At 40.2% G+C, this 72,089-nt stretch overlaps 2 protein-coding genes across 7 annotated transcripts in view; both read right to left on the minus strand.

Moving 5' to 3' along the window:
- Positions 1 to 1,953: 1,953 nt before the first annotated feature.
- Positions 1,954 to 57,549, minus strand: si:ch73-138n13.1 (trichohyalin). 5 transcript variants are annotated; one of them, XM_061907170.1, is made up of 14 exons: positions 57,363 to 57,549; positions 57,040 to 57,196; positions 49,622 to 49,718; positions 44,896 to 46,088; positions 44,705 to 44,804; positions 39,331 to 42,318; positions 38,852 to 38,977; positions 9,936 to 10,048; positions 9,264 to 9,426; positions 9,002 to 9,146; positions 5,538 to 5,668; positions 5,322 to 5,458; positions 2,503 to 2,578; positions 1,954 to 2,434 (listed from the first exon to the last, which is right to left on the minus strand). In XM_061907170.1, the coding sequence occupies exons 4-13, from the start codon at positions 46,071 to 46,073 to the stop codon at positions 2,503 to 2,505; spliced, it is 5,157 nt and encodes a 1,718-aa protein (XP_061763154.1). In that variant the 5' UTR covers positions 46,074 to 46,088; positions 49,622 to 49,718; positions 57,040 to 57,196; positions 57,363 to 57,549; the 3' UTR covers positions 1,954 to 2,434. The 5 variants fall into 5 exon arrangements, with proteins under 5 accessions (XP_061763154.1, XP_061763153.1, XP_061763155.1 ...); XM_061907169.1 differs by having other exon boundaries at positions 57,307 to 57,549; XM_061907171.1 differs by lacking the exon at positions 57,040 to 57,196 and having other exon boundaries at positions 9,264 to 9,405.
- Positions 57,550 to 62,071: 4,522 nt separating this feature from the next.
- rnf10 (ring finger protein 10) overlaps positions 62,072 to 72,089 on the minus strand; it is a 21,343-nt gene continuing 11,325 nt past the window's right edge. The window contains exons 10-17 of one of the 2 annotated variants that reach the window (XM_061907174.1): positions 71,143 to 71,276; positions 67,819 to 67,936; positions 67,632 to 67,733; positions 67,405 to 67,542; positions 67,216 to 67,301; positions 67,039 to 67,096; positions 62,895 to 63,056; positions 62,072 to 62,835 (exon numbers count right to left, since the gene is read on the minus strand). In XM_061907174.1, the coding sequence (XP_061763158.1) occupies positions 62,762 to 62,835; positions 62,895 to 63,056; positions 67,039 to 67,096; positions 67,216 to 67,301; positions 67,405 to 67,542; positions 67,632 to 67,733; positions 67,819 to 67,936; positions 71,143 to 71,276 (872 nt within the window). In that variant the 3' untranslated portion in view covers positions 62,072 to 62,761. Of the gene's footprint in view, positions 62,836 to 62,894; positions 63,093 to 67,038; positions 67,097 to 67,215; positions 67,302 to 67,404; positions 67,543 to 67,631; positions 67,734 to 67,818; positions 67,937 to 71,142; positions 71,277 to 72,089 lie in introns of both variants that reach the window. The other variant, XM_061907173.1, reaches the window with a different exon arrangement.

Genomic DNA, 72,089 nt, shown 5'->3' on the forward strand with positions numbered 1-72,089 from the left:
CCTCCAAAGACATGCACCTGGGGATAGGCCCCTCCCACCTCCAAAGACATGCACCTGGGGATAGGCCCCTCCCACCTCCAAAGACATGCACCTGGGGATAGGCCCCTCCCACCTCCAAAGACATGCACCTGAGGATAGGCCCCTCCCACCTCCAAAGACATGCACCTGGGGATAGGCCCCTCCCACCTCCAAAGACATGCACCTGGGGATAGGCCCCTCCCACCTCCAAAGACATGCACCTGGGGATAGGCCCCTCCCACCTCCAAAGACATGCACCTGGGGATAGGCCCCTCCCACCTCCAAAGACATGCACCTGGGGATAGGTTGATTGGCAACACTAAATGGTCCCTAGTGTGTGAATGTTGTCTGTCTATCTGTGTTGGCCCTGTGATGAGGTGGCGACTTGTCCAGGGTGTACCCCGCCTTCCGCCCGATTGTAGCTGAGATAGGCGCCAGCGCCCCCCCGCGACCCCAAAAGGGAATAAGCGGTAGAAAATGGACGGATGGATAGCCTGCAGTGTAAACATAAACACAAGTTTTTTAGGCACAAACATGACTAAAGTGGTGATGCTGTTTATTAATCTGCACTTTAATTTCATTGACCGTTTAGTTCAGAAACATTAATTTATTTTATTTTAGCACAATTGTATGTATTGCAAATGAGTTTTGTCAGTTATTTATGAGTCACTTCTCACGCAGCATATTTGGCGAGTTCTTATTTTTCTACTCAGCCTGAGGTTTATGTGTTAAATGATTATCTGTGTGATTAACACGTGGTTTAATATTATTTGACAAAGTTGTAAACAGTATGTTAGTTTTAATTGTTGAATATGATTCTAATCAAGAGCAAGTTGACTAATATTTGAGTGGGGCCCCAGGTCCCTCTGTAATGCAACAGTTGGGCCCCGAGGTCAAAAAGGTTAAAAACCCCTGCATTAAACGGTACCATTCATACAAGTGAAGGGAATTATATTTATATAGCACTTTTCTCTAGTGACTCAAAGCGCTTTTACCTCATGAAACCCAATATCTAAGTTCCACTGTGAGCAGGTGGGAAAAGTGCCTTGCCCAGGGACACAACGGCAGTGACTAGGATGGGGGAAGCGGGGATCGAACCTGGAACCCTCAAGTTGCTGAAACACCAGAAAGACACTGTAGTGCAAGTCAAATTGATTTTTTTTTTATTAAGAATTGATTGACTTTAGGACACTGGCCAGAACAACACAGTGAAATAAAAAAGGAAAAAAAAAAAGCCATACAAAAAATGAAACCCTCAAATTTGTGTTAAACATGTTTAGTACAAAGCAAAAAAAGAAAAAAAAAATACAAAGACAAGCCAGACATTGAAATGCTTTGTATGAACGTCGTCATTCTCGGGGGGATCAGTGCAGTCGTGCATCGAGCGATCATGGAGTCATTTATTTAACGATGGAGTCCTGTCAGTCAAAATCCCACCCCTGACTCTGGGCAGGTCACTTTGAGCAAAGCAGCAATTCTTGACGTTGTGCGAGGCGGGTGGAGGACACGCTGCCAGAGTGACAACAATAAGGTGCTGTATGGCTTTTGTGGACGCCAAAAGTAAGACGACGACATGCTGAGTCTGGCCGTGTTTGTGCTGTGAAGGAGTGTCCAAGATGCAAAGTCACCTGGCCTAAAGTCCCACAAAGAAAAATAGATATTTAAACAACAAAAGGTTGCGACACCAATTCCATAGTTTCTCCCCAAAACTACCTATTTATCGTAGTGAAAACATAGAAAATATAACATCTGAAGATTACTTACATGATATACATCCCAACTAATAATGTGGTCAGCAGCTTCCAAGGAGTGTGAAATATTCTCATAAGGTGTGATTGTCATCATTGACAACACACATGCCACCACACACACACACACACACACACACACACACACGCACACACACACACACGCACACACACATGCCACCACACACGCACACACACACACACGCACGCACGCACGCACGCACGCACGCACACACGCACACACACGCACACATTGGTCAAGTAAGGAAACTATCGACATCTTCCATTGCATTGTGGGGCTCCATCCACCCAGCGTGCTGTGTGTCCATTGTGGAGAAGTCCTTCAACTTCCTCAGTTCCTGATGTGCATCTTGATGGGAATGTCATCATCTCACCCCCCAGGCCCACCTCTTCTGGTCCCTATCAAAGTGTTCCCTCCTTGTGCAGATGAGACATGTCCATAAAAGAGCTGCATGTGTTATTATAGTGTTGTTCTATCATAGATCTTCTATAAAAAAAGGCACCATGCATGATGATCCACCCAGACAGTAAGAGAAGCAAAAGGAATGAGAAATAAATATAAACATCAGCAGCAGATTCCACTCTCCTACTCTCTGAGTCGAATATTAAGGCCTCGGTTTCTTCAGCATACATCTCCAAAGGCAAGCCTGAGGGGAGAGAAATGTGTCAAAATGGACAAAAGCAAGCAAAAAAACGTTCTCTCAGCTCAGCTTACTCAGTTCTCGTTCTCATATTGACTCAAGCGCTTCTTGGACTTAAGTTCTTTCAACCACTTGGGCGATTCCTCCTCACTAAGACGCGTGCAAAAGGAATGAGTGTTAATGCATGAAACCCTGACATGAAACAGGAAGCTTGCAAGGTGTTTCAGAAAAGGCCTGAGACTTTTTACAAAGAGATCCTGCGACTTTTGCCAACTCCCAACTCGCCCAAGCTGCCTCACTGGGATTCTTTTATTTCCCAAAGTCAGGTGGGTTAGTTAGTCATTGTCCTGGTGGGCCACGCTGCAGTTGTGGAAGCTCTCCTGATTAGGGATGGGAATTGATAAGATTTTGTTTAGTTTAGAACAAAGATGAATGTAAAAACTCCACTGTGAGGTCTTAAAGGCCTACTAGAATGTGATGTTCTTATTTAAACGGGGATAGCAGCTCCATTCTATGTGTCATACTTCATCATTTCGCCATATTGCCATATTTTTGCTGTAAGGATTTAGTAGAGAACATCCACGATAAATTTCGCAACTCTTGGTCGCTAATAAAAAATCCTTGCCTGTACCGGAAGTAGCAGACGATGTGCGCGTGACGTCACGGGTTGTGGAGCTCCTCACATCTGAGCATTGTTTACAATCATGGCCACCAGCAGCGAGAGCGATTCGGACCGAGAAAGCGACGGTTTCCCCATTAATTTGAGCGAGGATGAAAGATTCGTTGATTAGGAAAGTGGGAGTGAAGGACTAGAAAAAAGAAAAAAAAAAGACAAGGGCAGTGGGAGCGTTTCAGATGTTATTAGACACATTTAATAGGATAATTCTGGAAAATCCCTTATCTGCTTATTGTGTTACTAGTGTTTTAGTGAGATTATATGGTCGTACCTGAAAGTCGGAGGTGTGTGGCCACGGGTGTGGTGACCGCCAGTGTCTCCGAGGGAAGCCAATCAATCAATCAATGTTTACTTATATAGCCCTAAATCACTAGTGTCTCAAAGGGCTGCACAAACCACTACGACATCCTCGGTAGGCCCACATAAGGGCAAGGAAAACTCACACCCAGTGGGACGTCGGTGACAATGATGACTATGAGAACCTTGGAGAGGAGGAAAGCAATGGATGTCGAGCGGGTCTAACATGATACTGTGAAAGTTCAATCCATAATGGATCCAACACAGTCGCGAGAGTCCAGTCCAAAGCGGATCCAACACAGCAGCGAGAGTCCTGTTCACAGCAGAGCCAGCAGGAAAACATCCCAAGCGGAGGTGGATCCAACGTTTTTTCAACGAGGCAAGGCAGCTGGGCTGAGATTTCCCCCCCCCCCCTCCTCCACGGTGTAAGCATCCGACAGCCGGTGGGAGGATGAAAGAGAGTCTGCAGCTGCAGAAGGAACGACGCAAGCTGTCCACTCATGTCTACGGTAAGAGCCGACTTAATACCACCATTTTTCACCGAAACCTGCCGGTTGACATGTGGTAGGGAACCATATTCGCTTGACCGCTCTGTTCCATAGTAAACTTCACCGTCATCTTTCAGGAATGTAGACAAGGAAACACCGGCTGTGTTTGTGTTGCTAAAGGCGGCCGCAATACACTGCTTCCCACCTACATCTTTCTTCTTTGACGTCTCCATTATTCATTGAACAAATTGCAAAAGATACAGCGACACAGATGTCCAGAATACTGTGGAATTATGCAATTAAAGCAGACTACATATAGCTGGGATCGGTGCTGGATCAAAATGTCTGCTACAATCCGTGACGTCATGCTCACACGTCATCATAGGAGATGAGATCAATGTGATAAGGTAAGAACAGGATAGAAACTAGAGTGGAACTAGTTCCAATGCAATAAGTGAAGTGAATTATATTTATATAGCGCTTTTCTCTAGTGACTCAAAGCGCTTTACATAGTGAAACCCAATATCTAAGTTACATTTAAAGCAGTGTGGGTGGCACTGGGAGCAGGTGGGTAAAGTGTCTTGCCCAAGGACACAACGCCAGTGACTAGAATGGCGGAAGCGGGATTCGAACCTGCAACCCTCAAGTTGCTAGCACGGCCGCTCTACCAACCGAGCTATGCCGCCCCCAATATGCCATGGAAATACAAATGAATACAGTTGCATTTGTTTTTTCAAAGTGTTAATTCTGTAGATAAATGAGTTAAATGCTCAAAATAACTGGTTAATTGTGTTATTGAGAAGTGCAATGTCAGCACTATTTTTTCCCCGCAATTTCAAATGCATACACAATCTGTGTAAATATATTAGTCTGTGGTTTAAAGGACCTGAAACTCAAAATGCAGGACTTGAAACTTTCCAGTCTTGACTTGGGACTTGCCTGTCTTGACTGGATACTTAAGGGCAAAGACTTACTTATGACTTGCCCAACAATGACTTGGTCCCACCTCTGTTGAGTAGCATTCCCAACAAACTGACAACTTGCTTTGGTTGAAGTGACAAGCAGATGTTTAACTTTAGCTGCTGTAGAATCACATTTTAAAAGGAAAGAACTTTGGAAAAACTTTTTGTACTAAGTAATATCAAGTAAACTAAATTTGAATGCCTCATCTATTTTTCAGTCCAAACTGAAAGACATGTATCAAAAGGATGAGATTCCTTATAGATGCACGTCACTTGCAGGCCACATAAGACGGGGACACGTCCATCAGACACGAGGTGGTGGAAGAGAAGCCAGGTCAAGTGTGTTAGACTCCATATGGGATTACTTTCAAGGGGAAATGTTAGACTTTGTATTGGAAAGATAAATCTCTTGTAAAAAGTCCTGGAACTTTTGACACACCTTGTGTAAGAAAATGTTTTGTTTCACTTACCCATTTTCTTTCCCGCCAGCAGGGGGCAGCACACGGGCAGCCCGAGGAAGGAAAGGTGATTTAGGGGAGCGGGAGATGAGGGAAGGAGAGGGTGCATTAGTCAGAGTGTCGGAATCACTCCTCTTCTTCAACTGGACCTGGCGACAGAAATGAAATCCACTTTGAAGGAGCCGGGGTTCATTAAGTGGACTTGGACCTTCTTAGTAAAGCACTGACCTGTAGAGCCAGGGGGTCCACCCCAGGAAACAAGGCCACCCTCTGCGACTGACCAGCACCCTCTGCTGCTCGAGTCTGCTCCTTGGACTCCTTGGACTCCACTTCATCCATCCTCCCTTCACTCCTCTCCTCTGCCAGGACACAAAAAGTCTCCTGAGTGTGAGGACGGTGCTGACAGCTCAGGGACAAACAGTAGCAGGAACACAATTAGGATGTTCCCAGCTTGGATTTATGCTGCCCACTCCGATATCAAACATCCGTGAGTGAGATTGGCCCACACCAATACTGTGCCTTTATCTAGTCATTATAGTTGACATAGTTACTTATTCTCTTTTATTACATACAAATATATGATCAAAACAAAGTCAATAGTACACAATAACCAAACAAAATCGAAAACTATTCAAATCATCTTATCTGCGATGAGACAGCGACCCCGAAAGGGACAACGGGTAGGAAATGGATGGACTATTTTGTCCACTAAGACCTCCTGTGTCCAAGGACTTGTTCTCTGAATTTGTAAACATCAACCAAAACAATAAACACACATGAACTCCTCCTGTCCTACACTGCAGTGGGAGGAGTTAACGCCAGCCACAGGCTGCTGATGGTGTGGTTGACAGAATCCGCTCACAGGAAACACCACGCAGCAGACCTTAGGCATGTGACATCTAAACTCCAGCTTATTAAATACATTTTACTTAATAAAACATGTTTATTTCTGTGTATTTAATTGCATTGTTGGTGTCAGTAAATATCTGCATACTAGACTAGAAGAAGATATACTTGTCTGCCTACCAATTATTGCGAGAGTTGAGCGGTAAATTAATAAAGACTTTGTTACGTCTTGTATTTTTGTTTGAGCAAAATGATTTATAAGTACAAATTTCTTATTGTAGAATTTCCAATCAACACTAACTTCATGACCACTATCAAGAATATTCATCCTTTAACCTCTCAGAACTTGCATCTTTCTTGTTACAGGTTCATTAAATATACAATATTTTAGCCTTTTGTTACAGTATTTAAATGTCCTTTGTGTGTTTTGTGTACAATGTGAGGAGTGGCTTGGGTATTAATTAAGATCCAAGTTTTGACTGACAAGGCGTCGTAGAAAAGGACTTTTCTCTTCTGCACTGGAGGCAACGTGACCAGAGAAGACTTGCACTTCAGTCATGAAGACTCATATTTGCCATCTTCAGCCTTCTGCATTAAAGTTAAGACTTAAGTTCTTTAAATTGGTAAAATTAAAAGAACCACTAAATGGTACTACATAATGCTAATAAAATTGGGGGTGTCCTGATGCAACTTTTTCACTTTTGATACAATACTGATATTGGAGCTTTGAGTATTGGCTGATACCAACGATAATACAATTTCCATATCAGTACAAATCATACAAACATACTATATAACTCTGAGCGATAGTCGGTCTGAAAAGCACTAACTTTGAACAAATTCAGTGGTAAATAAAGTTCATTTCTTTTTAGAAACATTTAGAGATGACAATAATTAAATTAAGCTTATAATGCAGTAAGTTGAACAATCCTCGTGTTTCCCCTCAGGATACTTTCTAGCACGCGTCTATCTTGGATAATATGGAACTATAATTACCGTATTTTTCAGACTATAAGTCGCAGTTTTTTTCACAGTTTGGCCGGGGGTGCGACTTATACTCAGGAGCGACTTATGTGTGAAATTATTAACACATTACCGTAAAATATCAAATAATAATATTCATCTCATTCGCAGAAGAGACGAAGAAAATGTCAGCAATCGTCAGACACACGTCAACCAATAAGAATTTGGCGGGGGAGGGTCATGGCAGAAGTGCATTGTGGGTCATAGGATGCTAACTGCTAAATGCTACTGCCGTAGCTATTAAAATGGGTCATTTCAACGTTGGCGATAACTTATAAAAAGTGAGAAGGGCTGAACAAAAATGGCGTTGAAAAGGAGATGATGTAGTGCAGATTACAAGCTGGATGTAGTGAAATATGCAGCAGAAAAGGACAAGAGGAAGCGAAGCATACCTTTGGAGTTGGCAGAGTTGTTTAGAAGCCACATCCAGGAAGAAGATTTATGGATTAGGAGTGAGAGATAGTTTGGTAAAGGTATAGCATGTTCTATATGTTATTTTTATTTGAATGACTCTTACCATAATATGTTAGGTTAACATAGCAGTTGCTTATTTATGCCTCATATAACCTACACTTATTCAGCCTGTTGTTCACTATTATTTATTTATTTTAAATTGCCTTTCAAATGTCTATTCTTGCTGTTGGAATTTATCAAACACATTTTCCCCCAAAATGCAATTTATACTCCAGTGCGACTTATATATATTTTTTTCCTTCTTTATTATGCATTTTCGGCCGGTGCGACGTTTACTCGGGAGCGATTTATAATCCGAAAAATTTGCTATTTGAAACGTGTTTACATTGACAAATGTTGTTTATTAGAGTGCAATATTGTTCAATAAAAGTCACTAAATACGTACGTCTAGTTTGTGTGCTTAGCTACTATGTCCCATGTTTACCTTTTGTAAATGACTTCACTAAGAACAACCTTGTTTGCTTTTTGGAGGCCATTTGAATGCTAACTGGTAGTCCAGCCATGCACACTAGCACTGAGCGCTGGGACGGAGAGGCTTGGCGGTGTCTTGGCTGGGTGAGCAGGTGTCGGACACCTCAGTCTACTTGGACGTATCCTCGCTCATCCATGCGGACTGGACACTGGCCGAGAGTGGAGTCGGCTGTCTTGGTTGCTTTGTTGGGTCTGCTCCTGTCTCTGGCCATCTTCCCTCCACCCAGTGGACGATGGCGTGGAACACCACAGTGGATATGTTTCTTTTACTTTTTATTCATAGCTGTATGTAAAAGTGTCTGCTTGTATCTGCTGCTTTAATGTCTTTCATGTCCTCTGTGTTCTTTGATGTTTCCCTCTGACACACATGGAAGAGGGATGTGTACTATGGCTATGAGTTGTTGTTGTTTTCCCTTGGCCTCAGTCTGCATCCCCTCTCCAGGGCCCAGGCTAAGACCGATTTTTTAATTTTATTTTAATCTTCTATTTTTTTTCCTCCCTTGTTTACCTGTATCTCATCTTTTTTGTAAGGGGTGCTGGAAGCCGGCAGACCCGTCAGCGATCCTGTTCTGTCTCCCTTTAATGTTTGTCTGATCTTGAATGGGATTGTGCTGAAAATTGTAATTTTCCTGAAGGAACTCTCCTGACGGAATAAATAAAGTACTATCTAATCTAAGTAAACACGCTGCAGGACTTCTTCTATCTGACATTTTAGATGCAATAACTCAATACTTGTTTTTTAAGGATATTGGACCGAGGTTAATATTAAATCAGGACATCCTTATTTAAAATGTCACCTAAAATTGTCTGAGGAGTTAACAGAAGTGTTACGATGATTAAGTACACTTTGATTGTATCTACATCTCACAAACACTTACCTGTAGAGTCTTTGTAGATCCAGTTCTCAGAAGACTCCCCCTCGCTCTGACGAGCAGCTCTGGAGGGCCGTGAACGGGGAGCACGTTTTTTCCCCAGCTGGACTTTGGAGCGGAGGGCGCTGTTGTCTAACAGGGGAGTTGGGGTCTTGGACAAAGAAGAAATACATTAGATAATTAGCTAAGAAGTCTGGTGTTTGGTTTTGGCAAGATTGTTGCAAAACTGTCTGAAAGAGAACATCTGGATAATGCACATTGCACTCACATCCGGGAAAGCCAGGGGCTGGTGCTCAGAAGAAGAGGATGGCTGCAGGCCGTCAAAGATGTCTGCATCCAACTGTGAGGCGGGTTGAACTTGCGAAGAAGGAGTCGCATTCCTGGGCGAAGGGGTGAGGTTGCTTTCTGAGCTGGGAGTGGCAGGGGTTAGGCTGAAGAAAGTCAAGTAAGAAGAAAAAACAAACAAGCTTTGTCATGCATGAATTGTATTATATAGTTAAGAAGTACCAGATAACAAAGTATCAGCTAATTTAGATGGACTGCAAGTCTGTCCAAGTACCATCGTGATATTTGTTTATGACCACAGGTCAGTAATGATTACCATAGGGAAGGGAAGAAACTGGCAGCAGGCACTTTTTCCTCCATTTTAACTTACTCATAACTTCAACATGCATTTCCTCTCTCAAACAGTGATTTTGTTACAACTAAAAGCAAATTAAGACTCAGTTTGGATCTCACCTTCCAGACATTTTGACTATTACCTGTTATTCATTTCATTAATGCAACGTTGTTTTTTTTTAACTTCCTGACATTTTCATGACCCATCATAACAAAACAAATGCATTTCTTGTTTATTTTAAACATAAAAGCAATTCTGATTTGGATGATTAGATTTGTGTTTGTTCCAATTGCCATGTAAGAAGATGTTATGAATGTTTACCTATCGTCTGTGCGTAGTCCCGTCTCCCAGGTCCCATACTGACTATCAGTCTCCCCCGCTGGAGTTTCAGAGTCTTTCCCCTCGTCTTCTTCCTCACCTTGCTTTTGTTGCACCTAGAGGCAAGAGACAAGAGGCAAGAGTGAGTGGCCACATCACTACATGTCGTACTATAACTCTGATATGCTGAAGTGTGGTGAAGCTGGTGTAGAAGTATGGTAATTATTGTTTATCGTCATCATCACATAGCTACTGAAGAGTTGACAATGTAACAACAAAAGGGGAACATCGGCCAGTTAGAGCACAGTGATTGCTTTATGGATGCCGAAACAGAAAGTGGACAAAGATGCAGAAAGGTGGGTTGGTAGATGAGTTTGTGGTCTACTAAAAGTATAAAAGTGATAAGACAAGAATATTTAGTGCGTTTAAAGTCCACCCAACAGATGTGTCGAATGGCAACACTGATCCAATCGAGTTAGAATGCTCAGCTTGAAGTCATGGAATCTGCAATAATCAATATTAATCATCCAGCTTTTAAAACAAGATTTATTACAACCTGCTCGCTGAGAGCTAGGAAATGCTTCTTCAAGCTTATTGACGCGCTAACTTGACAGCAGAGATGGGAGGGTAAATCAAAAAATGTAAACAGTAGAATTGTAAGTTGCCTGTAAAAATGTAATCACTAAGTATCTCACTACCATGAATTGATTAACGTGGACCCCGACTTAAACAAGTTGAAAAACTTATTGGGGTGTTACCATTTAGTGGTCAATTGTACGGAATATGTACTGAACTGTGCAATCTACCAATAAAAGTTTCAATCAATCAAAACTGTTGAAGCAATGTACCCGATTACTTTTATTTGCTGTTGGATTACAGATAAAACACAGCGATTGGTTTATGGAGGCAGAAAGTGAAAGTGGCCAAAGATAGGTGACTTGGTAGACGATGAGTTTGTGTTGCAGTCTACTGAACCATGTCCCTTTTAATGAGGCTGGTACAAAGGACATTCTGTGTAAAAACCACACACAGCCCAAAGAGGCGTGCCTGATAAAGCTGCCCCATATAGCAAAACACAATAGGAAGTCCTTCTGTCCTCACTTATTGCCTGAGGGCTGGACAGGGAAATGTGATACCCCTGCCTCTGTAATGACCACCTTGCCTGTGCAATGAAAGCAGTACTACTAAGCAGGGACTGAATCTACATACTCCTGTTAAGAAGGTTTTAAGAGCAAAAAATGGCACATTAGAGGGGTGGCGAGAGAAGGTTAGGGGGGCAGCAACCAAATGTAGCGTTGGCAAAGACAATACACAATAAAAAGTGAACATTTCTTATAGAGGGTTTCTGTAGGTAGCCACAAATCTAATTTAATGCTTTTTAATGCCACTTAAAACCACTTGGATGCACAAGTCCTAATGCAGATAGTTAGCATAAATAGTGAAACGCATACAACTCTCCAAATAGAAGAAATTGTAAGCATTTGACAATGATAATCTTTAATAGTTGAAACGTTTACATTGCCGGTTACTCTTTGGTGAATTACAACTGGCTCACAAAAACTTCAATCTGACCATTTTTTCTATGTATTTATTTTTCTGCAGTGGTAGCGGCAGCTGCCAGTTGTGATGGCGAAGAGAAGTTGCTTTGTTGGCAGAGGTGGGGAGAGTAGCATGAAATTGTACTCAAGTAAGAGTACTGTTACTTTTGAGATGTATTACTTAAGTAAAAGTAAGGAGTAGTCATTCAAATATTGAGTAAAAGAAAAAAGTATGTTGTGAAAAAACTACTCAAGTACTGAGTAACTGATGAGTAACCTGTTTGTTTAACGATTACGGCAACAAATAATGCACAAAAACATAAAAATAGCAATGAGCAAATTCAGAGCCAGGAATATCTCTTAAGCAACTAAAACAATAATATATATTAAATAATAGTACCTTAAAAAAAAAATTAAGGCACATTGAGCCACAATAACTTAACAGCACCATAGGCTCAGTAGGCATTGATTGATTGATTGATTGATTGAAACTTGTATTAATAGATTGCACAGTACAGTACATATTCTGTACGATTGACCACTAAATGGTAACACCCCAATAAGTTTTTCAACGTTAATCAATTACTTAATAAATGACCAAGTCGAGGTGATCTACCTCATATATACATACACACACATATTTTATATATATATATATATATATATATATATATATATATATATATATATATACATATACACACACACACACACACACACACACACACACATACATACCCATACATACATTTATATATACGGTATATAATTTATATTTATTTATTTGGACGTTTTTGTTGACATGTTAAAGGTGTTTTAATGAATATACATGCATGTTTAACACATAGAGTCCTATCTTTCATGAAAACAATAATATAAGTTGGTGTATTACCTGATTCTGATGACTTGCATTGATTGGAATCAGACAGTATAGTGCTGATAACGTCCACGTTTTCAAATGGAGGAGAAAAAAAGTTCCTCTTTTCTGTCTAATACCACATGAAAGTCGTTGGTTTTTGGCATCTTATTTGTCCAGCTTCCATATTCGATTTTATACACTTTACAAGAAATACACTGGTGGCAAACTCCGTAGCTTGCTAGCTTGTTTGCGCTGGCTTTCGGAGACTCTTATTTTGTTAGAGCAGGCATGATGGAGCGGCTCTTTTATTGTGAAGACAGGAACTGTGCGATCAGTCTTTAGGCTTTTGACGGGAAGTACGGTTGAAATAAAAAGTGTCTTTTTTCCTTTACACTTTTGATTGATTGATTGATACTTTTATTAGTAGATTGCACAGTACAGTACATATTCCGTACAATTGACCACTAAATGGTAACACCCCAATACGTATTTCAACTTGTTTAAGTCGGGTTCTACGTGTGACGGTCATGTGACCGCCTGGCTCTGTTTGATTGGTCCAACGTCACCCGTGACTGCATTTGATTGGTGAAACCAGGCATGCGTAGATCCTACTTTGAAGGTCTGTCTAACAAAGCAAAACAAACATTAACAGATCGATCAAAAAAAGTATCGAGTAGCAAGCTGAAAGTAGATAAATGGAGCGCAGTAAAAGTAGCGTTTCTTCTCTATAAATATACTCAAGTAAAAGTAAAAGTATGTTGCATAAAAACTACTCGTAGAAGTACAATTTATCTCAAAAGTTACTCAAGTAGATATAACGGAGTAAATGTAGCGTGTTACTACCCACCTCTGTTTGGTGGTCACACCAAAGAAATTGCTGCCTACCTACAGACTTGGGATTAGCTAAGAGCATGTGTAATTCCACCGCATTCATTTTTAAAATTTCTCCAGATATCGAATTTAATGCTTTTTAATGCCATTTAAGGACCTAATTTTGGCAACATCCATTTAATGGCTTTTAATGCTTTTTAATTACCTACGGCGGAGGTCAGCAACCCGCGGCTCTAGAGCCGCATGTGGCTCTTTAGCGCCGCCCTGGTGGCTCTCTGGAGCTTTTTCAAAAATGTATGAAAAATGGAAAAAGATGAGGGGAAAAAATATAAAATATATATTTTTTGTTTTAATATAGTTTATGCGGAAGGACAAACATGACACAAACCTCCCTAATTGTTATAAAACACACTGTTTTTATTAAACATGCCTTACTGATTCGAGTATTTGGCGGGCGCCGTTTTGTCCTACTAATTTCGGCGGTCCTTGAACTCACCGTAGTTTGTTTACATGTATAACTTTCTCCGACTTTCTAAGACGTGTTTTATGCCACTTCTTTTTCTGTCTCATTTTGTCCACCAAACTTTTAACGTTGTGCAGGAATGCAAAAAGGTGAGTTTAGTTGATGTTATTGACTTGTGTGGAGTGCTAATCAGACATATTTGGCCCCTGCATGACTGTAAGCTAATCGATGCTAATATGCTATTTAGGCTAGCTATATGTACATATTGCATCATTATGCCTCATTTGTAGCTATATTTGAGCTTATTTAGTTTACTTTAGATCCTCTTAATTCAATTTATATCTCATGACACACTATCTGTATGTAATATGGCTTTTATTTTTTTGCGGCTCCAGACATGTTTGTTTTTGTATTTTTGGTCCAATATGGCTCTTTCAACACTTTAGGTATCCGACCCCTGACCTACGGAAACCCTGTTATAGCCCCCAAGGATTGAGACTTAAAGTTGCCGTATGCAACTACTTCATAGTAACATTTTTCAAAGCAAAAAACAAAACAAGAACACCACTGGCTAGCTTATGTTACCATTAGTGGTTTAACAGAACACATTTGATCACAATTGACTGTATTTTTCATCATTTCAAAGTCTACGTAATAAAAAATGTTTCCAGCCCAAAGAAAATGATTGATGTTAACGTCAACACGCACGTTCAGGGAGTGTATGCACACGTACAAAAGCAGTCCAAGAGAAGCAACGCACAATTTGCAGTCTTGTTATGATAGAATATACATTCAATAACAGCTAACGCTTGCCATCCAAATTGCTATATCAGCTACCAACACCTACAGCTCCTGCACGTGCATGTGTTATGTACGTACGCCATTACGTAGGAGAAGCTGTGAGAGGATGGGACAAAGTGTGTCAAATACATTGGAAAGTGGCTACCCTCTGTTAGTTTACTCAAAACAAATACTTTTTTCATTCAAGATCTTCTGACAAGAGACACATGCAAGTGTATCCTGGTGTGGTCCTCACTGGAAACAACCTTTTGTCCCACATTTGAGAGAAAAACTATTTTTACCTTTCAAATACAGTTAAACAACACACTGCACGTTTAAAGCATTCTGCGACCACAAGGCCTCCCGAGTGAGTCAAGAGGCCCAGTATAGGGCATCATTGCAAGTGCACTATGTAATTGCTATCCTCAGTTCCAGATGGAAACCTTGGTATTATGTCATCACCCTTTTGCCTTTCTTACTCTGCTATGACGGTTGTCAAAGTGCCAATAACAATAGAATTGAAACCAGGCTTTGTTGGTGATTGAAATTCCTATCCTATACGTACGTTTGAGTCACTAAACATAATAAGCACACCCAGATAAGAATATGCATAGGAGGTCTACAACATTTACTTAAAATGTTTGTTTACTTCTTAACTTGATTTGGCATTTTGGTCAAAAATGTAATGTCCGCTAAACAAGCAAATGTAGAAAAAGTTTCCAGGTTGATAACTCTCAGAAAATGTGATGCCTTTTGCAAATAACTTATGAATGAAACTCACAGTTAAAGTGTACACATACTTATCACACACACATAGAAAACATGCTTGTAAGTAATCCCATAAATCTGCGAGAACAGAGTTGTAACAGTCAGAAGCAGGATTCTTCTTAAAACATTAACCATAGCCAGCTACCCCTTGATGACAAGGAGGGTGTGTCGGGGAAACAACATAACAAAGAACGGATGAATAGAAGTATGAAGGAGAGAGGGCTGATCACTGAACGGTCTTGACTGACAGATTGCAGAGGAAATGGTTGGAATAAAACCTTGGAAAATTCAATTTGAAAATGCACTGGTTTATGAGCGCTACACAAACAGCGACTCATGGCACAAGATTGATTATACAGTATTACAGTAACACACAGTCCCATGGTATGCAGTATGTCTTCATAAAACAGAACAAGTCTTGAAATTAATGCATGTTTTGTTGTCAAATCCCACCATGACAACACCAGGCAGCAAAATACCACAGATAATATCAGTATAATATTGGCATGTGTGCTCATGGTTTGCTTGTGCGCTTAAGGTGTGTTCATTTAGCTACATAACATCTAAAAGTATGAAAGTGATAAGAGAAGAATACTCTGAGCTTTCAAAGTCCACACAAAAGCTGTGTCAAATAGCAACACTGATCAAAAAGTAGTTAGAATGCTCAGCTTGAAGTCATGGAAACTGCAATAATCAATATTAATCCTGATGGAATTCAAAACAAGATATGTTGCAACATCTTTTTCCTGTTGCTCGCTGAGAGGTAGAGAAGTTCTTCAAGTTTATTGTTGTGCTGACTTGACAGCAGAGATGGGAGGGTTCATCTAAAAATGTAATCCAGTACAATTATACAGTAAGTTGCCGGTTAAAAATGCAATCAGTAACTTACACCGAGTATCCCAATATTAAATTAAGTACCTAACTACTATTACCCACTGTGGGATTATTTCAATACCAAACATGCTGATAAAAAATATCAATGACATAATTTCTCGCCTGAAGTCAACTATGACAGGCTCCATTTTACCCGTGGCCCAAATAAAAAATGGATTGATAACAATACTTATTATTATTAACATGCTTCAAAGTTTCCCCAGTTATCTATACAAACAAAAACAGTAGTAATTATTGTTATTGGTTTTGAAAATAAACTGCACTTGAAACATGCTCCAAATGTGCTTACATATCATTTACCCGCCCTGGAGTCTGCGTTGCCTGCGATGTAAAATGTACAAGTGCTAACTTGAACCACAAGTGTGTCCAACATGATCATCTGTCCAAACTGATTTCCTTCACACAAAGAAGCGGTTATTCTAACTAATGTTGTTGTCCTAAAGACTCTTTCTAGAAGATATCTTGTTATCACTTATCAATGAAACATGATATGTGTTTCCCCCTGCAAACCTAACCCAGAAAGGCATTTAAAACAGCGTGAATGGTTAGAATTGACAGTACACAGCAGATCAAATATTGCAGAGGATAAGCAACCACAGGATATGTTGTCATTTTCTTGCACGTTATGACTGTTTGATCCAGATGAATGCAGCTGTTACTACAGTAGATGTACTCTATATAAAATAGGTGTCAGTTTTTGGTGGGATAATTTTCCACCTTTTGACACGATACAAGTCAGCATCAGCGCATACAGTCCCAAAATGTTTTACAGTCGTAGCACCAGCTGCAGTATTGAAAGCTTCCTGATAGCTTAGCAAGCTATCAACCTTTAGCTAAATGAGTTTCTGCCTATGGATGGCAAGACTTTGACAGTTGGAAGGCATCATTTGCACTGTATGATAATGTTGTTCCCTCTGACTGAAGTGAAGTGTGTGAAGTGAATTATATTTATATAGCGCTTTTCTCAAGTGACTCAAAGCGCTTTACATAGTGACACCCAATATCTCAGTTATATTTAAACCAGAAAGAAGAGTGTCAAAGGTGCTATTTTGGTAGTAATAACTACTTTTGACATTGAAAACGTACTAAGCTGGACAGTACCGTTTGGTGGAAACTAGAGATGTCCGATAATGGCTTTTTTGACGATATCCGATATTGTCCAACTCCCAATCACCGATATCAACCGATACCGTTTTATAAAGTCGTGGAATGAATACATCACTATGCCTAATTTCGTTGTGATGCCCCGCTGGATGCACCAAACAATGCAACAAGGTCCTCCAAAATAAATCAACTCAAGCCATGGGGAAAAAAATGCCAACGTGGCACTGCCACATTCACACTTGAAGTCACCAAGTGCATCATTCTCTTCAACATGCCTCAAAACAGCAGCCCGGAATCAGGGACATGCTCCCCCCGAGAGAGCACGAGGAGGCCGAGGCGGGCGGGGCTGGAACGAGGGGGGGAGAGTTAGTGCTGCAAGGGATTCTTGGGGTTTGTTCTGCTGTGTTTACGTTGTGTTACGGTGTGGATGTTCTCCCGAAATGCGCCCGCCACCCCTGCCTGGTGTGGGACCACAGCGCGGGGCACACTTGCAACAGTGCCAAAGCCGCTCGTACGGCCACCCTCAGTGTGACCCGCATGGCTGTTGACCAAGTATGCACTGCATTCACTTGTGTGGGTGAAAAGCCGTAGGTATTATACGACTGATTTACACTCAAAATGATGCCGGCATTTCCACCCAGTGAAGGGATTTTTCTCCATGACAGTGGCCAGCCACCTTAGTTTACATTAGCCAGCCACCTTAGTTTACATCATGTTTACATACAGCTCAAGGCTGTGTGGGTGGTAGTTTCACTTGTGGATTTGATGTGGTGTTGTATACTGTATATCCACAACTCTTGCAATGTGTGTGTCTGCTGCTTGTAGTGCCGCATATCCAGTTTGTTAATAAAATCTAATCCTGGTAAGTAGTAATCCCTAATCTGTCTACTAATATTTTTTCTGTACTGTAACGGATTTAGTTACTTTTTATGTATCCTAATTACATAACATAGTTACTGCATAGTAACAGACATTAGCATCTAGCATCCAGAATGCCTATTGTAGATGTATTAAAATTGTAATTATCACAGCTATTAGATGGGATCTGGAACCTAGTGATCAAGTAGCCCGGTGTGAGGTGGCGTTCAGCTTGGCATCGCAAGAAACACTGTGTGGTGCAGTGGTCAATTCAAAGGCTTTCTTTTCTTTGCTCTCCTAAATTCACACCCCTAATAAACATGCATGTGTGCACATCGGGTCTCCAAGGTGTGCAAAATGTTGAGTGAAAACAGTGTAAAAGAATGTAAAACACTTACCAAGCTTAGGAATTCCGTTTAGAAAAGAGTCGGATTTGCCATCAGCTGAATGCTAATGTGGCTCAGTAAAGAAAGGAGATTTAAAGGATTACTCACATTACTTGTAGTCTGGGAATTAGTTTTAAAGTTTTTTTTTTTTTTTACATTCAATCTATTGTGCCACATGTGCATACCGTAAAGATTTTGATTTACTTGTATATGATTGAAAACCTCTCAATAGTCTAATGTTGAAATAAATGATGCATTACCTGTTCAATGGATGATTTGTATAGTACACTAACTGAAATTATCTCTATATATAATTATTGTTACAATAATGAAACTAAAACAATATCAAATTGGGAAAAAATATGTTTCTTTTGTTTGAACCAGTTTATATTATGTTGAAAGTGTACAAACTTTTACCAAAAATAGGCTTTTGCTGATGCAGGAACCACTCATGTTTACACTGAGAAATTTGCTTTAAAAGTGAACTGCAATTTTTGGGGAATTTTGCCTAGTGTTCACAATCATCATTATGATGATGATACATGACGATGGATGTTATTATAGATTTTTTCTGGATTCTAAATATTAAATAAAAGCAACCAAAAGTTTGCTTACAATGAAGTCAATGAAAGTCGCACAATTCCAAACATCCAAACACCCCCATTGAGGTTTTATATACATGATGTAAGTATATATGTAACTGGCACAGGTAAGTATATAATAGTAACTGGTACATTTATAATAACATTTAATATTTATGATAAAACTTTTATATTTACGAAACCCGTTCAAGAACCACTGTACAATTTTATGCCACTGCTTCAAATGATAAGATTTCTGCATTTGGACATGGGCTTGCAAACAGTTTTGGATTCCTCTGAACACTCTTTGGCAGTTTTTTTTACAGTGGGCAAATTAAGACATTGACAAATATACTTATGTGGGCATTTCTAGTAGCTTCCATGCATCACTTCTCTGCTCTACTCTTTTAAGCAAAATAATTTTTAAAATTGTGACTGAAACAAATAGCAATGTTTGCCTGGAAGATATATATTTAACACTGTACATTTTTATATTTTAAAAAGTTAAATTCTTAAACTTTTGGAGCGAGTTCGATGTGGAGGGTTTCATTTGCAATCTGGAGACGCCTCCACATGCAAACCTTTAGCAGACGGTTTAAAAAAAACGGCTTATACAATACCAATATACATAAGCTGCAACCCCTAAATAAAAAAAAATGTTTTTCCATATATTATCCGCACCGCAATGTAAGCTGCAAACATATACCGTATTTTTCGGACTATAAGTCGCAGTTTTTTTCATAGTTTGGCTGGGGTTGCGACTTATACTCAGGAGCGACTTATGTGTGAAATTACTAACACATTACCGTAAAATATCAAATAATATTATTTAGCTCATTCACGTAAGAGACTAGACGTATAAGATTTCATGGGATTTATGGATTAGGAGTGAGAGATAGTTTGGTAAAGGTATAGCATGTTCTATATGTTATAGTTATTTGAATGACTCTTACCATAATATGTTAGGTTAACATAGCAGTTGCTTATTTATGCCTCATATAACCTACACTTATTCAGACTGTTGTTCACTATTCTTTATTTATTTTGAATTGCCTTTCAAATGTCTATTCTTGCTGTTGGGTTTTATCAAATAAATTTCCTCAAGAAATGCGACTTATACTTCACTGCAACTTATGTTTTTTTCCTTCTTTATTATGCATTTTCGGCAGGTGCGACTTATACTCCGGAGCGACTTATACTCCGAAAAATACGGTATATATATCGTGGAATTAGTTATTTATACAAAAATATTTTGTAAATGCTTATTTACATACCTTTATTGTTTCCAAACAATGCCTGCAAGACGGCAGTAAAATAGATGATCAAACAAAATATAAGTCATCGTCATGGACGCTCCAATTAGCTAAACGGACTCAAGGAGTCAACGGTAACGATTTGGTGAATTTATGAAACTGGAACAATAGAAAAAAATGCCATATATAGTAAGTTAATAATACTAAGAGACACTTGTAAATGTGTTAGCATATTGGCTAATGGTAACGATCCAAGCTTGACAATATTAGCACATACAAATATGCATGAAAGCCCTCCTACAAACATCCCACATGGAACAGTGTAGTAAGTATGAATAGTTTTAGTTATATTGTAAAACTTACAAACGAGTGACGGATGAAGAATTCATACGAGTAGCACCGCTATGGACGATTAGAAGACGGAACGGCACTTGTACTTCCGGTTTAATGCAATAAACAGACGGAAATACTGTAGACGTTCACCCTACAGCACCTGCAGTGAGTGAACTCGTCCAAACAATAGCACCGTAGCACAAACAATGACACACATTTTCAGTGTTTGGTGAGAACAATTTGTTGAATTTAAAACATCATGGCCGTTACCTAAACCAAATCTATAATATAGCCACACCATCCTATAAGCCGCAGGATTCAACACGTAGGAAAAAAGCAGGGTCTTATAGTCCACAATTTATGGTAAGTGTGACTTTGGAGCAAAATGTAAACCAAAGGATATCTAATACATATTATGGGGACCCAATTATTCTCAAAGTGTGGTTTGTGTACTACTAGTGGTACGTGGGCTCCATCTCGTGGTACACCAGAGAATTAAAATTAAAGAACAGTTTTATTTTCCTGTATTCAAACAAGGTGTTACTGTTCAGGCTGTGTGTAATGTTACCATGGCCAAAAATCTAAAATGTATGTATCATATAAAACCTCTACCTTGTTTTTAATGAATGCATAGAGCTACTACACTAATGTATTTTAATGTTGGTCATTATGGCGGTACTTGGACAGCCAAGTTTTTTTTCTCTGATGGTACGTGGTAAAAACAAAAGTTTGAGAACCACTGATTTAGACCACAAGGAAGTGTGATAAAAGTAGATCAGAATCATTATAGGTCCCTTTTAGAAAAGTGCAAAAATATCCTCACCCTGTACTGCTACCCATGTCTTCCTTAGCATTGTGGTACTTGGTTACATATTTCTGCTAATTAACTAGCCAATTATAAACTCTTATATCGCTCTCTGATTCATGGCCGCAGTTCCAACACATTAAAGTGTCCTGAAAACCATAAAAGGGCAAAAAACACCGTCCCCAGACAACCACTAATATCTATAACACTAATACGCGTTGACATAACTTAAAGCCACAAATACGCCATGAAAACATAACTTATCTTTAGCCGTCATCAAGAACTGTAAAGCCCTTAAAGCAAACAGGTGTTACCTAAAAATAGAATGGTTCCTACTGCAATGTGTCCATACACAGACTTCTAAATCTGTATTTTTCGAAGAGGACGGAATAGGTTGGGTTACCTGACCTGCAAGAACGAAACTATGAGAAAGTGTGGAGTAGCCCCTCCCTTTGCAGCCACTTTTCTCAGAAGATGTTAGGCAAACTTACACCGGAACAAAAAATGGCCTTCCCCAAACAGTTCCTACAAGGTTGGAAGCATGGAATTGTCTAAAATGTCTTGGTAAGCTACAGAACTAAGGTAGAGGTGGAACTTAAGAAACATTTAGGCATTCTATACATCTGATTTTTCAAACAAGTAATATTAGAGAAAAACAGAAAACAGAAACATTAACACAAGACCAAAAGAAACAGAAAGATAGGTTGAGAAGCAGCATGATAAGTGCAAAGGCTTGAACGCCTGCATGAACAATACAAACCACACACATTTACTTTGAAAATAATCAGAATTGAAGTGGCTTTCTTACAGAAGTAGGCGTGTTGGGTGCGGTGCGTCGGCGCAAAGACAGACGTTGCTGGCTGCGCAGTGAAAATCTGCGGATTGACTCTCGGCTGCGGGATGCTAACAAACGCAAGGAGTTTGTTCTATTGAAGTGTCCACTTCCATCTTCTCCTCGTCCCACTCTCTCCACTGAGCTGGAAAAAAAGCCGAGTGCTCCATGAAGGGAGCGACGGACATTTCCTACCCATCCTGACACTTGAGAGTGCGCCACTGACAGTTTGTCCCCGAGATAGTCCATCGCAGCCCAGTCCTTCCAAAACCAGCTGCGTCACGATCCTCTTTGAGCTGACACTTGTTATCGCCGCAGCAAGAAATCATGAAGAGTGTGAGTATGCTGGCAAATGGATCCGGGAAGTTTGTCCTTTCCACTGGGCTGCAGGGTCAATACTGCAGCAGTGCAGAAGCTGAAGGAACAACACTGCCCATTCGCTCCGATGGCGCCGTTTAAGGCTTGAAGCGATGCATTAGGTAGAACGTCAGGCTGTCTGTAACGGGATCGAGCCTCACTTTGGTTTCACTTGTTAATGTCTTCTCTGGAGTGCCGTCCCAGAGAAGCCACAAGGACTCTGTTTCAGCTCATCACTGTCGAGGCTCCAGGCTGTCAGCCAGTAAATTGTGACACTTCTAATGTCTATTTTGATGCACACAAGATATCCGTGCTATGATGTCTGGACATGTGAAGGTTACGTAACGCTGCTCTACAACTACAATTTACTTTTAGTGCACCATTAAATGCTGTGCTGTTTACCAACAAGCTCAGCCATATTTGTTTGCCTTTAAGTGCAGACTACTATTAAAAGTTGTATATTGTCACAATATGCTGCCTGAGCTAAGAAATACTCAGAGTAATAGATTTTGAACCGCTATCCTGCCAAATCAAGCAGGTATATGTCCCTCTGTCCAAATTCCAGTCTTAATTGGACCCAAAAAGACACCTCTCCCAGGATTGATGTGATCTTCTTATTTCCTGAACAAAGCCAAATTCAAAAAGGTCCAAAATCCAAAAGGATAACATCCCGAACAAGACGATTAGACAATGTCGTGTTCTGTCAAAAAGGAGAAGTGGTGCAAGAGCAGCGGCGGCAGAAGAAAAACTGTGATGATCATTTGTATTCCATCAAGAAATCCAGACAGCAACCGCTGGCAGGAACCAGGGACGTGTTGGGAAAGTCAAATCCACAGTAAGGTTGAAAAAAAGACAATCTCTCTCCTTGCTGAAATGTGCAGGTACAGACAGGTAGGGACAATGCGTCACTGGTGCTGCTTCTCCTATTCAGCAGTATAGGACTCACTGTCAAGGAGAAGCTGGGTGGAGAGAGGGAGTCAGAGAGAGTGAGAGCAAGAATGGGAGGTCCCTGATTTCCAACAGGAGGGAGTAGGGAGGGTAACATATGTTCTGCGGTGCTGTTGCTCAGGCCTGTTGGGATTGCATAGCAAGAAGACTTAAGCATCACAGCCACAAAAGAAGGGATGTGGAAACAAATACAGGCAGAAGAGGTGGCACAGCATTCAAAGTCTTGGCATGACAACATTGCGTGATCATACTAAGCAGAATATTATAAATAGATTGATTAAACAAAAGCGGTTATCTGACATTGTGCCAATCGATTAGTTATGACAGTGTTGCCGGAAAAGATCACTTGCGGTGTAAAAAGAAACTCTGAAATAGATTTACTCCACCATAAGCACTTCACACAGTTCATATTACAGTAAACTGAGACAGAGGAGCTAAAATGCTGTATCACTGCAAATATGCCCTCTATAGGTAATCTGTGGAACGTATCAATGGTGTGCGGCTCCCGGAGAAAACAGCAGAGTAATTACCTCTTCTAGCATACATATTGCTTGTACAAATATATATATATGCCAGTTCAATAGTTTCACAGGAGTAGATAACGGTGTTATAAGAGCATGATTTAGCAAAAACTGTCCTATTGTGCACAATACAGTATGTACTTTTTGGCATACGCGATTATATAAAAGAGTATTATTCCTTTCATTCTTTCTTGTCTACATGAAGAGAAAGATCCAACACGACAAAACAAACTCCAATCTCCTATTTTAAATGGGGCCAAATTTATTAACGAATAATCAAGTGTTTCAATAGTTACACAAACACCTTGGGGAACACTGAGAAGTAAATTATTACTAGTACAACACAATTAAGATTACAAATGTGAAAATATGGTGCCGATATCAACAATGGTGCAGTATTCCTTTTTGGAGCAGAAAGCAGAAAACAATGTGCATGGGGACATACAAACATTTAGTCTTGATTCTTGCGTTGTTTTTGAAATATCCAAACATGTGTAAATACAAGCAATGCTGCTAAAACAGGGTGCACTGCATTGACAACATAGTGAGACTAAACATCTGACCAGTTGTGACTCACATATGCTCATCAATTCCTCCCAAGAGATGATATCATTCAGTGTACAGCAGAAGCCAAGCGGAAACTCCAACGGTAACCACAAGCAAAGAACAAGATAAATAGCCCAAGGACAATATATTGACTGCACCTTTAAAAGAAAATTAGAAGGTGTGGTGACTTACCCAGATGTATTGTGGGCTTAAGCAACATGACCACAAATACAACACAGCTCTCAGCCCCGTGCCCATCTTTGCTCTGCTCAGCCTTACTCACAGCTTCCCTCCAACTTAATGATGTCAGCACGCCTCATGTGCGGGACTCAGAGGACACGCCCCTAGCCAAGCACTTTGTGCCCCCAACTATTGGGATTGGAAATGCATCAATCCAACACCATACTAAAATCTCCTTGAACCCCAAAGAAGAAGACACCGATCACTGACTAAAAAGAAGCTATGAGTTAGCTAGTATTATTTTTTTGTATATTTCTGTATAGACTGACTTTGGCCTGTACTGTATGTGTACATATTATTGTAATATAATAGATGAATAATGATCGTAATTGAATATTAAGAGCCTGTACTGTATTGATTGATTGATTGATACTTTTATTAGTAGATTGCACAGTACAGTACATATTCCGTACAATTGACCACTAAATGGTAACACCCCAATAAGTTTTTCAACTTAAGTCGGGGTCCACGTTAATCAATTCATGTTATGTGTACATATTCAACTCCTACCTTGTTTGCCTATTGTGAAAGCGTTCGTGAAAGTTTTCTAATCATTTGGAAAAGCAGCTAAAATGCGCCAAAAATGGATAAGTATGGAGATCTTTTTTTTGCATTTTCTCCATCATGCCTTGCAATAGATTTAAATGGGTGTCATTTGGAATTTTTACGGTGGTTGGCTGTTTGTTTTATAATATACACAAAGTTCAGAGCAAGATGTGTGAAATGTTTGTTAACTTTTTATGCTGTTTGAATTTTTTTTTCCCGCGCCATGACTAGGGAGGGTTGTTTGGATTGGGTCATATAAGTAAATTCTGTTGTAACCGTAGCAGTATTTAATTGGCACCCATTGCACCGGTCCCGAAATTTTCGGTACCCTCCCAGGTTTCTCACTGTGCCCATTGGGTTGAGTTTTTTTCTTGCCCTGATCTGGGATCTGAGCCAAGGATATTGTTGTGGCTTGTGCAGCCCTTTGAGACGCTTGTGATTAAGGGCTGTATAAATAAACTTTGATTGATTGATTGATTGAATTTACCTTATTTTAGATTATAAGGCACATCAAATGGGTCATATTATAATATATATTTTTTCACACTTAAAACACTTCCTTGTGTTTACATAACATGTAACTGGCTCTTTGGTCAAAATGCTGCATTGATTATATTTTAGAAACCGTCTTCAAGTCCCTTTCTGACCGTCTCTTCAGGATGTGCCGTTTTGTGGGCGGTCTTATTTACATGCCTCCACTTCGACAGCGTCTTCTCCCTGTCAGCTTTGTTGTAGCGGTAGTTTTTAGCGCTTCCATAGCGAATCTACTGACAGATTAAAAGTTACAACTGTAAGAAATGTTATATTACAAATGGCAACAGCAGAGGATTTTTGCACCACAGCAAGAGAATAGAAGAGCTTATATTGACTACGGCATAGGCGTCGACAACAATGGTGGACGCGCGCAAATTTTGGGGATTTATGCAGATCCCAAATACACATCAGCAGGTAGCAATAGGTAAGAAAAGTTCGTTTTACATAATATTGTGAAACAAAATGCCAGATAATATGTCTCCTAACATGTACCATTTTGGAGTCCTTCCATAATAATACCTGTATGTTGAAGAACAGAACACCTGACTATGATGGCAGTAAAACCACGACAATCCGTCAAGCAGATTTTTGAGCGCTATGTGTAACGTTTTATATTCTCAATGACATATCAGTTTTAGGCTGGTTTTGCCAGCGTTATTTATTGAACAGGCGACAACTTGCAATACCACACGGATCTCTTATGTGTGACTGCCATCTACTAGTCACACTTATTAATTTTTTTTACTAAATAAAGTTGCTTTGAGGTAGGTAAGCACAACCAGAAGAAATCCGTAAATTAGGCGCACTGGGCTATAAGGCAGACTGTTGATTTTTAAGAAAATGAAAGGACTTTAATTTTGACTTCAAGTCCGAAAAATACGGTGCACAATTGATAAGATGCACCTGTGAAAGAAGTGTGAAAAGTGAACATAGATCATTTTGCTGAACATATGTGACCCGCCCTAATTTGTCCCCTTTCAAATCTATGTCCACAGATTGCGACTGCTTTTAAGTAAAAAAGCCAAAAGACTGAGCCATGTGCAGCAGCACTCTTAAGACGTCAAGGAGTGAAATTTACCAACATACAACCACACAACTGGCATCGGTTACAAATGAACATATCCTCTCTCGTCTAAGCAACTACTTTTTCTGACTCTTCTGTCTGGGGAAAGACAGCTAAAAGCAGGCAATATCATGTCTTTCATGGCCATACTTGATTTTATAGTGACAAGGAAGTGCCAAAGAAGCATATGACACAGTATGTAAATATACAATTTATACAAATACAGATTGCAGTTGAGTATATTCACAACCCAATTAGGCTGTTTTACTAAAAACCGAACACACCACGTTTAGGAGAGTTACAGGGTTAATGATTTACAATACTGCATTCTAAAATTGTTTACTAAAAATGTTATACAAAGAGACTAGTGAAGTTGTATCTGTTAAATAAGAACATGTTTCAAAGTTGGGCTTGGTTACATTTCCTTAAACTCCTGGAGTTTAAATACTACCAGGACTACACACAACCAGTAGATGGTGGTAGCGATCTAATGCTCAGTGAGTTACTGAGAACTTTGACAAACAATACATTAGCAGTAGGTGAGTGGTTGCAATAAAGAAAGATGTGGAATAGTGAATTTTATTTATATTGCACTTTTCTCTAGAGCAGGGGTCACCAACCTTTTTGAACCCAAGAGCTACTTCTTGGGTACTGATTAATGCGAAGGGCTACCAGTTTAATACACACTTAAATAAATTAAATTAATCAATCAATGTTTATTTATATAGCCCCAAATCACAAATGTCTCAAAGGACTGCACAAATCATTACGACTACAACATCCTCGGAAGAACCCACAAAAGGGCAAGGAAAACTCAATTGCCAGAAATAGCCAATTTGCTCAATTTACCTTTAATAAATATATATATATATATATATATATATATATATATATATATATATATATATATATATATATATATATATATATATATATAAAATGGGTATTTCTGTCTTTCATTCCGTCGTACATTTTTTTTCCTTTTACGGAAGGTTTTTTGTAGAGAATAAATGATGAAAAAAACTCTTAATTATACGGTTTAAGAGGAGAAAACAGTAAAAAAGTGAAAATTTAATTTTGAAACATAGTTTATCTTCAATTTCGAATCTTTCAAATTCAAAATTCAACTGAAAAAAAAGAAGAGAAAAACCAGCTAATTCGAATCTTTTTGAAAAAATAAAAAAAATAATTTATGAATCATCATTAGTAATTTTTCCTGATTAAGATTATTTTTAGAATTTTGACGACATGTTTTAAATAGGTTAAAATCCAATCTGCACTTTGTTAGAATATATAACAAATTGGACCAAGCTATATTTCTAACAAAGACAAATCATTATTTCTTCTAGATTTTCCAGAACAAAAATTTTAAAAGAAATTCAAAAGACTTTGAAATATGATTTAAATTTGTTTTGAAAGATTTTCTAGATTTGCCAGAATATTTTTTTTTCATTTTAATCATAATAAGTTTGAAGAAATATTTCAAAAATATTCTTTGTCGAAAAAACAGAAGCTAAAATGAAGAATTAAATAAAAATGTATTTATTATTATTTACAATAAAAACTTGAACATTGATTTAAATTGTCAGGAAAGAAGAGGAAGGAATTTAAATGGTAAAAAGGTATATGTGTTTAAAAATCCTAAAATAATTTTTAAGGTTGTATTTTTTTATCTCAAATTGTCTTTCTGAAAGTTATAAGAAGCAAATTAAAAAAATAAATGAATTTATTTAAACAAGTGAAGACCAAGTCTTTAAAATATTTTCTTGGATTTTCAAATTCTATTTGAGTTTTGTCTCTCTTAGAATTAAAAATGTCGAGCAAAGCGAGACCAGCTTGCTAGTAAATAAATACAATTTAAAAAATAGAGGCAGCTCACTGGTAAGTGCTGCTACTTGAGCTATTTTTAGAACAGGCCAGCGGGCGACTCATCTGGTCCTTACGGGCGACCTGGTGCCTGCGGGCACTGTGTTGGTGACCCCTGGTCTAGAGAATCAAAGTTCTTTACTTTGTGAAACCCATCTTTAGCTCCATTTAAACCAGTGGGGGTGGCACTGGGAGCAGGAGGGTAAAGTGTCTTACCCAAGGACACAACAGCAGTGACTGGGATGGCGGAAGCGGGAATCGAACCATGAACCCTTAAGTTACTGGCACAGCCGAACCACACCGGCCCAAGATAAACACATTTCACCATGAACATTTGAATGTATTAGAATTAGTGTTGATATGTGTAACCAAGGAGCACTCAGTTCAGTTAGCAACTTGGCACTAGAGTGTTGCAGGCCATCTCATGCCACAGCTTCCCTTGAGCCACACTAACAGGCTTGTGATGGCATGCTAACAATTTGTCTAATCCAATCTTGAACTATAGCCCGGTGAAGGTGTTCAGTCACCACTACATCAGAATCATGACATAAGACTGGCAGGGGTGAGCCTTGAGAAACCATACCTGAAACACTAGTTATTGATTCTGAACTCTTTAAAATTGTCGTTAGTCATGGTTAGTCAAATGACTGTTCTTTTTCTCGCAAATATCTGCATTTACTCTTCAAGACCTTAAACAGGAACTTACATAGGATTTTCTCTGATTTATCAATTCTAAACTGAGGCTCAAATACAGTAAAAAATATGTCACAGAGTCACTAAAATTCTATAATAAGTGGTGCTAAATGTTCCAGAATGTCTTTTAAAATGCCTTATTAGTAATGATGATTGACAGCAGCTGATAGTCCCTCTTTGACAGCATAAAATGATGTGTCTGACAGTACTCATTGTATCGACCTTTACTCAGGACACTGGGAAATCCAATTAAGTCAAAGAGAATTGTAGATTTACACAAATTGGAAGTTTCTAAAACACTGCAGATCCCAAGATACTCCGTCAAACAATTGAACAAAAGTAAAGGTTATTTGGTGTAAAGGGTGCAAGAAAGAGTGAAAAATGTGGAAGCAGACCCATGACAGTATGGTTAAGATATAAAAAAAAAAAACAGGAATTACCGAAGTTCAAGCCTGCCATGAAGTGGAAACTGCTGGAAAAGCAGTGTGACTGTTGACATGGCTTCATTGTGAACAGTCACACTAATGTGAGACGGGAGCGACCCAGAAAGACGCCCCTGTGCTAAATCGACATGGTCAAGCTTGACTGAAATCAGCAGCTGACATGGACAAGCCAGATGTCTTCTTGAAAAAAATGGAATGGTCAGATAAGAAAAAGATTTTACTTTTTAGACAGGGATGTCAAACATGCAGCCAACTGGCCGGATTAGACCCGTCAACAACTTCAATGCGGCCCGTGAGATTTGTTTGCCAAGTGTAAAATTGAGCTGTATTTTTAAGTTAAAGAAATCGCTGTATGAAATGTGTCCACTGGATGTCGCAATAGCAATACTGTTAGGCAAGCAAATAGTTTATAGTGTGGGGAGCAAGTGTACCAAGCACGGTAAAGCGAGGCTCGGCTCCTCCCCCTTGACCCAACATAAAACAAACAGGAGTAAATAAAACAATTGGTAACCCCACTTGAAATGCGGCATTAGACACTGCACATTGATAGAGTTCTGTGAAAATGGTCTTGTGTGCAAATATAAAGAAAGTGAACAGTTTGTGATTTACTGCAATACTGTCAGTCTTCCATCCATCCATTTTCTACCGCTTATTCCCTTTGGGGTCGCGGGGGGTGCTGGCGCCTATCTCAGCTACAATCGGGCGGAAGGCGGGGTACACCCTGGACAAGTCGCCACCTCATCACAGGGCCAACACAGATAGACAGACAACATTCACACTCACATTCACACACTAGGGCCAATTTAGTGTTGCCAATCTTTTAAGTTTTTATTTTTGGTTTGTTGAAATTGTTTGCACAGCTTTTATTTTTCTATCGATACACAGTGAAGCCTAGAAGGCAGAGAGTAATTCAACCCTCTTGAATAGTTCCTACCTCCTATTGTAGGGTTTGTTGAGTTAGCACAGGATTAATATGTGGAAATAACAAATTAGGCATTTGTGTAGTTTTTATTTATGCTTTATTTAGTTTTTTGTCCAATCTTAGATGGGCTGTGACTAAAGTTTAACTGGTTTGCAGATACACTAAAATTAAGTCTAAATTCATTGTGTTAAATAAATAAATGTATAGCGCTTTTCTACCTTCAAGGTACTCAAAGCGCTTTGACACTACTTCCACATTCACACACACATTCACACACTGATGGAGGGAGCTGCCATGCAAGGCGCCAACCAGCACCCATCAGGAGCAAGGGTGAAGTGTCTTGCTCAGGACACAACGGACGTGACGAGGTTGGTACTAGGTGGGACTTGAACCAGGGACCCTCGGGTTGCGCACGGCCACTCTCCCACTGCGCAACGCCATCCCTAATGGTGTTTTTGAAACTGCACCAGTGTTTTGTCTCGAGGATTATTTGTGATGTGTACATTTTCAGAGTGTGCTTGTTCTCTTTTGGAGCAAAGTAAAACAAAGAAAACAATCTGAAGTTTTCGTCGTTGTATTTTAAGTTATTAGGGCATCATTTTACCCGTCACACAACAAATAGATGAAGGAGCTTTACCTTTTGTGTGTGTGACTGTGTGTGTGTGTGTGGATATATATATATATTAGGGATGTAAAAGTAACCGGTATAATGATAAACCACGGTAAAATTCCCAATGGTTAGTAATACCGTTCAAATTTTTTATTACCTAAAAAACGTCATTTATTGAAGCATTTCAGACAATACTGCTTACTTCCTGGAATCAAAGTCCCAGCAGCGCTGGCGCATGCGCACTAGTGTCGTTTTGCTTGAAAATCTTGGTGAAACACAACAACACAGACTTTGCTACGGACATTTCCCCTCCGAGTAAACAGAGCCAAGTGCTTGGTTTAACTTCATTTTCCCTCACTTCTCGGCGTGCCTTTAAGAGCGCACTGCTGTTTTTAGATGGAGACAGGTGTGAATAATATTGGAGGGAAACACATCTGTCCCACACTAAAGTGTACAGCAGAGTAGAAAACTATTTGATGTTGCTTTTATTTTCCCAATACAGCGTCCATCAGCTGCTGTGACAGAGTTAATGACGTAAGGAAACATGCAGCAGGCGATGTGTCAGGAACGTTGTCACAACTTGTTTATAAAGTATTTAGTTTGTCTACTGGGATGCTCACTTGTCTTTTATTCAGCTGCAACTTTTATCGGTCTTCAAGTAACAATTACTAGCTAGAATATTTGTCATCTCATCAAATTGAAGGCAGGCTGTAAAGATTATGTATTCGATGTGAAATGTTTATTTTTGTTGGCCAGAGAAGTACAACACTTGTTTATTCGACTTCATTTCCATTAGCCGAACTGCTTTGAGTTTTTATTGATATCAATACATTATTTCTCTTTTTAATTCAAAGTTATTACTTTAAAAAACATTCATGTGACATAGCATTTTGTTAATGTTGAATTGTGTATATTTAATTCCCATACAACATATTTCTGCTCAAACTCCTAATGAACTCCAAATGACTGCTCGCCGACTGCTCGCCGACTGCATTTTGTTAATGTTGAATTGTGTATATTTAATTCCCATACAACATATTTCTGCTCAAACTCCTAATGAACTCCAAATGACTGCTCGCCGACTGCTCGCCGACTGCTCTTGTTGCAAAAAAGCTAAGTATCGTTCTGTGTGATTTTAACTGTTTTGCAGCTTTATTTACAACTTATCGAACATATTCAATAGTTCCATTTAACTTGCAAATCACCCGATCTCTGTCTCACCACTCCGCCCTCAGCTAGCTAGCTGCTAAGCTAACGAGGCTAGCGGAGAAAGGCAGCGCCGGTCTGAAGGAAGCTTCTCCCCCGCCACCGTGACCATCACTTCCCGAAGACAGCTGGCACCCCACTCGGCGACGGAAAGTTTCTGTGAGTATGGCTTCCTGCGCTTCGTGCACTTTACTCATGGATAGGTTGGCTTTGCTAGAGAGCCGTGTCCGCCAGTTAGAGCAGTGTAATTTCGTAACTTTAGATGTTGCGGACACATCTGCTAGCGTTAGCTGTAGCGAGCTAACTAGCCCAGCTTGTAGCAGCCCTAATCGGCCTTCAAGCTACGGTGTACCGGTTGAGACGCATAATAGATTTAGCCCTTTAGCTAGTCCTACACCCCAGTCTACCGGGCACCACACTTTAGTCATAGGGGACTCCATCACCCGAAACATAAAGCTTAGCAAACCAGCCACAATTAAGTGTATTCCCGGGGGCAGAGCACCTGACATTGAAGCTAATCTTAGGGAGCTAACTCGCAACAGGTCTAGTAAGCACGTACGGCAGGCTAACCGCACCACTAGTTATGCGAATATAGTAATACACGTTGGCTCCAATGACGTTAGGATGAGACAATCAGAGATTACAAAGAGAAACATAGCCAGGGCTTGTAATCTCGCCAGAAAGATGTCCAGGCATCGAGTAATTGTCTCTGGCCCCCTGCCTGGGAGAGGCAATGATGAGAGATATAGCAGATTAGTCTCTCTTAACAAGTGGCTGGATAGCTTCTGCAGACAACAGGGATTTACGTTTATTGATAATTGGCCCTCTTTCTGGGGCAAACCTGGCTTGCTGAGGAGAGACGGCCTTCACCCTAACCAGGAAGGCGCTATCCTCTTGTCTCGGAACATAGACTTCGCATTGAGCCACATTTGACTAACTGCACTAGAGCAAGCCCGGTCACAGGCAATTACAGAGCCTGCTAGCCTGGGTATGGAGTCAGTTAAGTTAGAACTAGCCAGCGCCAGGCTGGATGATCCCTGTACACATAGCAATTTTCGTAGAATAATACACAACTCACAAAATGTTTTTTCTACTGTGTCTATGACTACGTCAGAGTTAGACATGCGCTCTACTGAGGTGGCAAATTATGATGCGTTCAGTTTATCGCAGCGCCAAGTAGACAATCTGAAAATTCCCGTCATATCAATTCCTAGATATGGTCGTAATTATTTTAAGTACACTGCGCATAATAAACGTAACATTATTAATATTGCTACGACGGATAATTTAATCAACAACTCCTTAAAACAGCCCACTACCTATAATATGGGCTTTCTAAACATCAGATCTTTGTCTCCCAAAGCGTTATTAGTCAATGAGGTCATTAGAGACAACAACCTTAACGTCATCGGTCTTAGCGAAACCTGGCTTAAACCAGACGACTTTTTTGCGATAAATGAGGCATCCCCTCCTAACTATACGAATGCGCATATTGCCCGTCACCTCAAAAGGGGAGGGGGTGTCGCACTAATATACAACGAAAACTTTAACTTTAGTCCTAACTTAAATAATAAATATAAATCGTTTGAGGTGCTTTCTATGAAGTCTGCCACACCTCTGCCTCTGTGCCTGGCCGTTATCTACCGCCCCCCAGGGCCCTATTCGGACTTTATTAGTGAATTCTCAGAGTTTGTTGCTGATCTAGTGACGCACGCCGATAATATAATTATAATGGGGGACTTTAATATCCATATGAATACCCCATTGGACCCACCGTGCGTGGCGCTCCAGACTATAATTGATAGCTGTGGTCTTACACAAATAATAAATGAACCGACGCATCGCAGCGGCAATACGATAGACCTAGTGCTTGTCAGAGGTATCACCGTCTCCAAAGTTATGATACTCCCGTATACTAAAGTAATGTCCGATCATTACCTTATAAAATTCGAAGTTCAGACTCATGTTCGGCAAGCTAATAAGAATAATAACTGCTATAGCAGCCGCAACATTAATGCTGCCACAACGACGACTCTTGCGGACCTACTGCCCTCGGTAATGGCACCGTTCCCAAAGTATGTGGGCTCTATTGATAACCTCACTAACAACTTTAACAACGCCCTGCGCGAAACCATTGATAGTATAGCACCGCTGAAGTTAAAAAAGGCTCCAAAAAGGCGTACGCCATGGTTTACTGAAGAAACTAGAGCTCAGAAATTATTATGTAGAAAGCTGGAACGCAAATGGCGCACGACTAAACTTGAGGTGCACCATCAAGCATGGAGTGATAGTTTAATAACTTATAAACGCATGCTTACCTTAGCTAAAACTAATTATTACTCAAATCTCATCCGCATTAATAAAAACGATCCAAAATTTTTGTTTAGTACTGTAGCATCGCTAACCCAACAAGGGACTCCTTCCAGTAGCTCCACCCATTCGGCAGATGACTTTATGAAGTTCTTTAATAAGAAAATTGAACTTATTAGAAAGGAGATTAAAGACAATGCGTCCCAGCTACAACGGGGTTATAGTAACACAGATACGATTGTATATACGGCGGATACTGCAAATATCCAAAATAGTTTCTCTCGTTTTGATGAAATAACATTAGAAGGATTGTTACAACGTGTAAATGGAATAAAACAAACAACATGTTTACTTGACCCACTTCCTGGGAAACTTATCAAGGAGCTTTTTGTATTATTAGGTCCATCAGTGCTAAATATTATAAACTTATCACTTTCCTCGGGCACTGTTCCCGTTGCATTCAAAAAAGCGGTTATTCATCCTCTCCTTAAAAGACCTAACCTCGATCCTGACCTCATGGTAAACTACCGACCGGTGTCTCACCTTCCCTTTATTTCGAAAATCCTCGAAAAAATTGTTGCGGAGCAGTTAAATGAACACTTAGCGTCTAACAATCTATGTGAAACCTTTCAATCCGGTTTCAGGGCAAATCACTCGACTGAGACAGCCCTCGCAAAACTGACTAATGATCTATTGCTAACGATGGACTCTGATGCGTCATCTATGTTGCTGCTCCTCGATCTTAGCGCTGCTTTCGATACCGTCGATCATAATATTTTATTAGAGCGTATCAAAATACGAATTGGTATGTCAGACTCAGCCCTGTCATGGTTTAACTCTTATCTTACTGATAGGATGCAGTGCGTCTCCTATAACAGTGTGACCTCGGACTATGTTAAGGTAACGTGTGGAGTTCCCCAGGGTTCGGTCCTTGGCCCTGTACTCTTCAGCATCTACATGCTGCCGCTAGGTGACGTCATACGCAAATACGGTATTAGCTTTCACTGTTATGCTGATGACACCCAACTTTACATGCCCCTAAAGCTGACCAACACGCCGGACTGTAGTCAGTTGGAAGCGTGTCTTAATGAAATTAAACAATGGATGTCCGCTAACTTTTTGCAACTTAATGCCAAAAAAACGGAAATGCTGATTATCGGTCCTGCTAGACACCGACCTCTATTTAATAATACAACTTTAACATTTGACAACCAAATAATAAAACAAGGTGACTCTGTAAAAAATCTGGGTATTATCTTCGACCCAACTCTCTCCTTTGAGTCACACATTAAAAGCGTTACTAAAACGGCCTTCTTTCATCTCCGTAATATCGCTAAAATTCGCTCCATTTTGTCCACTAAAGACGCCGAGATCATTATCCATGCGTTTGTTACGTCTCGTCTCGATTACTGTAACGTATTATTTTCGGGTCTCCCCATGTCTAGCATTAAAAGATTACAGTTGGTACAAAATGCGGCTGCTAGACTTTTGACAAGAACAAGAAAGTTTGATCATATTACGCCTGTACTGGCTCACCTGCACTGGCTTCCTGTGCACTTAAGATGTGACTTTAAGGTTTTATTACTTACGTATAAAATACTACACGGTCTAGCTCCAGCCTATCTTGCCGATTGTATTGTACCGTATGTCCCGGCAAGAAATCTGCGTTCAAAAGACTCCGGCTTGTTAGTGATTCCTAGAGCTCAAAAAAAGTCTGCGGGCTATAGAGCGTTTTCCGTTCGGGCTCCAGTACTCTGGAATGCCCTCCCGGTAACAGTTCGAGATGCTACCTCAGTAGAAGCATTTAAGTCTCATCTTAAAACTCATTTGTATACTCTAGCCTTTAAATAGACCTCCTTTTTAGACCAGTTGATCTGCCGCTTCTTTTCTTTCTCCTATGTCCCCCCCTCCCTTGTGGAGGGGGTCCGGTCCGATGACCATGGATGAAGTACTGACTGTCCAGAGTCGAGACCCAGGATGGACCGCTCGTCGGGACCCAGGATGGACCGCTCGCCTGTATCGGTTGGGGACACCTCTACGCTGCTGATCCGCTTCAGATGGTTTCCTGTGGACGGGACTCTCGCTGCTGTCTTGGAGCCACTATGGATTGAACTTTCACAGTATCATGTTGGACCCGCTCGACATCCATTGCTTTCGGTCCCCTAGAGGGGGGGGGTTGCCCACATCTGAGGTCCTCTCCAAGGTTTCTCATAGTCAGCATTGTCGCTGGCGTCCCACTGAATGTGAATTCTCCCTGCCCACTGGGTGTGAGTTTTCCTTGCCCTTTTGTGGGTTCTTCCGAGGATGTTGTAGTCGTAATGATTTGTGCAGTCCTTTGAGACATTTGTGATTTGGGGCTATATAAAATAAACATTGAATGAATATGTGCTGATACAGCATGTACATGTAGATACATTTAGTACATGTACATAACCTAAAAAAAATACCTCAATCAAAATATGAAATGGAGATAAAAGCATAATGTAATGAGAAAAAGCTGGCATGTTAATATTATTAATCTTAATTATTATTTTGGCCATAATCGTGCAGCCCTATGTATAAGACCAGATCTCATACATGAACATTATTTTTTATCTATATAGACAAAAAGTGTAGTTACACCTTATGGCCATCAGGTGCCATCTTTCAAAATTCTTACGTTTTTATTTTTGTATCTCTTATGTCCATAAAGTGCTATCGTGCAGAATTTTCACATTTATTGTATTTATTTATGTTATTATTGTTTTTCTGCCATATTACTTTGTTTATAATGCTTTTGTTGTTTTCATATGCACATTCAATTTCTACTTGAGGTCCATGAAACTGTTTTTATCAACAATGTTTCTCCTTCAAAGGAAATCATTTTGAAAGTGTTGTTTGTGTTTAACAATCCCAACAAAGTTGAAGTACTTTTTGAACATTTTGAGCACATTTAAAATACCACAATAAAAATAACAACTGTGACAATTTTGGTCACAATAACCGTGATAAGAAATGTTCAAACTGTGACAGCCCTAGCGGCCCTGCAGAGACAAAGAGGGTGGATGACTGACGAGTGTTCAATCTAGTTCTTTCATTCATTCCACAATAAATACCTCAAAACGTTATGGATTGATTTTCATATGAACTTAAAGGAAATCCATCCATCCATTTTTTACCGCTAGTCCCATTCAGGGTCACGGGGGTGCTGGAGTTTATCTGGAATGTTCCAAATGGGATAAAGAACAAGTCATTACATTCTGAGGCTATCGCAGATCATTTCCACAGTGTTACCTTACGTTTATGTTTAAAGCATCATCTTCTGTCTCTGTGCAAGCTAGCATCCCTGCCTCCACCCACAGAGACAAAGACAGGTGATGACCCACAAGGGGCTTCAATCGGTTTCTTTAATTAGGCTGTAGATAATTCAAGACGTTACGGACGGATTTTCATCTTACTTTAAATGAAATGCCGTAAATAGGTTAAGGAACAAGTCCTTACATTTCAGGGCCAATCTGGATCACGGTCTACAAGACTGTTTTTCTATTAGGAAGTAATGCCTGGCAGAGGTTTGCACTCTCCAAGTGCTGTCCTAGTTAATACACAATTTTAGGAATAACTTATTTGGTAAATTTGCAACGATTCTAAACGAATTCCAGCGTGTCCACAAAATTCCCGTCTTCAAAATACCTGAAGATTTAATTGTACAATGATTTCACCTTGGAATAAAAATGGTCCAAACAAATCCCTAAGAGCCCAAAATGTACATTCAAGATAAGTGAATGGAAACCTCTGAGTAGAATTGTAAGCAGTTTTGCAGCTGATTAGATCAAACTAAAGTGAAACTTACCCAGCTGGGATGGTCCTGTTCTCTGTGAGCACTACGGCTCCTGATCCTGGTGACACTTCCCTCCAGTGCACCACTAGAAGGGGCTGATCGGCGTGACATACTGCGCGAGCGGATCCTATTCAGTTCCTAAAACGTAAAGAAAGTGGACTTAATGAGTTTCAAATACTGTTCTCCTGTATCACGTCTAAGAGATTAGGGTTTAGTAGAAAATAAGAGTTGCTATCACAGTTTACTCATTAAGAAGAACGTGGAAAGGGTAGAAAGAACTCAACATGCCCAGAACTTTGTGTTTATTCAACTTAAACACATTTTTCATGAGAAGCCAGTCAAAAGTATTTCACAAATGCTGTGATAAGATACTATATGAAATTACCTGGCACATGGTGGACAGTTAAAGTTATCATTTCAACAAACACAAAACTATTGTGTATAATCAATCTATTAAATTAGATGAATAATTACAGATGTGTTCCATTTACCTGGGATCCCTGTGATCTCCTGTGGTTCCTGACTTTTTCTCGGTTGGCTTGGGATTTTAGTTCTCCATGCAACCAGATCTGATCAAAAGGAGCGTTGCTGGAGACTTCACCAAGATGGAGGCCAGTTGTTGTCCCCCTTTGGGTTAAAGGGTCCAAGTAAAGTGGCTCGGCTTGTTTATTGTGCCTGTGGCTCTGTGAGGCCGTCAAATGTTGCTCCTTCTTATGAAGTATACGTTCTGGGCTGACATTGCTTGGGTGAGTCATCTCACCAGGGATTACCTCCCAAGGGTCATGTTGTCTTGTGAAATCAACGGACGTCCGTGGTGGTACCTTCCAGGGAATATCTTTTTCATACGTAGGTCGTGATAAACTATCAAAGTTGGACTTATCTTCCTGAAAACTGGCGACAGGCAATATTAGATCTTGACTGGTGGAGGGCAGGGAGTGAGATGTGAAGGAGTCCACGTCAAGATTGGAAGGTTTGTACGTCTCTTTATCTCTTGGAGAGGGCTCCTTCCATCGTAATGCTGGGCCAGTGTTATGAGGGGGGGTAGTTCTGAGTACAGAGTCCAAATCCACTATTTTGGGTCTTAACGGATATTGCTCCAACCTCATCTTCTCCTGTTCTTCTTTCTTTTGCATCTCCTTAAGTCTCTGTCTCTCTGCTTCTTGGAGTTTGGCAACCTGTCTCATTTTCTCTGCTTCAGCCTTTTCCATAGTCTCCTTTAGTTGGTTTTTCTCACTTTCAGTCTGCCAACTGTCCATTTCTGTTTGATTTAGAATTTCAAACTCCATTAATTGTATTCTTTCTCTTTCTTTGATTGTCTCTGCCTCCCTTCGAAGCTTCTCTCTTTTCAAGTCTTTTTGTCTCTCAAGCTCTTTAAGATTGCCCCTCTTATTGTCTTCCTCACGCTCCCTCTCAATTTGTCGTTTTTGGTTCGCCCTTTCTTTATCAATCTCTTTGAGTCTCAGCATTTCCTGTTCCAAAGCCATTTGTTTTATTTTTTCTTTCTCTCTGTCCATTTTCTCCCAGAGCTGCTGCTGTTGCACCTTTTCTTTTTGCTTCCGCTTTTCAAAATCTAAAAGCTTTTCTGCCTCCAACTCCTTAATTCTCTCCAGTTCTTCAATTCTATGTTTATGTCTTTGCATTTCCATTAGAAATGTCTCCTTGTCAAGCTCTCTTTGCATCTCTTCCTCCCGCTGTCTCTGTCTCTCCCAATCACGCTTCCTCTCCTGTTCCAGTTCTCGCCATTGCTCCTTTTCCTGCTCTTTCTGCCTCATAAGTTCTCGCTGTCTCTCCATTTCCTGCTCCCTTTGCTTCAGTTGTTCTTGCTGCCTCTGAAGTTCTCTGTGTTTCTGTTGCTCCTTCAGCAACAGAAATTCACGCTGTCTCTCAAGTTCCCTCAGTCTTAGAGTCTCCTGCTCCCTTAGCCACAACAGTTCTTGCTGCCTGTTCAGTTCTTGCTGTCTCGCTTTTTCCTGCTCCCTAAACCTAATTAGTTCTTGCTCCCGTTCAATTTTCCGCTGTCTTTCCTTTTCCTGCTCCATCAACCTCATCTGTTCTCTTTGTCTCTCCAATTCCTGCTCTTTCTGCTTTAGCATTTCTTGCTGTCTCTGCTTTTCTAGGTCTCTTTGTCTCTCTGATTCTTGCTGCTTACGCCTCCCGAGTTCTTGTTGTCTTGCTTTTTCTTTGTCTAGCTGTATTTGACTCTGTTTCTCCAGGTCTCTTTGTTTTTCAAAATCTAATTCTTGGAGTTTTTTCAGCGTCTTATGCTGTTCTAGCACACTTTGTTTCTCCCTTTCAAATGCTTTTTGTTTTTCAAATTCTCTTTGCACATCAATTTCCTTCATCTGTGAAAATTGTATAATGGCTTGTTTCTCAATATCTACTTGTCGCTGTTTTTCCCTCTCAAACGCTTTTATTTTGCTATTTTGCCTGTTATCTTCCTTTGTTTGCTCTGTTTTTATTGTCATTTTCTCAGCTGTGTGCCCATAATTAGAGGCTGCCATCTGCCTTGGTGAAATATTGCTTATCATCCCAATGTCCTTATTTTTGTCTCGATGCTTATTTCGAAGAGTATCATTTAATGACAGATTCCTCTTAATGGCAGAAACCTTACCTTGAGAGGTTGTTTGTCCAGAACCTATTGCAAAGTCATCATAAGGTACTGATGAACTTATGTTAGCGCCTACCTCTAAAAGAGACATAGACTCCTGCATTTGTCCCGTCAAAGCAAAATAGGTTGCCTTGGGTTTTGTCTGTTCGTCTACCTGCAGTGTTTTCAAGCGTTTAGGAGCTGCAGCTGCTTCTTCTTGCTCAGCTTCTCTTTGTCGGTCTTTGTTCAAATCAATTTCTTTCCCCTTAAGTGATTCCTTTAGTTTCTCATTTGCCACACCTGAGTCTGGGCTACTCGTAGCCCATTTCTGGAAGGCTCCTATTCGCAAGTATCGAGGCTGCTGCTCTGTTGCCATTGGCGAAGCTGGTTCATCTGTGATTAAACCATTTTTTTCCATCATTGGCTTGTTCCCTTCTGATCGTCTGGAGCGTAAAGTCATGGCCTTGTCCTCACGCTGAGCAGGAAGGATCCGTTCACTGACTGCTCTGCTTTCTTCCACCGCTTGCACTGTGTCCATAGCATGGTTCACTCGTAGGGGACTTGGAGATACAGAATCTTTATAGGTGGCAGTCACCAGACTACCTTCATCTTCACTGCTTACTCTCCTCAAAGATGGATTACCAAGTGAGTCAGGGGCCTTGGTCCACCCTGTACCTTTATCCACCATCAGCACAGAGGATCTTTCAACAATATTATCAAATAAAGATGCTCGTACTGTCTGCACTTCAACACTGGGAGTGCTTTGTTTGATGGTAGCACTAAATGTCTTTCCTGCCTCTGGACTTTCCGTCATCGAACTGATCCTTTTGAGCTGACCATGGAAATCCACCAAATCCTTTTTGTAAGTTGGGTTGACTGCTGCAGTTTCAACCTAAATGAAAACGGAATCACATTATAAGGGAAGCTTGCAACTAATTGTATATTTATATATTTAATACAAGACAATAACAGAATTGATTGTGCCAACCTATAGCTTTACATGCTGTGATGTTCTTTGTGCTTTGACATACATATCTGACTATGGAAGTCTGGGGGGATTCGAGCACCATTTTGCCGCCCCTGAAAAAACTTAAGTTTGCCTTGACGATAGTGACAGTAAGGGTGAGTCAAACATCCATCCAACCATTTTCTACCGCTTGAACCCTCTTGAGGTTGCGGGGGGGTGCTGGAGCCTATCCCAGTTGCACTCAGGCGGAAGGCGGGGCACACCCTGGACAAGACACCACCTCATTACATGGCCAACACAGCTTGACAGACAGCATTCACACTCACATTTAAACACTCTGGCCAATTTTGTGAATATTTCAAAATGATGTTCCTATGACACAAGGTTTTAAAGGATACCGCCATCCTTTCCAGCGCTAACCATTCCCCTTGGACGAGTTTTTGAGCCACTCCCATTAAAGTTTTCCTAATTTTTTTTTTACAAATGCTGTATAATATTTCAAGGGCAACTGTAACCACATAACAGTGGGTGTGGTGCCCAAAACCTCCGTGTTGATATGTTTTTCATATAAGTGTGAAAAGAGCATTTCAAATAACATCCACCATAAAACAACAACAAAGGCCAGGTTCATAGAATGATTGTGACGATATATTAATATGGCAAATTAATGTGATATTTAACCTTACGATCCAATTAGTGGTACGCTCTCACTGCTTACATAAGTCCTTCTAACGGAATCAAGTCAGAGTTTTACATTGTAATGCCTCTGCTTGTAGTCAAGCTCTTACAATTGCTTTTTTGAAACGCGGGGAAAATTCACCCAAGTGCTGCTGTTGGTCACAACTCAAACCTAAACTACCAGTCAGTCACTTCACATCATGATTACTGATTGTTAGGTAAAACAGTGTTGGGGTGAGGTGTGAACGTAATAACATCAGGTAATTTGTAATGTCTAATAAAAAGGCTACAGATAAACGTTATCCATATATATCTAATAACAAGTTTTAATTTTTTTTGTTCATTATAATATCAATAAGAGTCTGAGCGGAAATATGTCCTGTAGGAATTAAATATACACAATAACACATTAACAAAATGATGTCTCACATGAATGTTTTTTAAAGTAATACCTTTGTGACTTGAAAAAAACACAAGTAATGCAAAAAAAAAAAAACATGGCGTTCACTCTTTGATATCAATAAAAATCTCAAAGCAAATTGGCTAATGAAGATCCATACAACCATTTTCTACCGCTTATTCCCTTTGGGGTCACGGGGGGCGCTGGTGCCTATCTCAGCTACAATCAAGTCCAATAAACAAGCTTTGTTCTTCTTCAACGCCTCCTAGTGGTTTAGTACCACAGTTTGGCTAACGAAAATAAACAGGAGTGATAACTCTCACATCGAATACACAATCTTCACAACTTGCGTTCAGTTCGATGAGATGACAAAACATTACAGCAAATACTTATGTTATTTGAGCACTGATACAGTTTGCAGTTAACTAAAGGACGAGTGAGCATCCCAGTAAACAAACTAAAGACTTTATAAACGCGTTGTGGCAACGTTCCTGACACATCGCCTGCTGCCAGTTCCCTCATGTCATTAACTGTCTGTCACAGCAGCTGACGGACGCTGTATTGAGAAAATAAAAGCAACATCAAATACTTTTATCCTACACTGTATACCTTTAGTGTGGGACAAGTGCATTTGTCTCCAATATTGTCAACACCAGTCTCCATCTAAAAACAGCAGTGTGCTCTTAAACGCACGCCGAGAAGCAAAGGAAAATTAAGTCAAACCAAGATCTGAGGGGAAATGTCCGCAGCAAAGCAATGCAGTTTGTCATCCATGAATTTTTTTAAACCAAACAACGCTAATGCTAATGCGCCAGGGCTGCTGTGACTTTGTTTTCAGGAAGTAAGCAGTGTTGCCTAAAATGCATTAATAAATGAAGGTTTTTCGGCAATTAAAAATTTAGACTGCATTACTAACCGTTGGGAATTTTACCGCCGTTTATGATTATACCATTTACCGTTACCTCCCTAATTGTGACCCATGTATTTCATATCATAATGAGAGTCCCAGCCCTAAATCTGAGCTACGTCCCTGTTACATTCAACTGGGAGTATACTAACAAGGAATACGTACAGACTTGCAAAGTGTATGCAAGCTTCATAATTCATTATTGCAAAATGTAAATGTCCACATCATGTTTTTGTCTGTATTTATCTGTAAACTATCAAGGCTACTACCATATGCCATCTATTGACAAAATACCAACAGAAACACATTCTAGAAGAGATAGCTACCTCTCTTGGCCTCCTTTCAGTATCTTTGTTGATGTCGTGATATTCTGTTTCCTCACTGAGAGAAACACTGCCAAGGTCAGATAACTTCTCGGATGAAAACCTGATGAACACACAGAGAACAAAAGCCAAGCATGACCATTGAACTCATGGACAAAGACGTGCAAAGCCAAGGCTTTAGGAGCAGCTCTTACTTTTTAGTGAGATCCAAAGGCAGGGAGCGGGGCTTCACTGCTGGTTTCAAGACAGGACTTTGAGTTGGTGTTGTATCATCGGTTAGCTGCTTGATGAGCTGTTTCACACCTACTTGTGGTTGAGTTTCAGGGACGTTCTGCACTTGAGCAGGAATGTCTGATGTTTGTCCAGCAGAAACTGTCTCAGTAGCGGAGGAAGAATCAAGGAGGAGATTCATTCGTGACTTGACGCTAACTCCATGCTGATTGTCTTCAGTCTCTTTTGCAAATATTTTGGTCTGCTCATTTGGGACCAATGGTTTGACTTTAAGATCACTATTTAGGGACACAGTACTATTTGTCTGCTGCTGGGACTTTGGTGGAAGTACTTCCTCTTTTGGAGGGCTTTCTTTAACGTTGGATTTGGCTGTTTTAGGGTGTAACGACAGACCAATAGACTCAAACTTGGATGTCAAATCCAAAGAAAGAGGTCTTCCTTCGGTCAAGCGAGAAGCAGGAAGTGGTGTCTCTGCATTATACATTAAAACCGCTGATACAGGTCTAGGCCTGGATCCTCGGGGTTTGGGTCGAGGTGGAACCGCTGCCTCAGAAAAATCAATCTGATTAAGGAACCCCAAGGACTTGGCTCTGCTAATGGATGCCCCTTTCTGCATGGGTGTCATCTGGTTCATGGGTTTATGTCTCTCTGCTGGCAAAGGGGGAGTGGGTTTGATAGGGTCTACAGGCTCAAGTGGGGGGGCTGGTTTAAATGGAGGGGCAACTGGCTTAGTTGTTTGTCCAGTGTTCACCTTCGCAGATGTTCTAAATGAGGTTGAGGTAGGTAGACTAGGGTTTGTTGATACAGGACTTGGCATGACAATGGCAACTGGTTGCTGTGGATTTGGATTACATGGAATTTCTGGTTTGTACCCAGCTGGGTGAGTGGATACTGGTCCGGTTTTGGTATGAGGCTTTGGAGCAGGTACAGGTCTAATCATGGGTTTCTTCTCCAAAGCAAACGGTTTTGGAGTGAGGCGTGGTTTGGGGCCAGGAATAGGTTTTTTAGGTTCTGGAATGATATGTGACTGACTGATTGATGGACTTGTATTACTTGAGTCAGTCAGGGGACTCAAGTGAAGTCTTCCTCCAGTCACGGTCCTGCCAACCTCCCCACTCTGTACCTCCACCTGTGCAGCCATCCTGTTAAACAGCACCTATGCACACAAACAATTCTCTTATTTGAGCAGCAAAACTACCATTAAGTATTCATGCACCATAAATGCTGAGATATTAGTCTCAAAGCTATGACTTAAGCAAGCCATTACTGTGGACTTTGTATAGGGAGTGCCATGCCAGTGAGAAATACACCGCATGTATTCAAGGTATTTGAATAGTTGAGCGCAATAAAGCACAAGCTATACAAATGAGTAAGGACCGGTTCAATCAATCAATAGCAAACCATGACTCGGCACAAGCATGGTTTGTAGGACTCGGCTTGCACTCTTTTTGCTTGTGATGTGGATTTCACTTTGACTATGAATGCAATGTTCAAATCACTGAAGAATGGACATGAAAACGATATCTGTCAAAAATCCAAACCTCATGTCAATATCTTGACAAATAGAAAACTTATGATCTTTACCTAAAAAAGAGAAGGTCACACATGATCATACTTTCTGTAACATCAAGGAAGAAATTATGTGAGCCCGATTTAAAAACTATAAGATCTGTGAAGGAGCTTAGAAATGTTTTTATTTTTATTTATATAATGTCTCAGGGTTCCTAGCTCGGAAACCTTTTTAAATCCACTAACTACCAATTACATCTTTCATAGTTGATGTGTCATACAAAGGACGTAGGACAAATTAGTTAATTATGAATTAATTATGTTTTTATTGATTTGACAGTAATTTGTGATAACAATTCCTTATTTGTACCCATTTTCCGGGAAAATTTCACATATTTTGAAATGCAAATGTTTACAAGTACAAAAGCAGTGAAGTTGTCACGTAGTGTAAATGGTCATTAAAAACAGAATACAAAGAATTGAAAATCCTTTTCAACCTCGGAATTTGATGCCTGCAACATCTTTCAAAAAAGCTGGCACAAGTGAGAAAATTGAGGAATGCTCATCAAACACTTATTTGGAACATCCCACAGGTGAACAGGCTAATTGGGAACAGGTGGGTGCCATGATTGGCTATAAAAGCAGCTTCCATGAAATGCTCACTCATTCACAAACAAGGATGGGGCGAGGGTCACCACTTTGTCAACAAATGTGTGAGCTAATTGTCCAACAGTTTAAGAACAACAATTCTCAACGAGATATTGCAAGGAAGATAGGGATTTCACCATCTATGGTCCGTGATATCATCAAAAGGTTCAGATAATCTGGAGAAATCACTGCACGTAAGCGGCAATGCCTGTGACCTTGGATCCCTCAGGCGGTACTGCATCAAAAAGCGACATATCTGTGTAAAGAATATCACCACATGGTCTCAGGAACATTTCAGAAAACCACTGTCAGTAACTACAGTTGGTCACTACATCTGTAAGTGCAAGTTAAAACTCTACTTTGCAAAGCAAAAGCCATCTATCAACAACACCCAGAAATGCTTCACTGGCCCCAAGCTCATCTAAGATGGACTGATGTGAAGTGGAAAACTGTTCTGTGGTCTGACGAGTCCACATTTCAAATTGTTTTTGGAAACTGTGGACGGTGTGTCCTCCAGACCAAAGAGGAAAAGAACCATCCGGATTATTGTAGGGTCAAATTTCAAAAGGCAGCATGTGTGATGGTATGGAGGTCTATTAGTGGCCAAGGCATGGCTAATTTACACATCTGTGAAGGCACCATTAATGCTGAAAGGTACATACAGCTTTTGGAGCAACCTAGGTTGCCGTCCAAGCAATGTTATCAAGGACGCCCCTGCTTGTTTCAGAAAGACAATGCCAAGCCAAATTCTGCATGTGTTACAACAGCGTGGCTTCATAGTAAAATAATGCAGGTACTAGACTGGCCTGCCTGTAGTCCAGACCTGTCTCCCATTGAAAATGTGTGGTGCAAAATGAAGCCTAAAATACCACAAGGGAGACTCCGGACTGTTGAACAACTTAAGCTGTAGATCGAGCAAGAATAAAAAAAAGAATTCCACCAGAAAAGCTTCAAAAATTGGTCTTCTCAGTTTCCAAACATTTACTGAGTGTTGTTAAAAGGAAAGGCCATGTAACACACTGGTAAAAATGCCCCTCTGACAACTTTTTTGCAATGTGTTGCTGCCATTAAATTCTAAGTTCATGATTAATTGCAAAAAAAAAAAAGTTTCTCAGTGTGAACATGAAATATCTTGTCTTTGCAGTCTATTCATTTGAATATAAGTTAAAAAGGATTTGAAAATCATTGTATTCTCTTTTTATTTACGACTTCACAGCGTGCCAACTCCACTGGTTTTGAGACTTGTACATATATATACACATACATACACACACACATGTACTGTATATATACATATCTTTTTACATACTTACATACACACATACATACAGTATACACATGTATTGTACATATATACATGTATATATATATATATATACATACATACATATATATATATATTATACACACATATATATACATATATGTACATACATACATATATATATATATACATATATGTACATACATACATATACATATATATATATATATATATATATACATACATACATATATATATATATTATACACACATATATACATATATGTACATACATATATATATATATATATACATACATAGAGATATATATATACACACACACACATATATACATTCACACACATATATACATACACTGTATATATACATATACACAGACTTATACATATATACACACATAACTATATAGACAAACACACACACAAATATACTTATACATACACATATATATATATATATATATATATATATATATATATATATATATATATATATATATATATATATATATATATATATATATACACACATACACACACACAAACACATATATATACTTATACATACAATACACATAAGTAAATAAATATTTCCTGTTTTTTCTCTCTCACACACAAGACTTCCTCATTTTCCATCAATCATGTCGTTCACTAGCAATAGTTAACGGTTTTGTTGATTTACCATTACAGACTAGTTCTCCCTTCTCCCATGTCCCGGACGGCCGAATAGCATTGCAAATAAGAGCTTCCGCTGGCACGACTCGTTCAGAAGTTGCACAGTCCATCTCAGCGAAGGTATTTTCCTCTGGTTTATAAGTCAAATGTCCATTAAAAGTAAACTGATGATTCTGAATGATTAGTGCCAGTGTCAACAGAGAAGTCAATGTTGTGGTTCTCATCATTCTTTACAAGAAGGTAAATATCTTGTGAATGACAGCCGTGGTTACTTCTCCTGGAGACACTTAAGTGCCACTTAGTGTTTGGGAACAGAATTACAAGTGTGGCGCCCCCCCCCCCCCACGGAAGAACTATAAATCAAGCAAGACGCTGCAGTCAAACGAGACGCGAGCTACGTGACGCAAGTGAATATTCCAGCCTTTAGACTGAGGACAAGTCACGCCCTTCCCTGTTTGACCTTTAGAAGTGTTGGGTATTATACTCCACATGTTTCTGTGCATAAACATCACCCTACAAATGTTGATTTTGGAAAAAGAGCAACAAGAAAATGATACAAAAACAAGAGTTTACCTGAGCAAATGTCAACCGGTTGCTGTAGAACTCTGGATTTTGTAGTTGGTTGCAAACAGCGATGTCATGTCACAGAGGAAGAGCGTGTTGAAGCAGCCTAAGACGAACACACTTAGGTCAAAAAGGAGCAAACATGGACAAACAAGACTGTTGGAGATAAAGCCCAACAGCGCCACTCAACTATTTAAAACCGAGAAGAACAGCACACTTGTTATTATCTTACGACATTCATGTTGTGTTGATACTGGCACAGACTGCAGCAATCAGTTAAGCAATCAGCGCGGATGACACACAAGCAGACATGAAAATACATGAATACTCAGATGCAAAGCTCAACTGCCACTGGATGCTAAAATCACACAGTCATTTATTTCTTTTTCAGTCTTATATATGAATCGTGGAACAAACATTTTAGCGACATCCATCCGTTTTATACCGCTTGTTAATGGAATGCAGGGGCAGGGGCGGCGCTACACCGGGGCGAGAGGGGGGCTACAGCCCTGTCAGAACTCTGTTTAGCCCGAGTTGAGCCCCCCAGCATTTTAGGGCCCTATTTTGCAAATTCAGCTATTTTTACCCATTGGTACCTGCTGCTGTGTATTTGTGATCTGCATAAATCCCAGAAATGTAAAATCAAAACATGGAGGCTTTGCGGAGCTATTTATCTCGCCTTCCTTCCTACTTCTTCCAAAGGAGCTGTTTGGAATTCGCCCCATTTTTGAGGTCAGCAGATTATCGATGTATGGTAGAAATAGATAATAAACTGGACAGCTTCTTAGCAGCCAATCATCTCCGCCAGTCCATCTTTCCTAAACCTGTGCCGCCTTCTGCTTGTGGCAGCCTCTGAAGAAAAACTACAGAGCGTCCTGAACACAGTAGTAGCACACAGTGAAGCAAACAGACTGACTTTAAACTTCAACAAAACCGAAAGGCTGACGGTTTCCAAGAAACCACATCAACCAGCATGTAACCATTTTCTACCGCTTATTCCCTTTCGGGGTCGCGGGGGGCGCTGGCGCCTATCTCAGCTACAATCGGGCGGAAGGCAGGGTACACCCTGGACAAGTCGCCACCTCATCGCAGGGCCCACACAGATAGACAGACAACATTCACACTCACATTCACACACTAGGGCCAATTTAGTGTTGCCAATCAACCTATCCCCAGGTGCATGTCTTTGGAAGTGGGAGGAAGCCGGAGTACCCGGAGGGAACCCACGCATTCACGGGGAGAACATGCAAACTCCACACAGAAAGATCCCGAGCCTGGATTTGAACCCAGGACTGCAGGAACTTCGTATTGTGAGGCAGACGCTCTAACCCCTCTTCCACCGTGAAGCCCCTGTACAGCGTATATACCACATGAAATAAAAGTAGTGTACACTACAGTGACATCACCACATTGTATATGACTGACTTATTGTGACAAAAACTCAATCAGAAGTGCTAATAAGGGATATTATAAAATCTGATATCATTGTTTACGTCCAGATCAGCCATCTTCCAAACGAGCTTGGGGGTGGTGAGGACGCTCGGACTTTCTGAGTCGGGAATCCAACCTCTAGTTGAAATCCCGACTTCCCAGTACAAATGGAACGCACTACGATCACCGAACTGAGTCCATCTTTTTATGGCCAATTACACAACCGGGTTGATCTTTCCATACGCCAATCAAACGTCCAGCTCCATGGCTGCCCCAAAACAGCGTGTGATCAAAAGTAAATTGAGATGTTTGCGCTTCTCGTTGCCGCAATGCGGGTGCACTTTGGAGTCTGTAGGCCTAATATCAATTTCACTATCAATCATTTATTAAGTTACTTTTTCGATGTAGTCTGCAATCTTGGTGTTTACTGCATTTTTGTGTCTTTCTACGCAATGAAATCAGAAAGGACGCGAAATTCCGGAAGTCCGCGCTTCCCCTGGACCGATTATCGCTTTCTGCCGGTGTTTTGTTTTGTTTCTATTTGCCGGGTCAAATTATTAATTATTGTTTGACTTCAAACTAATGCACTTTCTGGTAAAATGTCTTTAATCTTGATTCGCCGAAAGTTTTACGGATGAAGAATACTGCATTTCCGGTATTAGGACTCCCGGGTGTTATTGTTTTGGTCAAGACCAGCAAAAAACACAAGAAGCGAAGCTTCAAGGTCTGACTTCTGAAGATGGAAAGATGTTTTGCACGCCATGTAAACGGGCTAAGAAAAAGAAGACCTTTACGACCGGGTGCACTGATTTTCAAAGATCCTCCAATTTGTCTCCGTACAATTCCACTCTTTGGTCAGAATGACGAGGCTGTCGATTTGTTACAACTCTTTATTTATGCTTTCCACAAAGCCAAGCGGACATCCAGCATGCTAGTAACACTCCTGAACATGCTCGCGCTCCCTCTCCTAACTCGCCCACTCACACACCTCAATCACCCCACATACCGCCATTCTTAAAGGGGAACACACAGCTTATGGCCGTCACCAGGCCAGAGATGTGCCACCCTATTAAAGGACATTGAAAATAACTTGCAAAATTCTAAGTTTGTTGGCATTATTTGCCATTAAAGTGTAGATGTGGTACTTTTTAAAGGACTGATGATCTACATACAGATGAGAATAATCAGTTAAATGTGTCATATGCATCATTTCATGACCCAAGCGAAACAACTTTTTACACTTTTATACTGAAATAAATACACCTACAACTTATTCAATAAAAAATATAGAAAAAAAATACTGGCAGCGGTAAAGTTTAGATCCATGAAGGAAAGAAGAAAGTGAATAAATGTTTATAACTGAATACATTTACATAAGCATAAAACATTGTTGATTTTTTTGTATTATTTTTTATGAATTCAGTCATGTTTATGACAACATTTTTCCTACACACAATACAGAATGTGAGATATAACAGAATAATGCATACATTTATCTTTTTTTTTCAAAACACTTACAAAAAAGTGGAACCCCCAAACATTTTTATGACTTGATGGGGTCCCTGGGACCCCATTTTGAAAATTCCTTGCGTCAACACTGGTCTAGTTATTAGCCGGCGCATGAGTGCTGTTTTGATTGATTGAGACGTTCATTGACATGTTAAAGAATTAAATCCATGTAACGCTTTAAGAAGGCAAATGGATGTCACAAAAAGCCAAAAGGCTTGTTTCCATTGTGCTCCATTAAATATTCATCACATTAGATACATTCAATAATAAAAGATACATAACCTGTAACATGTATAACAAATTCTGTTGAAAATGTATAAATGATGTACATGAACACAGCATACATGTCATTACTGTATCTGTCACCTTTGCACACAAAACATTTTTGTCATTGTTGCTTGGCTTAACTAGTTTGTTGAATATTTTTCGGTCAAATTCGGTGAAAACACATTTTTTTATCGAACATGCTAGTGCTGTGTATCAAAACTGATTTTATTGAAGAAAAACAAAACTTAAGTCATGAAAATCTATTATTTTCTTAGCCCAGTTAGAGAAAAAGTCCTGGATCATTTGTGCAACATTCAGATCATTACACTCTTAGCAAGTTGTGGCAAACGCTCATTGCATGCAGATTTAAAAATAGTGCTTGTTTTGTTGCAATTCACACGTTTCTTTGTGTTTTGCACAATCTGACAACAATGTAGAATCCATCAATACAACACAAAAAACACTCATCATGTTTAGGGTGTCCTGCAGAAACAACCACACTAATCAATAAATCAATAGAAAAGTGCATCAATAAAAAGGCCACATAGTTAAAATCCAAACCCCAAAAGCAGTGAAGTTGTCACGTTGTGTAAATGCTAAATAAAAATACAATAATTTGCAAATCCTTTTCAACTTATGTTCAATTGAATAGACTGCGAAGACAAGATATTTCATGTTAGAAATGGAAAACTTTGTTATTATAAGCAAATATTAGCTCATTTGGAATTTGATGCCTTCGACATGTTTCAAAAAGCTGGCATAAGTGGCAAAAAAGAGTGAGAGAGTTGAGGACTGCTCATCAAACACTTATTTGGAACATCCCACAGGTGAACAGGCCATTTGGGAACAGGTGGGTAACGTGATTGGCTATAAAAGCAGCTTCCATGAAATGCTCACTCATTCACAAACAAGGACGGGGCGAGGGTCACCACTTTGTCAAAAAATACCTGAACAAATTGTTTTAGAACAACATTTCTCAAGCAGCTGTTGCAAGGAATTTAGGGATTTCACCATCTATGCCCTGTAATATCGTTAAAAGGTTCAGAGAATCTGGAGAAATCACTGCATGTAAGCAATAATATTACAGACCTTTGAACCCTTAGGTGGTACTGCGTCAAAAAGCGACATCAGTGTGTAAAAGATATCACCACATGGGCTCAGGAACACTTCATAAAACCACTGTTAGTAACTACAGTTGGTCGCTACATCTGTAAGTACAAGTTAAAACTCTACTATGCAAAGCCAAAACCATTTATCAACAACACCCAGAAACGCTTCGCTGGGCCCAAGCTCATCTGAGATGGACTGATGCAAAGTGGAAACGTGTTCTGTGGTCTGACGAGTCCACATTTCAAATTGTTTTTGGAAACTGTGGACGTCGTGTTGTCTGGACAAAAGAGGGAAAGAACCATCCAAATTGTTCTAGGGTGAAAGTGTGGTAGTCAGCATGTGTGATAGTATGGGGGTGTATTAGTGCCCAAGGCATGGCTAACTTACACATCTGTGAAGGCACCAATAATACTGAAAGGTCCATACAGCTTTTGGAGCAACATATGTTGCCATCCAAGCAACGTCCTGCTTATTTCAGCAAGACAATGCCAAGCCACGTGTTATAACAGCGTGGCTTCATACTAAAAGAGTGCGGGTACTAGACTGGCCTGCCTGTAGTCCAGACATTGAAAATGTGTGGTGCATTAAGAATTGTCAAATGTGAGAAGAGAGACTGTTGAACAACTTAAAGACCTACTGAAAGCCACTACTAGCCACCACGCAGTCTGATAGTTTATATATCAATGATGAAATATTAACATTGCAACACATGCCAATACGGCCGCTTTAGTTTACTGAATTGCAATTTTAAATTTCCCGCAAAGTATCCTGTTGAAAACGTTGCAGAATGATGACGCTTATGTTGAGGCCTGCTTGTGATGTTATTGGTTGGAGCGGACATTTGATCCCAGCACCACTCACGGCTAAAAGTCGTCCAATTTAATCGCATAATTACACAGTATTTTGGACGTCGGTGTGACTGAATCTTTTGCAATGTGTTCAATTAATAATGGAGACTCTAAAGAAGAATGCTGTTGGTGGAAAGTGGTGGATTGCAGCTGCCTTTAGCAACCAAAACACAGCCGGTGTTTCTTTGTTTGTTGTGAAGCTTTAATATGGAACAGAGCGGTCAAGCAAACATGTTTCTCTACCACATGTCAACCGGCAGGTTTCGGTGAGAAAATTGTGGTAATAAAGTGTTTCCCACAGGTCAGGCATCTATTTGTGGTGGTGTGGTGGGGCGGCGGGGGGTGGGGGGGGGGGTTGTGGTAGCGGCGGCGGACATGACCAAGAAGAACGCGGAGTTGGAATATAATTACAACACTTTATGTACATATTTATATAATATTTACATATTTATATAATATGTAACTACAAGCCCCATTCACAGACTGAGTCCCATTGCTTTTATGAGCAGTCGAGCAAGTCAAAAGACCCAAAAAAAAAAAGTTTTTATTTTTTTTTGTTAAATTTTTATTTGTGGCGGCCGTAATTCACAAATAAACGAATGTGTGGGAAACCCTGTAATAAGTCGGCTCTTACCGGAGACATGAGCGGAGCTTGCGTCCTCCTGCAGTTGTCAAAAAGGCAGCTGCGACTTTTTTTGCTCCTCCATGGCTTCCATCAGAGACACTGGCGGTCACCACACCCCTCCGACTTTCAGGTATGACTTTATAATCTCACTAAAACACTAGCAACACGATAAGCAGATGAGGAATTTTCCAGAATTGTGCTAGTAAATATGTCTAATAACATCTGAATTGCTCTCACTGCCCTTGCCATTTTTTTCTTCCCCTAGTGCTTCATTTTAACTTTCCTCATCCATGAATCTTTCATCTTTGCTCAAATTAATGGGGAAATTGTCGCTTTCTCGGTCCGAATCGCTCTTGCTGCTGGCACTTCGTCTGCTACTTTCGGTACAGGGGTGGTTTAGCTCGATTGGTAGAGTGGCCGTGCCAGCAACTTGAGGGTTGCAGGTTCGATTCGATGTGAGAGTCCAGTCCATAGCGAATCTAACATAATAGTGAGAGTCCAGTCCATAGTGGATCTAACATAATAGTGAGAGTCCAGTCCGTAGTGGATCCAACATAATAGTGAGAGTCCAGTCCATAGTGGATCCAACATAATAGTGAGAGTCCAGTCCATAGTGGATCTAACATAATAGTGTGAGAGTCCAGTCCATAGTGGATCTAACATAATAGTGTGAGTCCAGTCCATAGTGGATCTAACATAATAGTGAGAGTCCAGTCCATAGTGGATCTAACATAATAGTGAGAGTCCAGTCCATAGTGGATCTAACATAATAGTGTTAGAGTCCAGTCCATAGTGGATCTAACATAATAGTGAGAGTCCAGTCCATAGTGGATCTAACATAATAGTGTGAGAGTCCAGTCCATAGTGGATCTAGCTCGATTGGTAGAGTGGCCATGCCAGCAACTTGAGGATTGCAGGTTCGATTCCCGCTTCTGCCAACCTAGTCACTGCTGTTGTGTCCTTGAGCAAGACACTTTACCCACCTGCTCCCAGTGCCACCCACACTGGTTTGAATGTAACTTAGATATTGGGTTTCACTATGTAAAGCACTTTGAGGCACTAGAGAAAAAGCACTATATAAATATAATTCACTTCACTAATTCACTACAGGCAAGGCTTTTTTATTAGCGACCAAAAGTTGCGAACTTTATCGTGGATGTTCTCTACTAAATCCTTTCAGCAAAAAAATGACGATATCGCGAAATGATGAAGTATGACAGATGGAATGGAGCTGCTATCCCCGTTTAAATAACAACATCTCATTTCAGTAGGTCTTTAAAGTTGTACATCAAGCAAGAATGGGAAATAATAATAAGTGTCTCCTCAGTTCCCAAACCTTTACTGAGTGTTGTTAAAAGGAAAGGCCATGTAACACACTGGTAAAATATGATTATTTGCACACAAAAATGAAGTTTGTCAGTGTGAAGATGAAATATCTGGTCTTTGCAGTCTATTCCATTGAATATAAGTTGAAAGGGATTTGCAAATCATTGTATTCTCTTTTTATTTTGGCTTTTCTATGTCGAGTAAATTAGACTTTAAGAAGGTTTGCACCTATTTTAGCAACTTGCGTTGATTTGAAGTGGATGTATTGACTTTATATCCGTGTTGCTAGTCAACATCCATCCATTTCCTACCGCTTGTCCCAACAAGTGCTCCTAAAGGTGGCTGCTGTGCCTGCTTAACCACGAATGTGGAGCACAACCTGCCGGGGATTAGCAGGAGTCTGTCGGCCTGTTGGGAAGTCTTGTCCGGTCCGAGTAACACCGGATGTGCGAGGAAGGTTGGACAAGTCTGACGCGGAGAGTAAAGATTGGAGTGGGATTATTCCGACATGTAAACATCTTTAAACTGCCTTGTTAGCAGGCAGGAGCTAACTACGGAAGACAACGAAAACAATTAACCTGTCTCTCTCTCTGTCTGTCTGTCTGTCGTTCGCTGCTGGATGCCGTCAACTTACCAAGTAAAAAGTCCGTCCGTCCTCCCGCCCGGTCCAAGTAACTTCACACGGCAGTTACATGACGGCGTAAAAGAGCAGACTAGGGAGTAAAAGTGTGTTTTGAGCTGAGTTGAGCTGGCCAACAAGCTGCTGGCGTGTCTCAGGTTGCAGTGTTGGAGTGTTAAGAGTGTTGTTGACAGGCGGCACACACACTTCCGCTCAGCAGCAACACCCAACTGCTTCCGCTTTTCAAAATAAAACTCTGGCTGGCTGCAATAAGTGACGCTTGACGGCAAACATGGTGGGAAACACATATCACGCTAAATCCACAAAGCTGTGAAAACTTTACACTTTATTACATTATATATATCATTCAATCAATCAATGTTTATTTATGTAGCCCAAAATCACGATTGAGTGTCTCAAAGGGCTGCACAAGCCACATCGATATCCTCAGCTCAAAACCCACATCAGGGCAAGGAAAAACTCAACCCAATGGGATGACAATGAGAAACCTTGGAGGGGACAACAGATGTGGGGAGAGTAGCATGAGAGTCCAGTCCATAGTGGATCTAACATAATAGTGAGAGTCCAGTCCGTAGTGGATCTAACATAATAGTGAGAGTCCAGTCCATTGTGGATCTAACATAATAGTGTGAGAGTCCAGTCCATTGTGGATCTAACATAATAGTGAGAGTCCAGTCCATAGTGGATCTAACATAATAGTGTGAGAGTCCAGTCCATAGTGGATCTAACATAATAGTGAGAGTCCAGTCCATAGTGGATCTAACATAATAGTGAGAGTCCAGTCCATAGTGGATCTAACATAATAGTGAGAGTCCAGTCCATAGTGGATCTAACATAATAGTGAGAGTCCAGTCCATAGTGGATCTAACATAATAGTGAGAGTTCAGTCCATAATGGATCTAACATAATAGTGAGAGTCCAGTCCATAGTGGATCCAACATAATAGTGAGAGTCCAGTCCATAGTGGATCTAACATAATAGTGAGAGTCCAGTCCATAGTGGATCTAACATAATAGTGTGAGAGTCCAGTCCATAGTGGATCTAACATAATATTGTGAGAGTCAAGTCCATAGTGGATCTAACATAATAGTGTTAAAGGCCAGTCCATAGTGGATCTAACATAATAGTGAGAGTCCAGTCCATAGTGGATCTAACATAATAGTGAGAGTCCAGTCCATAGTGGATCTAACATAATAGTGAGAGTCCAGTCCATAGTGGATCTAACATAATAGTGAGAGTCCAGTCCATAGTGGATCTAACATAATAGTGTGAGAGTCCAGTCCATAGTGGATCTAACATAATAGTGTGAGAGTCCAGTCCATAGTGGATCTAACATAATAGTGAGAGTCCAGTCCATAGTGGATCTAACATAATAGTGAGAGTCCAGTCCATAGTGGATCTAACATAATAGTGAGAGTCCAGTCCATAGTGGATCAAACATAATAGTGTGAGTCCAGTCCATAGTGGATCTAACATAATAGTGTGAGAGTCCAGTCCATAGTGGATCTAACATAATAGTGAGAGTCCAGTCCATAGTGGATCTAACATAATAGTGAGAGTCCAGTCCATAGTGGATCTAACATAATAGTGTGAGTCCAGTCCATAGTGGATCTAACATAATAGTGAGAGTCCAGTCCATAGTGGATCTAACATAATAGTGTGAGTCCAGTCCATAGTGGATCTAACATAATAGTGAGAGTCCAGTCCATAGTGGATCTAACATAATAGTGTGAGTCCAGTCCATAGTGGATCTAACATAATAGTGAGAGTCCAGTCCATAGTGGATCTAACATAATAGTGAGAGTCCAGTCCATAGTGGATCTAACATAATAGTGAGAGTCCAGTCCATAGTGGATCTAACATAATAGTGAGAGTCCAGTCCATAGTGGATCTAACATAATAGTGAGAGTCCAGTCCATAGTGGATCTAACATAATAGTGAGAGTCCAGTCCATAGTGGATCTAACATAATAGTGAGAGTCCAGTCCATAGTGGGGTCAGCAGGAGATCTTGAGTGGAGACAAGTCAGCAGCACAGAGATGTCCCCAACTGATGCACAGAAGAGTGGTCCACCCCGGGTCCCGACGCTGGACAGCCAGTGGTTCATCCGAGCAGAAAAGAAACGGCAGATCAACTGGTCTAAAAGGGGGTCTATTTAAAGGCTAGAGTATACAAATGAGTTTTAAGATGGGACTTAAATGCTTCTACTGAGGTAGCATCTCTGTTACTGCTAGAACATTCCAAAGTACTGGAGCCCCGATAGAAAACACTCTATAGCCCACAGACATACATATGTATATATATATATATATATATATATATATATAATATATTTATATATATATATATATCCATCCATCCATTTTCTACTGCTTATTCCCTTTGGAGTCGCTGGTGCCTATCTCAGCTACAATCGGGTGGAAGGCGGGGTACACCCTGGACACGACGCCACCTCATCACAGGGCCAACACAGATAGACAGACAACATTCACACACTAGGGACCATTTAGTGTTGCCAATCAACCTATCCCCAGGTGCATGTCTTTGGAGGTGGGAGGGGCCTATGCCCAGGTGCATGTGTTTGGAGGTGGGAGGGGCCTATCCCCGGGTGCATGTCTTTGAAGTGGGAGGGGCCTATTCCCAGGTGCATGTCTTTGGAGGTGGGAGGGGCCTATCCCCAGGTGCATGTCTTTGAGGTGGAAGGGGCCTATCCCCAGGTGCATGTGTTTGGAGGTGGGAGGGGCCTATGCCCAGGTGCATGTGTTTGGAGGTGGGAGGGGCCTATCCCCGGGTGCATGTCTTTGAGGTGGGAGGGGCCTATCCCCAGGTGCATGTGTTTGGAGGTGGGAGGGGCCTATGCCCAGGTGCATGTGTTTGGAGGTGGGAGGGGCCTATCCCCAGGTGCATGTGTTTGGAGGTGGGAGGGGCCTATGCCCAGGTGCATGTGTTTGGAGGTGGGAGGGGCCTATCCCCGGGTGCATGTCTTTGAGGTGGGAGGGGCCTATCCCCAGGTGCATGTCTTTGGAGGTGGGAGGGGCCTATCCCCGGGTGCATTGGGAGGGAGCCGGAGAAGCCGGAGTACCCGGAGGGAACCCACGCATTCACGGGGAGAACATGCAAACTCCACACAGAAAGATCCCGAGCCTGGGATTGAACCCAGGACTACTCAGGACCTTGGTATTGTGAGGCAGACACACTTGCCCCTCTATGTATGTACATATATATATATGTATGCATATATTGATTTATACATATATTTATATAATACATACATATATATGTGTATATCTATATATATACATACATATATATGTATAGATATACACATATATATATATATACTATTTTCGTTGCTTTATTGAGTTTACAACCCTGGCGCTGCTTCCTAATGTCTTTGTACATGTTTTGACCATTATTATTTCCTTCATCATCAGCCGTTGTCAGTCCACTGCTGGACGAAAGCCTCAGCATGTTTCTGCCCTTTGGTGTACTTTTCATGCTGGTTATTAGCCTACACCTTCCACGCTGGCTTGGTGCGGGTTGGAAGGGGTATTTTATATCAGAGATCCTTCTCCTAGACTAATTGCCTTACTGGGCTGTTGAACTTAGTCTGTCCTGTTTGTTGTCCGCGCCCCATTTCCTCAGGACCCGCTCAGCTTTATGGCGCGGACCGCCCACCAGTCACAAGAGAAGGTGCAAACGGTTCTTTGTGTGCATTTTATAGACGTTAGTTGGGACTCACTGACCCCACACACAACCTCCCATCTCATTATTTCTTTGCAAATATGTAAATGTTGCATATCTTAAATAAAAGTTTATAGAAAAATAAAAAAAGGTATCGTGCTAAGTACTACTAACCCAGTGTTCCCCAACCTTTTACCACCAGGGACTGGTTTAATGTATGCATTATTTTTACAGACCAGCTTTCTAGGAGTAAATTAGCTTTTGCCCACAATCTGGCACATTCAAATGTTTGATGTCCATTGATGTCCATTGTCCCAGCACAACTACCAGGGAGTTGTATTTCACATCTATTTACAGAATTATTGCAGTGTTTAGTGGGACAGGCCAAGTGAAGTCTGAGAAAATGTGGTACTTTATAAATTATAGTTTCCATGCGGCCCGGTAGCAAATGTGTCCCGGACTGGTGATTGGGGACCACTCTACTAAACCAAGACTGCAAATACTTAAGTCACGTGATTCATTTATTTCTAATGATTTCAATTAGTGTTGTCTAATGATTTTTAAAACCAAATTAATTGCATTTTTAACTGTGATTAATCCTGAGTAATCACAGTACTGTCAATTATTTGCTTGAACATTTCAATAAAGACCTCAGTTTTTGATTAATTGCAGTTTATCAGAACATTATACAACATCTAAGAAATGTGTAATTCATTTGCTCAAACATGTGTTTTATATTAATCTTGTATTTTAAATAGAAATTTGTCTGGGTCTTCTCATTTTTGCAGACATGCATTTATGTGATCAGACTGTATGACAACCCACACCTGCCTCCAGGTAACCATCCGCAGTCCAAATACATTTGGTGATTAATCTGCATTGATTCATGATTAATGCCATTTTTTGTGATTACTCACATGCATAAACTCACTAAATTTGATAGTGCTAATTTATGTTTGACCTCATCCTTTTGGGCTTTGGTATCAACCTATTAGAAAAAGCAGATAATCAAGACAATGGTTGCATTGTGCATAAATGTTTATTCATTTCAGCAGACCTATTTCAATAGGCTATACACTTGCTCAAAATTAAAGGTGATTTCAAAAATTTTCCATCGCCCAATTCCAGCTTCACACAATCGCAACACTGAAATAAAAGACTTTTGGTGAGCAAAAGTCAAAGATGAGGAAACCAGATGAGGTAAGTGCATTAATTACGGTTTAACAAGAGATGATAGGAGTAAACTTTGCAAAACAGCTGCTGTGCTGAAAGCTTTCATTGCAATAATGTGGTCTGTCTCAAATTGTGGCAAACTAAAAAAATAAAGAAAAGTGCCTGACAAGCTCTTTAAAAGGTAAGAAAGGAGGATCCTAGAAAGATTGAAAAGGTGCGATGTATCTGCAGCTGGTTGACTGCGACTAGTAATATAAGGCACCCTAAAGGAATCTTCTTATTTATACCACAGGCCTCCAAATATGACCTACTAAAATATGATCAGAGCTATAAAACCCATATGTGTGTGGAATAGGAATAAGAACATTTCTGCACCATTTTGAAACCAAACTTCAAAACCTTAACTCACTGTAAAAGCAACACTGCATTCAATTTGGCTGCATTTTAAATCCTTTTCCAAGTTTACGCTCCCCAAAAACTAAAATCAGAGTAATTATAAACCCAAACATTGAACTATTCCATTTTTTTCAGTGTTGTCTACTTTGTGTGAACCATGGACGTGCTGAATAGAAGTTTCTGTTTTTTCTTTTTCTTCTTTGCTCCTTTGTCTTCTGCAAGAGAACAATCCAAAAGTGAAGTGTTGAGAGCAGCAGAATGCAAGGTGACTCACCTGTGACGACCAGCAGCTGTGGAGAAGCAGCACAACCGTCCAACTGCAGGAGGGCCTTCTCAAAGGCTTGGCTGAAAGAGTTCTGAAAGCTGGGCACGGGCACACGCTCCGAGCCATCGCTCTCCCCATCGCTGTCTGCTGCAGGGGGCAGCAGCAGCTTCTCTGCAGGACCACAAACAGTCCTGCCTTCAGGAGTCACTTTTCAACCGGCACACAAACAGGTTTTACAAGAAGTGAAACACAACACAACAAAAGTGTTATTTCACCCGTGTTAACACGCCCGTCGGTCAGCATTGTGCTCGTTGCCATCGACATTTGACCAAGTAATACATGACTTGCATTTAAACCCTGCACACCATAATCACTAAGCAGGTATTGCATATTTATAAATGATAAAACAAACGACAAAAAAACATTACATGTATTTACAAGACAAATCTAATATAGTATCATTTCAGTTTGTTGTTGTTTTAAAGTACCAGAGTCCCAATAAAACAACACCGTATGCAACAAGTGTTGATATTGTGCGAGTCATGCGACGCTCTTTTGAACTTTTATTGCTGGCCCTCGCACTCGTTACAGCGCCAGCACCGTCGTGTTGGGCGAGTCAAGCGCTCTTTAGCACCGCCCTAGTGGCTCTCTGGATAAATATGGGGGGAAATATATTTGTTGTTTTAATAGAATTTCTGTGTTATGAATTGTTTCTGGGCGGTATAGCTCAGTTGGTAGAGTGGCCGTGCCAGCAACTTGAGGGTTGCAGGTTCGATCCCCGCTCCCTCCATCCTAGTCACTGCTGTTGTGTCCTTGGGCAAGACACTTGACCCACTTGACCCACCTGCTCCCCGTGCCACACACACTGCTTTAAATGGAACCTAGATATTGGCTTTCCCTATGTAAAAGCGCATTGAGTGACTAGAGAAAAGCGCTATATAAATATAATTCACACTGTAGGACAAACAACACAAACCTTCCACTGTTTAATATGTATTGACCAGCGCTCTTTTGTCTAACTAATTTTGGTGGTCCTTGAACTCACTATAGTTGGTTTACATGTACAACTTTCTCCGATGCTGCCACAGAAAGACGTATTTTATGCCCCTCCTTTATCTCATTTTGTCCACCAAGCCTTTTATGCTGTGCGTGGATGCACAAGCTTTGTTGACGTTATTGACTTGCATGGAGTGCTAATAATCCATGCTATTTAGGCTAGCTGTGTGTACATATTGCATCATTATGCCTCGTTTGTAGCTATATTTGAGCTCATTTAATTTCCTTATGTCCTCTGTGTATTTAATTTATATTTGCATGTCTCATCACACATTATCTGTATGTAATATTGGCTGCATTTCGGATTGTGTGCCATGTTGTACCAGACCACAGCAAATGTTACCATGTTGTTCCAGACTACAGCAAATGTTACCATGTTGTCACAGACCACAGCAAATTTACCATGTTGTTCCAGACTACAGCAAACGTTACCATGTTGTTACAGATCACAAAAAACATTACCAAGTTGTTTCAAACTACAGCAAATGTTACCATGTATTTCCAGATTACAGCAAATGTTACCATGTTGTTCCAGATTACAGCAAATGTTACCATGTTGTTCCAGATTACAGCAAATGTTACCATGTTGTTCCAGATTACAGCAAATGTTACCATGTTGTTACAGATTACAGCAAACGTTACCATGTTGTTCCAGATTACAGCAAATGTTACCATGTTGTTCTAGACTACAGCAAACATTACCATGTTGTTCCAGACTACAGCAAACATTACCATGTTGTTCCAGACTACCGCAAACGTTACCAAGCTTGCAAAGATTGTAATAAATCCATTAGAAGAAGCCAGCCTGTCCTTTCTTTTAACAGCTGAGATAAGATCCAGCACCCCACCGCAACCCCGAAAGGGACAAGCGGTAGAAAATGGATGGATGGACACACATCAACACCTTTGGCAGTTTTAAGGCCGTAATTTCCAGGAGTTATCTAACCCTCTGAGACACTAATTTAAAGTGTTGCCTTCATTATAACTCTTACATAAGGCTTTTTTTGTATTTTTGGTCCAATATGGCTCTTTCAACATGTTGTCTTGCCGACCCCTGGCCTAACAACAGCACAGCACTTCCTCATTATGCGCAAATAACTTTTACAGCAAGCAAAGTTGGATTCAGGAAAACCTGGTATTTTGAGCATAAAACATGAGAACTCAAGTCAGTCATTTTGCACGTTCTCTAGGTTCTGTATCACTACAACATTTTGAAAAGTTGTAGATTTGTCTTATTTTTGAATGTTGTACTACTTAGTCATAGAAAAGTAACAATGTGAACATTTCATAGCACTATTTTCCTGACCAAAATCATCACGGTTGTCATTATTATTATTGTCGTGGTATTGTTGATTGTGCTCAAAAAGTAATTATACTGACATTTCTTGATCAAGTAAACTATACCAGACAGAAAATGTTTTTTCTTTTTGCATGTTTTGTGTTTCTTAAGCTTCACTGATAGCTTCGCTTTTATTGTTTTCATGCACTTTATTTTTGATTGGATTATTTTTACGTTAAAAAACGACAGCATCTACTGTTAAAAGTTGGTGAGTGGCGTTGAATGTTGAAAGTGTGAGCAGAAATGTTTCCTCTTGTTAATTCAAGCTTAAGTGCTGGTTGCACTTCATTCAAATAAAATGTGTATGCATTGGCCATTAATGCTGCTTTGTGTCCATATTTCATTTATACCTAATTCCCTTACAAGAAATAAAAAGTTATTGATTTAATTTCTACTCTATTGAGTCGTCCTTGAAAGCAGTTTAAAAACACCGACAGTACGTATTCTTCAGAGTAAAGCATGATCATTCTGTTGTAGAGAACCCCAGCCTTTAGCTTCAAAGTGCACAATTAAATAACTTAGTTGCTCAGACAGTAATGTTCATATTAGTTTAGATTGGAGTATGCTGTTTATAATTGGGAAAAATGGTAGTTTTTTTTTTTTTTATGTTAGCATTTGAGCTAGCGGGCTGGCGCAGGTCAGCCTGCAAGTTTATCTCAATAAAAGATACCAATCACGGTTTTTCAATAATTTTAATTAAACAATAATACGGACCATCTTGTGAATTTTACCACAGTTATCATTAATTAATATGGTTCATCATTACATCCATACTTAGTTATAACATTTATATCATTTATCATTCAATTTATATGATTTAAGTATTTATTTTCTCGTCTGTTCGCCTTGACAAAGGGTCGGCAACCCAAAATGTTGAGCCATATTGGACCAACAATACAAAAACAAATCCGTCTTGAGCCGCAAAAAATTTAAAGCCATATTACATACAGAGTATGTAATATGAGAGAGTATGTAATACAGTATGTAATACATACAGAGTATGTAATATGTCATGAGATATAAATTGAATTATGAGGAATTAAGGAAACTAAATCTCAAATATAGCTACAAATGAGACATGATGCAATATGTACATACAGCTAGCCTACGTAGCATGTTAGCATCAATTAGCACTCCACATAAGTCAATAACATCAACAAAACTCACCTTTGTGCATTCATGCACAACGTTAAAAGTTGGGTGGACAAAATGAGACAGAAAAAGAAGTGGCATAAAACACGTCCTAGAAAGTTATACATGTAAACAAACTACGGTGAGTTCAAGGACCGCCAAAATTAGTAGGACAAAACGGCGCTTGCCAAATACTTGAACCAGTGAAGCATGTTTAATATAAACAGTGTGCTTTATAACAATTAGGAAGGTTTGTGTCATGTTTGTCCTCCTACAGAAACCATATTAAAACAAAAATATGTTTTTTCCCCCTCATCTTTTTCCATTTTTCATATATTTCTGAAAAAGCTCCCGAGAGCCACTAGGGCGGCGTTGCTGACCCCCGGCCTTGACTGTCACACAATTTCGTTAAATCTAAATCTAAATCTAAACCCTAACCCTACGTCTTGTCATTCTTTGGCAGCACATGTGTATGAGCTTTAACATCTACAAGGCCACCTAACAGGGGGGGGGGCAAATCTCTTTGTGGCAGTCAAAATGTATTCTTGGCGGGCTACCAAAAAAAATGTATGGCAAATACCAATATTGAAAAATGTGTGTGTATGTGTTTGTGGCATCTTTCAGTACCGTCTTTTGAAGAGATTTTGAGCCCAGCTTCGGCTTTGGCTTTCCCGTCTCTCAGCATCTAAGTATAACACAGACAGGTCCACATCATGTAAAATCTACTTCAAATTGGCAAAAACAGTGATAATTTCCAATGTGATGTTTCTGTTTGGGGTAGTCCACAGCCGTTTGTGTACACACCTGTGCAAAGGACATGCAGTGAGAGTCTTCCTCCACACTCCGCACATATGAGCTTTGTCCATTTAGACTTGGGAATGTCATCCCATCTAAAATATTGTAGACAAAACTTAAAATGTTAAAAATCTTCAAATATAAAGTATCGGCAGCAGAGTGAACATTGTAGATATGAGCTGGTAGAGCTGCAGTTACCAGAGGAAGGACTGCTGCTAAGGGGGGAAGGAGGAACCAGAGTAAAATCCGGATGGACTGGGAGGCTGCTGGTGTCAGGTGGTGAACCAAATGCTGGGAAATGTTGGAGGTTCTCCAGTCCTATGTGCACCTCGGGATCTAAATCGGAAGAGAAAAGTTGGGAAGAAATATAAATTAAAGCGTGAAGAAGTGCATTCTGACATTGTCGAAACAGGCAGTATACTCACATTTACCCTGCTTCTTGTTCTCTTCCATTTCTATTCGCTTCTCTCTGCGCTTCTCATCTCTTGCTTTCTTTTGTCTGAGGCGCTTTCTTTTCTCCAGTTCATCTTCAGACAAAAACCACACTGTTCAATCCCAGTGCGACTAAATAAAGCACACCGGACATTTGAAAGATGGGGAGTGTTTTCCAACCTGCAAATGTGTCCATGGTTTCTTTGGAGAGGACTGGCGGCTGCAAGGCTAACTCACAGATGCTGAACTCACAAGTGAGTGGCAGATGAGACAAATAACGATGACGACGGCGGATCTCCTGAAACAAGGCAAGCAGGATAAATCAGTTACGGTGTTAATAGTAGTTTTTGCTATTTAAAAAACGTTTCTGCCTGTGTTAAACAATATGTGGTAATGACCGGTCATGTACTATTCTTTATATAATGAGAAGCAAATAATGTACAACGTCAACCTTGAACTTCCAACATTTAATAAAATAATATGCCACTTAAAATCTTGATTGGCTTTTTTTATGATAGCAGATTGCACCCGACACTGACTTGGAACAACAGCGTTAAATGGGCTGAGTAATTGGTTTATTATATCAGCGACAAAGGGATAACTGTAGTTGATGTATCCATCCATCCATCCATCCATCATCTTCCGCTTATCCGAGGTCGGGTCGCGGGGGCAGCAGCCTAAGCAGGGAAGCCCAGACTTCCCTATCTCTAGCCACTTCGTCTAGCTCTTCCCGGGGGATCCCGAGGCGTTCCCAGGCCAGCCGGGAGACATAGTCTTCCCAACATGTCCTGGGTCTTCCCCGTGGCCTCCTACCAGCTGGACGTGCCCTAAACACATCCCTAGGGAGGCGTTCGGGTGGCATCCTGACCAGATGCCCGAACCACCTCATCTGGCTCCTCTCGATGTGGAGGAGCAGCGGCTTTACGTTGAGCTCCTCCCGGATGGCAGAGCTTCTCACCCTATCTCTAAGGGAGAGCCCCGCCACCCGGCGGAGGAAACTCATTTCGGCCGCTTGTACCCGTGATCTTATCCTTTCGGTCATGACCCAAAGCTCATGACCATAGGTGAGGATGGGAACGTAGATCGACCGGTAAATTGAGAGCTTTGCCTTCCGGCTCAGCTCCTTCTTCACCACAACGGATCGATACAACGTCCGCATTACTGAAGACGCCGCACCGATCCGCCTGTCGATCTCACGATCCACTCTTCCCCCACTCGTGAACAAGACTCCTAGGTACTTGAACTCCTCCACTTGGGGCAGGGTCTCCTCCCCAACCCGGAGATGGCACTCCACCCTGTATTTAAAGTTAATTTAAAATTTGTAATATTTGATGAGAATATTAGGCCTTAGTTTATAACAAATTTTGCTGGAGAATATATTGCCCAACAAATTATTGCGTTAAAACGATAACATTGTCAGCTTTATTTTGCGACCAAAAAGGCATTCATGTAGTCGTAATATCTAATAATATTGCAAATACAGTATTTCTTTCAAATGCAATAAACTTGTTTCTCAGTTTCGTACCATTGTAATTGGAAGGTTAAGACCGTTAAATATCCTAAATATGTAAACAGACAAAAACAAAATGGACTCTTAATCTCTTAGCAAAAATTGCACTTCAGTAAGTCCAGTCATGGCCTAAACTATATGCAGCCCTGCATTTCTGTCGGATAATGCACCATTTCTCCCGGAAAATTGTTGAAATGACAAATGCTTTGGTTTTCACATGTTTATTTCTTTTGTTTGCATTGGAACAACACAAAAAAAAATAAACCTAAAAGCCAAATCTGATTATCATTTTACCCAGGACTCCAAAAATGGAGTGGACACAATGATTGGCGCCCTCACCTTAATATTTGGTAGCACACCCTTTGGGAAAAAAGAAGTAACTATCAATGAGTTTCTTACACCTTGCTACTGAAAGTTTGGACCACTCTTCTTTTGCAAACTGCTTCAAGTCTCTCACATTTGAAGTTCTCCCAACTGCAGTTTTTACATCTTTTCACTCTCCACTCATACTCCTTGATGGCCACTTCACAACTCTCCAACGCTTTGTCTGCTTTTAGAAGTATGTTTTGTCCTGCTGGAAGACCCAGGACTTCTGACACAGAACCAGCTTTCTGACACTGGGCCCTACATTATTTGCTAGTCCTCAGATTTCATGATGCCAGGCACACAGTCAAGGCATCCGGTACCAGAAGCAGCAAAACTTCCGTGAAGCTCCACCATGTTTGACTGTAGGGACGGTGTTCTTTTCTTTCAAGGCCTCATTTTGTTTTCTGTAAACAGTGTGATGATGTGCTTTACCAAAAAGCTCCACTTGAGTGTCATCTGTCCACAGGACCTTCTCCCAGAAGGAGTTTGGCTTCCTCAGGTAAGTTTTTGCAAACTACAGTCTTGTTCTTTTTATGTCCCTGTGTCATCAGCGGGGTTCTCCTGGGTCTCCTACCATAGCGTCCCTTTTCATTGAGATGGCAATAGATAGTGCCAGCTGACACTGTTGTACCCTGTTGTCTGCAGGTCAGCTTGAATTTGTTTGGAAGTGGATCCAGATTCTTTATCCACAATTCTAACAATCCTTCGTTGCAGTCTTTCATCAAATTTTCCAGGGAGGTTAGCTCCAGTGCCATGGGCTTGAAACTTCTTGTTGACATTGCACACCGGAAACACAGGACAATGTATATCTTTGGAGATAGACTTGGAGCCTTGAGATTGTCTGTGCTTTTCCACAATCTTGCTTCTAAAATCTTCTGAGAGTTATTTGCTCTTCTTTCTTTTCTCCATACTCAGTGTGGTACACACAACACAAAGGTTAAGTCAACTGTTCTCTATTTCCAATGCAAACAAAATAAATAAAACATGTGACTACCAAAGCATTTGTCATTTCAACAATTTTATGGGAGAAATTGTGCATTATCCGACAGAAATGCAGGGGTGCATATATTTTTGGCCATGACTGTATTTAACAATTTGAAATGTAGTTTTTTTTCCCCAATTGAAAAAACTGAGTAAGGTGTTTTGTTTTGTCTAACTTTCCAACAATTTGGGCATACTGGCTCATTCGTCTTGCTCATGTTTTTGAAGCCTAAATACAGTATTCCCACACCGGACATTTGTCTTTGCTATCATCTTTCTTCCTCCAATTTTTTTTGTGTGTGCTAACTATTGGCGCAGACTCCGCTTACCGAGATAAAGATTGTGGATGACCGACAAGAGGATATACTCTACTTTTGAATACATGTGCTCAGGTGGTAAAAGCGACGCACAGAGATAATTCCTCTTGTACCATGTTTGAAAGCCAGAGGCAAAAATACAACACGTGAACATGGCAATTTATGGATGATGGCAAAGTTATCTATTTTATTTTACATGTTTGTTGGATCAATTAATCAGGCTTAGATAATATGATGCAATTTGATACATTTTTGATATTTAAAAAGGCACAACAAAACAATACACTTAAGTTTCTATTTATAAAAGTGAGTGCTTTGAGTTATTCTGACCTCGGTGACTGTGTGTCCCTCAATTTCCACCATGGTGGCGGTGATAGAGTCTGGGCTGGCCTCCAAGCTGCCATATTCCCGCAACAAACAGCGTACATTCACAGGATGCAAGAACATCTGCTGGCAGTCCTCGGCTAGAGGATGAAAAAAAAGAGGAATCATTTCATTTGGAGATTAAATAAAACAAGGAGCAAAAAGTTTAAAATCAACATGTATTTAATAGACTGACTCTAACCTTAAACCTTGAAGGGTTCCTACAAGGGCTGCGCGATTTTGAGAAAACACACAATTGCGACTTTTCTCTCAAAAAACAGCAATTTTATCATTTTATACGTATAAACGCATTACACTTCAAAATAAGTAAAACAAGACACATTACTTTCAAACTTTTAAAATATTATTGCCTCAAGGCGTCACACATTAGATCAGGGGTCACCAAACCTTTTGAAACCAAGAGCTACTTTTTGGCTACTGATTAATGCGAAGGGCTACCAGTTCGATACACACTTAAATAAATTGCCAGAAATAGCCAATTTGCTCAATTTACCTTTAATAAAATAAATCTATATATATAAAAAAATGGGTATTTCTGTCTGTCATTCCGTCGTACATTTTTTTTCCTTCTACGGAAGGTTTTTTGTAGAGAATAAATGATGAAAAAAACACTTAATTGAACGGTTTAAAAAAGGAGAAAACAGGAAAAAAAATGAAAAATAAATTTTGAAACATAGTTTATCTTCAATCTCCACTCTTTAAAATTCTAAATTCAACTGAAAAAAGAAGAGAAAAACTAGCTAATTTGAATCTTTTTGACAAAATTAAAAAAATAATTTATGGAACATCATTAGTAATTTTTCCTGATTAAGATTAATTTTAGAATTTTGATGACATGTTTTAAATAGGTTAAAATCCAATCTGCACTTTGTTAGAATATATAACAAATTGGA

The sequence above is a fragment of the Nerophis ophidion genome, linkage group LG07, assembly GCF_033978795.1.
Source record: "Nerophis ophidion isolate RoL-2023_Sa linkage group LG07, RoL_Noph_v1.0, whole genome shotgun sequence".
Classification (NCBI taxonomy): Eukaryota; Metazoa; Chordata; class Actinopteri; order Syngnathiformes; family Syngnathidae; genus Nerophis; species Nerophis ophidion.

Coding starts and splice junctions, on each gene's coding strand:
- si:ch73-138n13.1 (XM_061907168.1), bottom strand. CDS start 46,073: ATGGCTGCACAGGTGGAGGTACAGAGTGGGGAGGTTGGCAGGACCGTG. Junction 9,147..9,263: donor AGCCCCTGGCTTTCCCGGAT/GTGAGTGCAATG, acceptor TCTTTGTCCAAG/ACCCCAACTCCCCTGTTAGA. Junction 5,459..5,537: donor TGGACCCCCTGGCTCTACAG/GTCAGTGCTTTA, acceptor TTCTGTCGCCAG/GTCCAGTTGAAGAAGAGGAG.